This window comes from Lepidochelys kempii, chromosome 24 (assembly GCF_965140285.1).
Source record: "Lepidochelys kempii isolate rLepKem1 chromosome 24, rLepKem1.hap1, whole genome shotgun sequence".
Classification (NCBI taxonomy): Eukaryota; Metazoa; Chordata; order Testudines; family Cheloniidae; genus Lepidochelys; species Lepidochelys kempii.
The window spans coordinates 10741039-10813127 of record NC_136403.1 but is presented as its reverse complement, the minus strand read 5'-3'; the positions used below and the strand labels follow the sequence as shown (position 1 = coordinate 10813127).

The window sequence follows — 72089 nt, the reverse complement described above, 5'->3', positions numbered from 1 at the left end:
TGCAATGCCTTTAATAATCTGGGCTTTAGCCTCTGTGGACCTCAGTTCCCTATCTGTACAATGAGGACGGAAGCCCTGCCCTGCCCTGCCCCACAGGCCGGTTGTGAGGAGAAATATGGTAAAGACTGGGAGGCGTTCAGATGCTATGGTAATGGGGGACCTACAAGGACCTGAGATAGAGAGCAGCACCACAAAGGAGGCAAAAGGGATTATAGCACCTCAAGCTGGTCACTATCATCATAAGTAAACATGGATTCATCAAGGGCAAGTCATGCCTGACCAACCTGACTGCCTTCTATGATGAGATAACTGGCTTTGGAGCTATGGGGAAAGCAGTGGACGTGATCAATGGCTCCATGTCTAGCTGGCAGCCGGTATCAAGTGGAGTGCCCCAAGGGTCAGTCCTGGGGCCGGTTTTGTTCAATATCTTCATAAATGATCTGGAGGATGGTGTGGATTGCACCCTCAGCAAATTTGCAGATGACACTAAACTGGGAGGAGAGGTAGATACGCTGGAGGGTAGGGATAGGATACAGAGGGACCTAGACAAATTGGAGGATTGGCCCAAAGGAAATCTGATGAGGTTCAACAAGGACAAGTGCAGAGTCCTGCACTTAGGACGGAAGAACCCCATGCACCGCTACAGACTAGGGACCGAATGCCTCGGCAGCAGTTCTACAGAAAAGGACCTAGGGGTTACAGTGGACAAGAAGCTGGATATGAGTCCACAGTGTGCCCTTGTTGCCAAGAAGGCCAATGGCATTTTGGGGTGTATAAGTAGGGGCATTGCCAGCAGATCGAGGGACGTGATCTTTCCCTTCTATTCGACACTGGTGAGGCCTCATCTGGAGTACTGTGTCCAGTTTTGGGCCCCACACTACAAGAAGGATGTGGAAAAATTGGAAAGAGTCCAGCGGAGGGCAACAAAAATGATTAGGGGACTGGAACACATGAGTTATGAGGAGAGGCTGAGGGAACTGGGCTTGTTTAGTCTACGGAAGAGAAGAATGAGGGAGGATTTGATAGCTGCTTTCAACTACCTGAAAGGGGGTTCCAAAGAGGATGGCTCTAGACTGTTCTCAGTGGTAGCAGATAACAGAACAAGGAGTAATGGTCTCAAGTTGCAGTGGGGGAGAACTAGGTTGGATATTAGGAAAAACTTTTTCACTAGGAGGGTGGTGAAACACTGGAATGCGTTACCTAGGGAGGTGGTGGAATCTCCTTCCTTAGAAGTTTTTAAGGTCAGGCTTGACAAAGCCCTGGCTGGGATGATTTAATTGGGGATCAGTCCTGCTCTGAGCAGGGGTTGGACTAGATGACCTCCTGAGGTCCCTTCCAACCCTGATATTCTATGATTCAATGATTCTATGATATATCTTGACTTTAGCAAAGCTTTTGATACAGTCTCCCACAGTATTCTTGCCAGCAGGTTACAAAAATATGGATTGGATTAATGGACTATAAGGTGGATAGAAAGCTGGCTAGATTGTCGGGCTCAATGGGTAGTGATAAACAGCTTGATGTCTTGTTGGCAGCCGGTATCAAGTGGAGTGCCAGGTGACCAGATGTCCCGATTTTACAGGGACAGTCCCGATATTTGGGGCTTTTTCTTATATAGGCTCCTGTTACCCCCCCAACCTCTGTCCCTATTTTTCACTCTTGCTATCTGGTCAACCTAGAGAAGTGACCCCACAGTCAGTCCTGGGACTGGTTTTGTTCAACATCCTTATTAATGATCTGGATGATGGGATGGATTGCACTCTCAGCAAGTTTGGAGATGACACTAAGCTCGGGGGAGAGGTAGATATGCTGGAGGGTAGAGATAGGATCCAGAGTGACCTAGACAAATTGGAGGATTGGGCCAAAAGAAATCTGATGAGGTTCAACAAGGACAAGAGCAGAGTCCTGCACTTAGGACAGAAGAATCCCATGTACTGCCACAGGCTGTGGACCAAATGGCTAAGTGAAAAGCACCTGGGGATTACAGTGGATGAGAAGCTGGATATGAGTCAACAGTGTGCCCCCATTGCCAAGAAGGCTAATGGTATATTGGGCTGCATTAGTAGGAGCATTGCCAGCAGATTGAGGGAAGTGATTATTCCCCTCTATTTGACACTCATGAGGCCACATCTGGAGTATTGGATCCAATTTTGGGGCCCCCATTACAGAAAGGATGTGGACAAATTGGAGAAGAGTCCAACAGAGGACAATGAAAATGACTAGGGGCTGGGGCACATGACTTATGAGAAGAGGCTGAGGGAACTGGCGTTATTTAGTCTGCAGAAGAGAAGAGTGAAGGAACAAAATGGACACCATGCAGAATTAAACACATGGGTTTATTACGCACAGTGCTGGCGGAGCGTCACTTTGCTTATTAGGCTCAGAGACACTGCCAAGCAATTGACTACAACGGATTATATGGAATCTTCATGAGTGGAGGGAAGCGACGGGGTGGGAGGTCCCGAGCCCCTGGATAGGTCTAGCAGCAAGACAAGATAAGCACAGTAGCCAATAGTCTAAAGATTACATAATGTCTCCGCCCATGGTTTTAGGTTAACATGTAACATACTGTTAGTACACAGGTGTTTTCCTTTAAACAATGTATAAAGTGTACAAGTATAAAATATATATGTTGAGTTCTGCTTTGGGGTCCATAGGAATGAGGTAGCTCCTCTGATTGTCCAACAGGTACATTTCTGGGGGTTAAAGCAAAAAGACATTGAAAAGTACATGGCAATAGAAATTGTTTTTTAGGTTGCCCCATTGTGTTTTTAAAGGCAGACACTGGCAATTGGGAGGGAGGACGTCATATCTAGCCTCTCCATGAACTCAAGGTTGGTATTTGGCGAGGGTATTGGTATCTCTTGCTGCAGAGGAGTGGACATCGAGGCCCTTTTCAATACTTTGGTCTGTTTGCAGCTTCAGATAAGAGCGCCAATTACTGCTCCCCATCCAGAGTTTTGCTGACCATGCTTATTTTAGTAAAAAACGAGGTTGTCTCTTGTTTGTTCCACTTGTCTTAGCTAATATTGTTCACTGTTTGCTCGGCCCTGAGGCCTCTTTGACCAAGCTTTGGACTTTGGGCCTGTGCAAAGTTGCTGCCATAGACTGCGTCAGGATTTTACATACACAACAGATAGATTTTAGCCCTTCAAAGACTGAGGGGGGATTTGAGAGCAGCCTTCAGCTACCTGAAGGGGGGTTCCAAAGAGGATGGAGCTCGGCTGTTCTCAGAGGTGGCAGATGACAGAACAAGGAGCAATGGTCTCAAGTTGCAGTGGGGGAGAACTAGGTGGATATTAGGAAACACTATTTCACGAGGAGAGTGGTGAAGCACTGGAATGGGTTGCCTAGGGAGGTGGTGGAATCTCCATCCTTAGAGGATTTTAAGGCCCGGCTTGACAAAGCCCTGGCTGGGATGATTTAGTTGGTGTTGGTCCTGCTTTGAGGAGGGGGTTGGACTAGATGGCCTCCTGAGGTCTCTTCCAACCCTAATCTTCTATGATTCTATGATCATTCCCCCATTCCATGGGGGGAAACTGAGGCACAGAGAAGGGAAGTGGCTTGGCCAAGGTCACCCAGCAAGTCACTGGCAGGGCTGGGTTTACAATCCTAGTGTGCTTTGATACATTAGCCAGCACTCTCTCTATATGAAGAGCAGTACAGGAGAGGGCAGTTAGGATGGAAATGGACACAGGGGCTGCAGCGTCACTCATTGGCAGTGGGTGAACGATGGGTTCAGGGAAGCTAGCCCCCTCTCCAGCCTGCCCCTTCTGTCTGAAGCCCAGCCCCTCCTGCCCCAGAGCCACCCCGCTCCTCACGGACGCCAGCCCCTGTCCTCTAGCCCCAGGCCGCCCGAGCACCTCCAGCCCCAGAGCACTGGGCAGGTGGGCAGTGCGGCCCCGAGCCCCGGAGCAGCAGGTGGGCAGGCAGGGCAGCCCCCACCCCAGAGCACCAGGCAGGCAAGTGGCACAAGCACCGGCTCTAGCTGCCCGGAGTCCCTGGCCACAGGTTGGCCCCCACTAGCCCCAACCCCAGCCCAGGCCCCAGCCACGGGGGAAGAGCCACACAGTGCAGGGAAGCAGGAGTGGGTCTGGGGGTGGAGCATGGTTTGGGCCATGTAGGGTTGTTTGGGGAGGCTCAACCTCCCGCAGCCTTTAATACCCACTGACCTTGGAGGACCTGGACAGTGAGGGATTCCCTAACGGGAAGGGGGCAGAGGAGGGATCTATCTGTTGGTGGGTGGGGTGTGTAAAGACAGGCAAAGTCCCGAGGCAAACAGTTCAGTCAGCAGGTCCTTGCTAACAGAGGCACCAGGCCCCTCATTGTTCCTTCACAATTGGTTAGAGCTTTAACAGCTGAGCTGGTCCAGGAGACATGAACTAGCCAATGAATATTTCCCAGGGGAAAAGCTCATCAGAGTACAGGTATTACAAAGCGAAATGCCTCATGAGCACCCGCGCATCCAAGCCGACAGCTCCGGTGCTTTGGTGCATCCCGTCTATGTGCAAAGTCTCTGTGTGGTGCTTGGAGTGTGAGCTCACGGGGCAGGGACCATCCTTTCATTAGCCAAGTCTCCAGCTCCTCCTCACACTGTCCAGCTTGTCAGGCCAGTCACTGCAGTGATCTGATATTGTGCCCCCTGTGTCCAGCACAATGGGGCCCCAATCCCTGCATGGCTGTGGCCTCTGGGGACCACTGCAGTACATCCAATTAACTAATTATAAACACAAGACTCCAGCATCATCCTATTTAAATCAAACCCAAAGGAATCCTGTTCACTGTAAATATACACAGGGGAAATACCACAGATGAAAGGGGACGATGCCTGCATTTGCCAAGGGCTTCTTCCCTCTGGCACCTGCTTGTCTTTCTGGATATTAATCCTCCCTGCTGGGGTGGCTAATAAGAGAGGGGCAGCTGAGAAATGCTGGTTTCCACAAATTCTTTGGCCATATGTCTGGTGTTGGTGTCTATATAAAAACACCCATCACCATAGTATCTGTTTCCTCCTCCCTCCAGAGCCTGCCAAGCATGGAACTGGCTTCTCCACCAAGCACCAGAGACTATGTCCTTCGAGCAAATCGCCTGCCAAGGAACACTTCTTGCTGGGCCCTTGTCTGTGCTCTACAAATCCTGCTAGCTGAGCACACCCACCCACGGGCTGATTCCATCCCCAGCGCTTCCTTGGATTTCTTTCATCACAAGGTTGGTGGGTTGGCCTGGCCTTTCCATGGGAGCTCCCTGCCTCAGACGCATCTGTGACCACCACTGTACTTCATCGCTGCTTCATTTTAAACAGCCTCCAGGCAAAGCTGTAAGGGTGGGTGTCAAGCTATCCTGCAGTGGCTCAAGAGCATGAGTGCCAACCTCAGGGCAAGGTCATATATTACCTCCCCCACCATGTGTCTCTAATATCCTGGGACCAACACAGCTACAGCTTACACTGCATACAACCTCCGGACAGACTGTTGAGAAGCGGGGCACAATCCCCAAATTAGTTGTGAGATCTATACTTAGATTTCACCAACCAATTATCAAGTTTAAACTCCTCAGGCACTATAACAGTCATAATATGGAGTCACAGACACTCCTTGTGGGTACTCCGATTTATCTTGCCACCCAGGTGAGCTTACCTTTGTGATAGATGGTCCCTTATACCATAGGCACTAACTCTGTGGGTACTCGGGGCTCAAACAATCACAGAAAAAAATAGGGAATGCTCAGCACCCATCAGTGGGGTCGCCGATCAGCTGTTTGGTGGCTGGTGGGAGGTGCTAGAGGGATGGCAGAGAGCAGCTGGCAGGGAAGCCTCGGGGGAGTGGGCAGAGCGGGGGCAGGAAGAGGTGGAGTGAGGGTGGGGGCTCAGGGAGGGGGTGGAGTGGGGTAGGAAGAGGCGGAGCAAGGGCGGGGCCTCCGGGGAAGGGGCAGAGTGGGGACAGGACCTCGGGGCAGAGCAGGAAAGAAGCACCCACCAGGAAAAGTAATAGCACCAGTGCCTTACACCAAAGACACAGCAATATTCAGGTTCAAAACAGCCCTAAAGGACCAGTCACTTACCCCAGCGCAATTGCACCTTAGATCTCACACCAAGACAACACTTGTAGCCAATCCTATAATACAATATCCAAAGATTTATTAACTAGGAAAAGGCAATAAGAGTTATTTACACGGTTAAATTGGATAAACATACACACACAACTGAGTTCCAATCTTAAGTTTCAAAAAGTAATAGAAGCTTCTGCAATAAGCAAGATCTGTATGTCCTCAAGGGCTGATGCAGGCCAAGCCTTGGGGATCATTTGTTTATGCTGGGTAATTCTTGCCCCTCGGAGTCCAAGCAATATAAAAGATACAGTAGTAGTAATCCACTGATTAGCATTCATCACCATGTAATTTCTGACAGGTTTCCACACCCTTTTTTTATTTATGTCTTGCTCTCCAGCCCCCTATCCAGTCATGTGCACATTTGGTACAGATGGCCATTTTGTGGGAGGGAAAGTTTTTTCTTTTCTTTTTTTCCCATGGGGAATGTTAGGGTTCGTTGCATGTGTGTTTTTACATATGAAGGTTAGAAGAAGACTGGGTTTTTGAGAGAAAAATCGTTGACAGGCCTTTTTAGAAAATAAGGTGTGTTCTGAGAGGAAAAAGAGAAAACATAAGGGCAGTTATTTTAAAAAGAGGTTTATGAGAAGAAAGAGAAAAAATAAGGGAGGTTATTAAAAGAAAGAAGGTTTTAGAGAAAAAGAAAGGAAGTTATTAAAGAAAAAGGGGTGTGAGAGGAAAGAAAGTGCTTTACAGAAAAAAGGAAACCATGGTTATTTTGAAAAATCGACAAGTGAGAAAAGCAGATGGCAGAGAGGAGAAAAGAGAGTGTGATGAGCACATGCAAGCGGGAGAGAGAGAAGCACAGCAGCTTACATCAGAGGCTGCCTCTCGGGAAATGCCAGCAATTCTGGGGTCAAACCACGCCGCCTCGGTTGGACCAATCAGGAGCTGGTCTATAGCTATGTCGTAGAACGCATTTTCCTGAAACAATCATATTATCCCAAGAAGCATAGCTTTTGACGGGTGGCTGGTTTAAAAAAAAACATAACACAGCAATCTTATTAAAAAAACCTGTTAGCTTGTTTTTTAAAGCATTACTGTGACCAGGGTCCCACTTTGAAATTGCTCAATTAGGGCAAACTGCAAAGAATGAGGTAGATGATCCCCAAAACTGGTAGTTATTTCTAATACTTAGATTCACCAAGCCAGCAACGAAGCAGCTTCTACCTTACTGGTTACCTAGAAGCCAAAACTGCAAAGAATGAGGTAGATGATCCCCAAAACTGGTAGTTATTTCTAATACTTAGATTCACCAAGCCAGCAACGAAGCAGCTTCTACCTTACTGGTTACCTAGAAGCCAAAACCACAGTTCCCTTGAAACAATCCAGCCTTGAGCTCCCACCCAGACAGCCAAGTGAAATATGATGAGGATTACTGAAAATCTTGTTCATCGTATAAAAAATTCTACCAATGCCAAAGGATCAGACACATTACCCACCAGGTTAATTAATATTTCAGATCTTACCCAAATACATGCTTACAGCCAATTCTTATTAACTAAACTAAGATTTATTAAAAAAGAAAAAAGAGCAAATACTGGTAAAAGACATTATACACACAGGTATGAATAGAGTTCTTAGGTCAGTTTCATAGTAGAGATAGGTTTCAGAGTAACAGCCGTGTTAGTCTGTATTCGCAAAAAGAAAAGGAGTACTTGTGGCACCTTAGAGACTAACCAATTTATTTGAGCATGAGCTTTCGTGAGATAGTATGCTTTAGAGTTGCAAAAAGTTCTTTCAGAATAAATTCTGTAAATTATAATCCAATGTCCAACATCAGGGTGACCCAGTCTGGAGCTGGGGCCCTAAGTCTTGTAATTCAAACTTCCCCTGATGAAGCTTAAGCAGACCTGAAATAACAGGATCAGGGCCCAACAGATCTTTTTATAGTTCTCTGGCAGGCCATCTATAGCCTCTTGACAGCAGGCATTGCTTGGGTGAAGAATAGTGGCTTTGAAGTGACCTCCTATTTCCTAAGCACCACTGGTGATTAGCTGCATGGAATAACATATGGCAACTGCCCATTTTCAAGTAGTTTACCACAAACTTCAAAGAGGAATAAAGTCAATAACATCACTACATTCACAGTTTGTCTAAAGGTTAACATCTCCCTTTGACCTCTGAATTAACAGAATACAGCGACAGACAGGAACCAATTGGTTATGTTGTCAACCTCTATCCATATATATGTAAACACACAAAAAACACAATCATTATCTACTAATATGTCTCTAAAGGTTGAATCTGAGTCAATTAGCCTGCTAGCTGTGTAACCCTTTCTGGTCACAAAGCTTGTTTTTTAAAGTGTTGCCTAAAGGAAAACTTGTATAAAGAAATCTTTAACTTTATACAAAACACACACACACAGCGGCTAACTTAACAGAAAAAACAGATTATGTAAAACAGTGGATAAAAAGGCTGTTTCTCCCCCACTTCCTGACTTTTAAAATCCCGTTAAACTTTTAACAATTGCCTAAAGGAAAAACTGGTTGTAAAGAAGGCTTTAGATTGATACAAAACATGAAAAAACTTTAGCTTATGTAAAAGAGTTAAGAAAGCTATTTTTTCTACTTTTTTTTTAAATCTAAACCAAGAAAAGTTTTAACAAATGTTAATCAAAGGGAACATGTGTGTAGATTTCTTTATTTACAGCATTTAGTTTTGTTCCTGGAGTTAAATTACCTTTAAAATTGGTAGAAAGCCACTTATTGAAAGTTAAATCAAGCTCTCTTATTGTGTTTACTTAAAAGTTTTACTGGAAATTAGCATCTATTGACTTTAGTTGTAAGGAGACCTTTTAATTGAAGCTCTGTAATACCGGTTTACAGGATATTCTTGTAAAGTGTGAATGTAATATTCCCATCATTTAAAATAAAAGTTTAAAAAGACAAAAGTTGAATAACCGCATAATAGGAGTAGAGCTATACGGGGTCTAAACGTGACACTAAGAAAGCAGAATTTTGCAACAAAGAGGCACCACTTCTAAATGTATGAAGATAAAAGGCTGAAGCAGATCACCATGGTTATTTAAGTAAGAGCCTGGGTTAAAAACAAATGCCCTTACTAACAGCAGATTCTGTAAAAGCCGTGTGCTATTTTTTTGTAGTGATAAGAGAAAGTTGCTCTCCGGACCTCTATTTTACACTTTGGCCTTGTCTTACTTAAAACTATTGTTAGTTAAAAAAAAAAAAAGAACATGGGGTATACGTTGACATTAATGCCGCTTTTTGAAATATACATATGCAGGGGTTAAAAACTTGTGCCTTTACTAACAGCAGATGCTACAAAAGCTGCATGCTACTGTTTGCAGTGATCAGAGAAAGTCATCTCCCCCAGACTTTTTTTCTTAAATCTTTTGCTAACATAAATAAACAGCACTGATCATTTTTGACTGAGATGTAAATACTTGTTTTATAGTGAAATGTTATTTAAAACGTGTTTATCTGTGTGTTTCAAAACAAAGTAGCATGCAGTAAGGAGAGGGTTGTGCTTTTCAAAAGCATTTTGCAGTGAAATTCATTTTTAATCACAGGATTAAAATTAAATAATGTAAGCCTAAAGGGATGCCAAGTTTACTTACTATAGATAATCATCATATCTGTGACACAACTTAAGCTGTGTGGGGGGGTGGAGGGTGAGAAAACCTGGATTTGTGCTGGAAATGGCCCACCTGTTGATCACTTTAGATAAGCTATTACCAGCAGGACAGTGGGGTGGGAGGAGGTATTGTTTCATGATTTCTGTGTGTATATAAAGTCTGCTGCAGTTTCCACGGTAAACATCTGATGAAGTGAGCTGTAGCTCACGAAAGCTCATGCTCAAATAAATTGGTTAGTCTCTAAGGTGCCACAAGTACTCCTTTTCTTTTTGCGAATACAGACTAACACGGCTGTTCCTCTGAAACCTGAGCTTAAACAAAGATTTTAGTCTAAAGTTCATAGTAAGAAAAATCCCCATAAAAATACTCTGCAGGTGTGTAAATTGTGAAGAAATAGCAATATTACAACTGATAATGTATTCGGTGTGGTGTTACTACCAAAATAATAATTTAAAGAGTTGTTTTACAATAAAAGTTTTAAAATTTCATGAAGAAGAAAAATGATGCAGGAACACAGCCACTCCTGTCCCCCAGCCCTTTTTTCCTAGAAGAAAACTGTATGAAGAAGGTAGATAACCGTTGACCCCCTCACTTTGGTTCTTTGAAGAAATGACTTTTAAAAAAATAATTTTAGGGGCCCACCTTTTTTTACAGAATTAGTCCTATACATAGACTGAGAAAAGTGGACATAGTGTTCAAAAGAAATATTGCTGATGTACTTTTATGTAAGACGTCTGCCTCCATGGGGAGCAATGAAATGGTAAAACAAAAAATACTATTTTGTGTGTGCCACCATGTTTTGATGCATGTGGGGTGGTCAGCAAAAAACAGCAGCATTTAATTTTAAATAGGCCAATGCCTTTTCCTTGAAATATCACAAGCTGCTCTAGAAGGGTCAACAAATTTTGGTTAGATCATGTTTAATGTTTTACAGAATTATGGTTTTATTTTTGGAAGAAAAATGTTTTTAAAGTTTCTTTTTTATTATTATTTTTAATTTAGATCAAGATGGAGGTCAAATTCAACAGATGATAGTTTTTCCTGACAATACAGAAGATGATATGGGTTGTTGTTGTTTTTTTAATATGAGTTTGCAATGTTCTGGCTCTTCTCCCTGAGGTCCTGCCCCTTCTCCGCCCCCTGCCCTGAGGCCCCCCCCACTCGCCACTCGCACCTCTCCATCCGCTTCCCTGAGGCCTCTGTGCTCCATCCCCCAAGGCCCCTCTGCAGAAAGGGTGGAGGTGCCAGCAGTGGAGGGGGCAATGAGACATGAGCAGGGGGGTCCTCGGAGGAGGAGGCCAAGAGGGAGCAGGGCCTGGGGCAGAGTGGGGGTATAGCGTGGGCAGAGCCTCAGGGGGAGGAGGCTGAGTGGGGGGGCCTCAGAACGGAGCAGGGAGCGGGGCCACACTCCAGGCGCTGGTGGACCTCCCGCACACACTTCTAGGGAGCTTCTGGCACTCAAGCCCAGCCTCCACAAATGCAGGAGTCACACGCCACCCATTGTTGCCATTACAAACAGCCATTGATATAAAGGTTGTTGTTTTGTGTAGCAATAAGAGAAAGTTTCTTCCCCCCGCACACCATCTCTTTTTTACACTTTGGTCTTGTCTTACTTAAAATGATTGTTAGTAAAAAAGAAACAAAAAGAATATGGGGTATGCCATGCAAGAATTTCATTCCTTCTACCTCTGTAAAGGGCATCTCCTCAATCTTTTAGATCTCTCCCACTTTCTTTTTCATAGCCCTCTTTTCATTTTTAGATTTCATGTTTAGTCAGAGTTGTTTACCCTTCACCACTTTCTCCAGTTTTACAAACATTGCCTATGTTTCTGTTATCTTTTGATTTAAGGCCTCCCTCTCTTCTGGCAAATCTTGTGTTTGAAACAAATTAAAAACTGGATTCTTTTTCTCTATTGAATGCCTAAGAACCTGAAAAGCTCTTTACAATCAGCAATTGCTGCATCAAAACCATTTGTCCCTGTCAAGCCAACAGATGGCCAGGTGTTTGTAGAAAAGGCTCACGGTTGTTCGGAATTGGGGGTGTTGGCCTTTTAGTGTCGTGGTTGCCATTTAACCCCAACCCTGGAAACTGCAGCTGCTTCAGAGGATCTTACAGAAGCTAACTTTGCCCTTTTAAAAGCTGCTTCCTTTGAGTCCTCATGTAAAGAGAAGGCTCTGGATGTGCTGGGTTGTTCATAGTCGGAGGTGTTGGGCCTTTTGTGTCGTGTTTGCGACTTACCTCCACTCCTGGAAACTGCAACTGCTTCTGGGAAGCTTGTACAAGTTATCTTTGCCCTTCTTAAAGCCAGTTCCTCCAATATTTCTTCTTATAGAATAACACTTGATAAGTCTGCCAATACACAACAATACAATGTTTTTAAAACAAAAACCTGTCAAAAATTGAGACACCTCGAACAAATTCCTGCATGGCATAACGCATGCAGCCAGGTGATGAGCATGCCAATTTGCCCAAGAAGCCAACCTCTCTGCTGCAGCAATAGGTCTTACACACAGTGGGAAAAGTCTTCACAGTGTAGGGAGCCTCCTCAGTGTTTCTATGTCCAGTTGATCTCTCCCAGAGTAGTCTGGAAAATGCATTTCAGGGCAAAATAAGCAACACCCCAGGCACGGGGAGACAGTCAGGGGATCGCCCCGTATTCCGTCTGGCAGGGAAGACAGTCAGGGGATCGCCCACACTCCCCCCAGGCAGGGGAAGACAGTCAGGGGATCACCCACACTCCCCCCAGGCAGGGGGAGACAGTCAGAGGATCACCCGCACTCCCCCCAGACAGGGGGAGACAGTCAGGGGGTCGCCCGTACTCCCCCCAGGCAGGGGGAGACAGTCAGGGGGTCACCCACATTCTCTCAGACGGAGCTCTCCTCCTCTCATCACCCCTCTGCTCGGCTTAGTCAGCCTTCCTTCCCCCAGGGTTTGCCCAGTCACCAGGCTCAGCACCCTGGGCGAGGTGAGCACACTGCCATCTTCCCCATCTCTTGGCTACCCAGCAACAAGCCTGGCTCCCTTTCTCGTCTGACCTATTAACCGGGTTAAGTTTGTTTCTCCATTCGTAAAATAGAGACAACTGTCACCTGTCAATGAGAGAGGCCATTCGAACTCTGAATAACTAATGGCTTTGAGAAGGTGAATTGAATGTTCCTGCTCACCTTCTCATTGTGCAGGAACAAGGGTTGTTTCTATTAGGGTTGCCAACTTTCTACTGGCACAAAACCGAACACCCTTGCCCTGCCCCTGTCCCAGCCGTCATCTGAGGCTCCGCCCCTGCCCTGCCCCTTCTCTGAGACCCCCGGACCTGCTCACTCCATCCCCTCTCCCTCTGTCACTCTCTCTCCCCCACCCTAACTCTCTCGTTCATTCTCACCGGGCTGGCTTAATGCAGGGGGGGTGAGGGCTCTGGCTGAGGGTGTGGGCTCTGGGGTGGGGCCAGAAATGAGGGGTTCAAGGTGTGGCACGGGGCTCCAGGCTGAGGCAGTGGGTTGGGGTGCAGGAGGGGGTGAGGGCTCTTGTTGGGGTGCAGGCTCTGGTGTGGGGCCGGGGATGAGGGATTTGGGGCACAGAAGCGTGCTCTGGGCTGGGGCGGAGGGGTTCGGAAGGTGGGAGAGGGATCATCAAGGCTGGGGCGGGGTTGAGGCATGAGAGGGGGTGAGGGGTGTAAGCTCCATGCGGCACTTACCTCAAGCCGCTCCCGAAAGCAGTGGCATGTCCCCTTTCTGGTTCCTACACGGAAGCATGGCCAGGTGCTCTATGTTCTGCCCCGTCAGCAGGTGCCGCCCCTGCAGTTCCCATTGGCCATTCCCAGCCAATGGGAGCTACAGAGCCAGAGCTTGGGGTAGGGACAGCGTGCAGAGCCCCCTGGCTGCCCCTACACCTAGAAGCCGGAGGCGGGACATGCCGCTGCTTCCAGGAGCCGCAAGGAGCCTGCCTTAGCCCTGCTGTGCCACCGACTGGAATTTTAACAGCTTGATCAGCAGTGCTGACTGGAGCCGCCAGTGTCCCTTTTTGACCAGGCATTCCAGTCGAAAACCAGACACCTGGCAACCCTATGCAGTGGAAATTGGCTCAGCTGTTAAACCACATGCTACAACAGGAAGCAGGGCCAGGGCTGTCAAGTGCGTGTGGTCTGGACTTTCCCGGAAGTCCCAGGTGGCACCTCACATGCTGTGAGGAATATTGACCTGATGCCAGCTGGAGACTGACCTTGCTCTGGGTCAGGGGGCAAAAAGCAGGCTGCAGAAAACAAAAAAACGGAACACACTGTACGGGGAGATGTCAGCAAACCAGTAAAGTGCCTGAAACCACTATGGCTTATTGCTAAAAGCAGCCAAGACAGCAGGCTTAGTTTAAGCAAGGCAGGAGGGGAGGGCGTTTTGGGTGCCACAGAAAGGGCAGCTTGACCCCATGTCCTTCCTGATAAGAATTGCGTTGAAGTTGCTGATACATGCATTTTAGAAGAGCAGGTTATGCCCCAGGAATGTCTATTGGGGCCTCAAGCCTGAAAACTCTGGAAAAACCCACACCTGGTTAATCAATAATCAGAAGGAACCTCTTGCTTGACTATTGAAACTGCTTACTTAACAAGTTTTCTTTAAGAGACATGTCATTCTATTGCTAATGTATAAATAAGGGGGAAAAGTTTGAGGTAATTGGATTCTTCTGGACTCTCCCTCTGGATACATCTTGCAGTCCCCAGCGGCAGATGGACTGCCACTGTTCCACTCGAGAGCTGCGCTCAGCTTTGGTAATTATCAAGGGTGTTTTACTAACCTGTTGCGGATATTGTGCGTAAGTGCTTGAGACTAAGTAAAGTTCAGCTTTAAGTGAAAGCACTCTTGTGTTGTCCTGTTTGTGCCAGCCATCGATCGGTCGAACGGCCATGTCTCCCCTGATTTATTTCCTGTCACCACCTCGCACAGAGTAAACGTTACCAAGAGCTTTGGATTGACAGAACCGCGGGTAACAACAATATTTCAACCAGCAACAATCACTCTGCCTGAGGTGTCAATTTGGATGCTGATGGAGCCAAAGTTCAGGGCTGATTGGACCCCGCTTCTCTGAGTTCATTAGCTCTGAGCGGCACAGCATGGGGGCTAAGTCAGGCTGTCTGCCTGTCCTGGCACCATGCTGTGCGCACCCCGGAAGCAGCCAGCAGATCTGGTTCCTAGGCCAGGGGGCCAGGAGACTCCATGAGCCACTCTTGCCCGCAGGCACCACCCCCACAGCTCCCATTGGCCAGGAACCAGCCAATAGAAGTGCAGAGCCAGTGCTCGGGGTGGGGTGCAGCATGGTGCCAGCCAGGACAGGTAGGGACTAGCCTGCCTTAGTGCCACAGCACTGCCAACCGGACTTTTAATGGCCCAGTCAGCAGTGCTGACTGGAGCCGCCAGGGTCCCTTTTCAACCATTTGTTCTGGTCGAAAACTGGACACCTGGTCACCCTAGTTTCAATTATGTTGCAAGAGGTAAATTTTTTAAATGACACAAGGATTTTTTTTTTTACACACTACATGATTAACCCATGGAACTCACTGCTACAAGATCTCACTGTGGCCAAGAGCTTTGTAGGATTGTAGAAAATATGAGGCATTTATTTGGACAATGAGAACATGCAGAGTTACATTTGTAAGAGAAAGAAAGAAAGAAAGAAAGAAAGAAAGAAAGAAAGAAAGAAAGAAAGAAAGAAAGAAAGAAAGAAAGAAAGAAAGAAAGAAAGAAAGAAAGAAAGAAAGAAAGAAAGAAAGGTACCCTGGATAAGGAAGCAGAGGAGACACATGGGGCGGTCACATATCCTCTCCTTTACATTGTGTTCTTCCAGTATGGGGAGACATGAGTTGTCTATGGATCAAAGTGATTGTTAAATGTATGAGTGCATTTGATGTTTAAACTTCATGAAAACTAGTGGTATGTTACTTGCATTGGTTTCACTTATCTGTATCCCATTATAAAGTAGTAGCAAACATTTACTTTTGTGTATATTCCTGTAACTAAGTAACCCATCAAACGAGAAAGAAGCCTCGTGGAATGCAAATGAAGAACTTTAACAGAAAAGTGCTAATTTCAAAGCAAGTGGTCATTGTGTGTGATGATTGGAGGTCAAAGACTCACAATGCATTCCTCACTCTCCATCAGCAAAAGAAAAGCCCATGTGGGTAGTGACATTGTCAGCTTGTTTTCTGTGAGAAGCTATGTGCATGGACTCCACGAAAGGTCCTTCATCTCTGGACTGTTTGGACTCTTAAAGGGAAGTGTACCAGATGCAAAGCAGAGATCCCCAGCGATAATCTGGGTACCCGGAATAGACTTTTGGGAAACTGGCAGCTTATTACATCACTTCCACCATTTGGAATTACAAACTGCAACTCACCTGTGCATAGTTTTACCAGCTTTAACCTTTCAATAACTTTCTCATTTTCTTTTCTTAGCTAATAAACCTTTACTTAATTTACTATAGAATTAGCTACCTGCCTTGCCTTCTCTTTGGTAAGATCTAGAGTACCAACTGATCTGGGGTAAGTGACTGGTTTCTTGGGAATGGGAGTAACCTGATGTGGTGTGATTTTTGCTTTAAGTGACCCTTTATCACAAAGCCTAGTTTGTCTGGGTGGCAAGAAAGACTGGAGAATCTAAGGGGACTGTTTGTGATTCTGTGGTAAGACTGGTAGAGTGATCCAGGAGTTCACATTTGTTACTGGTTTGGTGAAATCTAATTATAGAACACACCACCAGCTTGAGGTGTCTGCCCTGTTTTTCTGACAATCTGCCCTGAAGTAGACACTGATGAAGTGGGTTTTAGCTCACGAAAGTTTATCATAGAATCATAGAATAACAGAGTGGAAGGGACCTCTGGAGGCCATCTAGTCCAACCCCCTGCCCAGAGCAGGACCAATCCCAACTAAATCATCCCAGCCAGGGCTTTGTCAAGCCTGACCTTAAAAACTTCTAAGGAAGGGGATTCCACCACCTCCCTAGGTAACGCATTCCAGTGTTTCACCACCCTCCTAGTGAAAAAGTTTTTTCCTAATATCCAACCTAAATCTCCCCCACTGCAACTTGAGACCATTACTCCTTGTCCTGTCATCTGCTATCACTGAGAATAGTCTAGATCCATCCTCTTTGGATCCACCTTTCAGGTAGTTACAAGCAGCTATCAAATCCCCCCTCATTCTTCTCTTCCGTAGACTAAACAAGCCCAGTTCCCTCAGCCTCTCCTCATAAGTCATATGTTCCAGACCCCTAATCATTTTTATTACCCTTCACTGGACTCTCTCCAATTTCTCCACATCCTTCTTGTAGTGTGGGGCCCAAAACTGGACACAGTACTCCAGATGAGGCCTCACCAATGTCGAATAGAGGGGAACGATCACGTCCCTCGATCTGCTGGTAATGCCCCTACTTATACACCCCAAAATGCCATTGGCCTTCTTGGCAACAAGGGCACACTGTCGACCCATATCCAGCTTCTTGTCCACTGTAACCCCTAGGTCCTTCTCTGCAGAACTGCTGCCGAGGCATTCGGTCCCTAGTCTGTAGTGGTGCATGGGATTCTTCCGTCCTAAGTGCAGGACTCTGCACTTGTCCTTGTTGAACCTCATCAGATTTCCTTTGGCCCTATCCTCCAATTTGTCTAGTTTCCTCTGTATCCTATCTCTACCATCCAGCTTATCTACCTCTCCTCCCAGTTTAGTCTCATCCGTAAACTTTCTGAGGGTGCAATCCACACCATCCTCCAGATCATTAATGAAGATATTGAACAAAACCGGCCCCAGGACCAACCCTTCGGGCACTCCGCTAGATACCGGCTGCCAGCTAGACATGGAGCCATTGATCACTACCCATTTAGCCCGACAATCTAGCCAACTTTCTACCCACCTTGTAGCGCATCCATCCAGCCCATACTTCTTTAACTTGCTGACAAGAATACTGTGGGAGACCGTGTCAAAAGCTTTGCTAAAGTTGAGGAATAACACGTCCACTGCTTTGCCTTCATCCACAGAACCAGTTATCTCATCATAGAAGGCAATTAGATTAGTCAGGCATTACTTTCCCTTGGTGAATCCATGCTGACTGTTCCTGATCACTTTCCTCTCGTCTAAGTGCTTCAGAATTGATTCCTTGAAGACCTGCTCCATGACTTGTCCGGGAACTGAGGTAAGGCTGACCGGCCTGTAGTTCCCAGGATCCTCCTTCTTCCCTTTTTTAAAGATGGGGACTACATTAGCCTTTTTCTAGTCTTCCGGGACTTCCCCCGATCGCCATGAGTTTTCAAAGATAATGCCCAATGGCTCTGCAATCACATCCGCCAATTCCTTTAGCACTCTCGGATGCAACGCATCCGGCCCCATGGACTTGTGCACGTCCAGTTTTTCTAAATAGTCCCGAACCACTTCTTCCCTCACAGAGGGCTGGCCACCTCCTCCCCATGCTGTGCTGCCCAGTGCAGTAGTCTGGGAGCTGACCTTGTTCGTGAAGACAGAGGCAAAAAAAGCATTGAGTACATTAGCTTTTTCCACATCCTCTGTCACTAGGTTGCCTCCCTCATTCAGTAAGGGGCCTACACTTTCCTTGGCTTTCTTCTTATTGCCAACATACCTGAAGAAACCCTTCTTGTTACTCTTAACATCCCTCACTAGCTGCAACTCCAGGTGTGATATAGCCTTCCTGATTTCATTCCTACATGCCCAAGCAATATTTATATACTCATCCCTGGTCATTTGTCCAATCTTCCACTTCTTGTAAGCCTCTTTTTTGTGTTTAAGATCAGCAAGGATTTCACTGTTAAGCCAAGCTGGTCGCCTGCCATATTTACTATTCTTTCTACACATCGGGATGGTTTGTCCCTGTAACCTCAATAAGGATTCTTTAAAATACAGCCAGCTCTCCTGGACTCCTTTCCCCCTCATGTTTTTCTCCCAGGGGATCTTGCCCATCATTATGCCCAAATAAATTTGTTAGTCTCTAAGGGTATGTCTACAATACGAAATTAGGTCGAATTTATAGAAGTCAGTTTTGTAGAAAGCATTTTTATACAGTCGATTGTGTGTGTCCCCACACAAATGCTCTAAGTGCATGTAGTCGGTGGAGTGTGTCCACAGTACCGAGGCAACTGTCGACTTCCGGAGCGTTGCACCGTGGGTAGCTATCCCACAGTTCCCGCAGTCTCCGCCGCCCATTTGAATTCTGGGTAAAAATCCCAGTTCTTGATGGGGCTAAAACATTGTCACGGGTGGTTCTGGGTACATATCGTTAGGCCCCCCTTCCCTCCCTCCCTCCGTGAAAGCAAGGGCAGACAATCGTTTTGCGCCTTTTTTCTTGAATTACCTGTGCAGATGCCATACCATGGCAAGCATGGAGCCCGCTCAGCTGACTGTCACCGTATGTCTCCTGGGTGCTGGCAGACGCAGTACTGCATTGCTACACAGCAACAGTTTATTGCCTTTTGGCAGCAGACAGTGCAGTATGACTGGTAGCCGTCGTCAACGTAGTCCTGGGTGCTCTTTTAACTGGGCACCTGGGCAAACATGGGAGTGACTCAGGCAGGTCATTTCCCTTTTAAGTTTCATCCCATGGAGATTGAGACCTACCAGCAGTGCACTGTCTTTTAATGAGCAGCCAGCGGAAGATGATGGCCAGCAGTCATACTGCACCGTCTTCTGCCGAGCACCCAGGAGATGACAATGGCTAGCGGTCGTACTGCACAGTCTGCTGCCAGCAAGATGTATAAAGATAGATGAAGTGGCTCAAAACAAGAAATAGACCAGATTTGTTTTGTTTTCATTTTCTCCTCCCTCCCTCCATGAAATCAACAGCCTGCTAAACCCAGTTGAGTTCTATCCTTGACGTTTTGAATTCTATCCTTGAGGGGGCCATTCAGTTTGTCGCAAAGCCACCCCCTTTGTTGATTTTAATTCCCTGTAAGCCAACCCTGTAAGCCATGTCGTTAGTCGCCCCTCCCTCCGTCAGGGCAATGGCAGACAATCGTTCCACGCCTTTTTTCTGTGCAGACACTATACCACGGCAAGCATGGAGCCCGCTCAGATCACTTTGGCAATTAGGAGCACATTAAACACCACATGCATTATCCAGCAGTATATGCAGCACCAGAACCTGGCAAAGCGAAACCATGCAAGTAGGCAACGTCAGCGCGATGGCGAGAGTGATGAGGACATGGACACAGACTTCTCTCAAAGTATGGGCCCTGCCAATGCATGCATCATGGTGCTAATGGGGCAGGTTCATGCTGTGGAATGCCGATTCTGGGCTCGGGAAACAAGCACAGACTGGTGGGACTGCATAGTGTTGCAGGTCTGGGACGGATTCCCAGTGGCTGCGAAACTTTCGCATGTGTAAGGGCACTTTCATGGAACTTTATGACTTGCTTTCCCCTGCCCTGAGGTGCAAGAATACCAAGATGAGAGCAGCCCTCACAGTTAAGAAGCAATTGGCAACAGCCCTGTGGAAGCTTGCAACGCCAGACAGCTACCGGTCAGTTGGGAATCAATTTGGAGTGGGCAAATCTACTGTGGGGGCTGCTGTGATGCAAGTAGCCAACGCAATCAAAGATCTGCTGATATCAAGGGTAGTGACTCTGAGAAATGTGCAGGTCATAGTGGATGACTTTGCTGCAATGGGATTCCCTAACTGTGGTGGGGCCATAGACGGAACCCATCTCCCTATCTTGGCACCGGAGCACCAAGCCGGCGAGTACATAAACCTCAAGGGGTACTTTTCAATAGTGCTGCAAACACTGGTGGATCACAAGGGACGTTTCACCAACATCAATGTGGGATGGCCGGGAAAGGTACAAGACGCTCGCATCTTCAGGAACTCTGGTCTGTTTCAAAACTGCAGGAAGGGACTTTATTCCCAGACCAGAAAATAACTGTTGAGGATGTTGAAATGCCTATAGCTATCCTTGGGGGACCCAGCCTACCCCTTAATGCCATGGCTCATGAAGCCGTACACAGGCAGCCTGGACAGTAGTCAGGAGCTGTTCAACTACAGGCTGAGCAAGTGCAGAATGGTGGTAGAATGTGCATTTGGACGTTTAAAGGCGCGCTGGCGCAGTTTACTGACTCGGTTAGACCTCAGCAAAACCAATATTCCCACTGTTATTACTGCTTGCTGTGCACTCCACAATATTTGTGAGAGTAAGGGGGAGATGTTTATGGCAGGATGGGAGGTTGAGGCAAATCGCCTGGCTGCTGGTTATGCGCAGCCAGACACCAGGGCGGTTAGAAGAGCACAGGAGGGCGCGGTGCGCATCAGAGAAGCTTTGAAAACCAGTTTCATGACTGGACAGGCCACAGTGTGAAGGTTCTGTTTGTTTCTCCTTGATGAAACCCCCCACCCCTTGGTTCACTCTACTTCCCTGTAAGCTAACCACCCTCCCCTCCTCCCTTCGATCACCGCTTACAGAGGCAATAAAGTCATTGTTGCTTCACATTCATGCATTCTTTATTAATTCATCACAGAAATAGGGGGATAACTACCAAGGTATCCCAGGAGGGGTGGTGAAGGAGAGAAGCACCAGGAGAGGTGGTGGAGGAGGGAAGGACAAGGCCACACAGCACTTTAAAAGTTTAAAACTTTAAAACTTATTGAATGCCAGCCTTCTGTTGCTTGGGCAATCCTCTGGGGTGGAGTGGCTGGGTGGCCAGAGGCCCCCCATCACGTTCTTGGGTGTCTGGATGAGGAGGCTATGGAACTTGGGGAGGAGGGCGGTTGGTTAGACAGGGGCTGTAGCGGGGGTCTGTGCTCCTGCTGCCTTTCCTGCAGCTCAACCATATGCTGAAGCATATTAGTTTGATCCTCCAGCAGCCTCAGCATTGAATCCTGCCTCCTCTCATCACGCTGCCACCACCTTTCAGCTTCAGCTCTCTCTTCAGCTCTCCACTTACTCTCTTCAGCCTGCCACCTCTCCTCCCAGTCATTTTGTGCTTTCCTGCATTCTGACATTGTCTGCCTCCACGCATTCATCTGTGCTCTGTCAGTGTGGGAGGACAGCATGAGCTTAGAGAACATTTCATCATGAGTGCATTTTTTTCACCTTCTAATCTTCGCTAGCCTCTGGGAAGGAGAAGATCCTGTGATCCTTGAAACACATGCAGCTGGTGGAGAAAAAAGAAGAGACAGTGGTATTTAAAAAGACACATTTTATAGAACAATGGGTACACTCTTTCATGGTAAACCTTGCTGTTAACATTACATACATAGCACATGTGCTTTCGTTACAAGGTCGCATTTTGCCTCCCCACAGCGCATGGCTAACCCCTCCCCCCTCCTCCCTCCCCATGGCTAACAGCAGGGAACATTTCTGTTCAGCCACAGGCAAACAGCCCAGCAGGAACGGGCACCTCTGAATGCCCCCTTAAGAAAAGCACCCTATTTTAACCAGGTGACCATGAATGATATCACTCTCCTGAGGATAACACAGAGAGATACAGAACGGATGTTGTTTGAACACCAGCAAGCATACACTGCAATGCTTTGTTCTACAATGATTCCCGAGTATGTGCTACTGGCCTGGAGTGGTAAAGTGTCCTACCCTGGTGGATGGAATAAGGCTGCCCTCTCCAGAAACCTTTTGCAAAGGCTTTGGGAGTACATCCAGGAGAGCCGCGAATGCCAGGGCAAATTATTCCTTTCATATGCTTGCTTTTAAACCATGATTTTAAAAGATACACTCACCAGAGGTCCCTTCTCCGCCTGGTGGGTCCGGGAGGCAGTCTTGGGTGGGTTCGGGGTGTACTGGCTCCAGGTCCAGGGTGAGAAACCGTTCCTGGCTGTCGGGAAAACTGGTTTCTCCGCTTGCTTGCTGTGAGCTATCTACAACCTCATCATCATCATCTTCCTCATCCCAAAAACCTGCTTCCATGTTGCCTCCCTCTCCATTGAAGGAGTCAAACAACACGGCTGGAGTAGTAGTGTCTGAACCCCCTAAAATGGCATGTAGCTCATCATAGAAGCAGCATGTTTTGGGCTCTGACCCGGAGCGGCCGTTCACCTCTCTGGTTTTCTGGTAGGCTTGCCTCAGCTCCTTAAGTTTCACCCGGCACTGCTTCGGGTCCCTGTTATGGCCTCTGTCCTTCATGCCCTGGGAGATTTTGACAAAGGTTTTGGCATTTCAAAAACTGGAACGGAGTTCTGATAGCACGGATTCCTCTCCCCATACAGCGATCAGATCCCGTACCTCCCGTTCAGTCCATGCTGGAGCTCTTTTGCAATTCTGGGACTCCATCATGGTCACCTCTGCTGATGAGCTCTGCATGGTCACCTGCAGCTTGCCATGCTGGCCAAACAGGAAATTGAAATTCAAAAGTTTGTGGGCCTTTTCCAGTCACAATGGAGCACTCTGGGATAGCTCACAGAGGCCAATACCGTCTAATTGTATCCACAGTACCCCAAATTCGACCCAGCAAGGCCTATTTCAGTGCTAATCCCCTTGTTGGGGGTGGAGTAAGGAAATCGATTTTAAGAGCCCTTTAAGTCGAAAAAAAGGGTTTCATCTTGTGGACGGGTGCAGAGCTAAATCGATTTAATGCTGCTAAATTCGACCTCAACTCCTAGTGTAGACCAGGGCTAAGGTGCCACAAGGACTCCTCGTTGTTTTTGCTGGTACAGACTAACACGGCTACCACTCTGAAACTTCAGTGTGACACTGGAGGACGTCTACAGCTGAAAGTACAATACACTGGCTGCAGCAGGCAGTGGCTCTGCCAGGGCCAAGATTCCTGGGGGTGACTGTTTGTTCCAAACCACTGGGTGACTCCAGGAAAGTCCTTTCCTTCTGGGGGTCTCTGATTTCCCCTCTGTAAAATGGGGCCCAAGCTGTCACCTAGAAGCAGAGGAGTGGTGGCAAAACCGAGCTTGAAGGGAGCTAACGGCTGTATCTCCTGGAGAAATGGCTACCAAATACTGAGTAATGCAACAGAGACTAATATTTCTGCAGAGTTTTCTTTCCTGTGTTGCAATCAATGTCTCCTGAGCATGAGAAGGCTCCAGGGACGGGGAAAGTTGCCAAACCCATTCAGGGGATCCCAGAGCTCTGCTGGGGGCACTGCAGGGAAACCCTGCAGGGAGGCTTTCTGGAGAAAGGCTGAGTGAGGATTTGCCCTCCAGGTTCCCAGCCCAGTTCTGCATGGAACAAAGGCTTCAAGAGAAGACTGGTGCCAGACTACATGCATTTGGCACAGGGATTTCCCTACACCTCCCCATGGGGGTGTTTACCCACCCTGAATTTCCCTGACACCCCTCCCCCCGAGTTTTGTGAACTTGTTACATGCAGAGTTGTCAATTTAGTGGTTGTCTGGAAATTTGAATTGAAATTGAAACATATGTTTTAAAAACATTTTAAAAGCATATACAGTGTATGATAAAATACGTGTATCTGAAAAAGTATAATAGATTTGAAAAGTATGAACATAGACTAGCTTCCTTATACAGCTGTTGTTTTTATGACCATGTCAGTGCATTCATTTTGGTGATGTTGGCCAACCTAATAATTTCAAATTATGATTTGTAAGCAAAGTCTAAATGAGCTCTCCCTGACAGCTAGTGATGAGCTGGGCAGAAAGGCTTCCGGACCAGATTGTATTTACATTCACACTTAATCTACCCAGGTATCCAGCAAACAGAGCTGTGTTGCCCAAGTGATAGATTTTGGCTGGGGTTGGGTTACAAATCACTTGAATGAGGCAGGTAAAGAAATGCTGTTATTCTTATTGTCTGAGTAAAGGGCATTAGAACTGTACTTAGCCTCTGCCGATTGAGGGCATCAAGAGAGAGGGTGGGGACAGGTGTTTTGCTTGATGGTCTGCCTGAGTCACAAGTACTGTTTGACCTGCCCCTCTCCACTGTTTAAAGACAGAGCTGATTAGGCTCCATAGAGAGTCTTTTGTTCTGTTAAGTGATCACTACAGCTGAAATCACTGAGAATCAGGTCTAAGTGCTTAGACCTGCTGTGGGACAGTGTTTCTGTGGAAGAGATGGCCCAGTCTGCTCTAGCAGAGAGGTTCCCCCACTTTTGAGAGTTCAGCTGAATTCACTGAGAGCCGGGTGGAACCTCAAGAGACCAACTCGCAGAGGTCACAGTGGCAGGTGGCAGCAGAAGGTGACGGTGCAGGGCCATTGGCAACAGAGTGATGGAGTGAACGGTGGCACAACGAACAACAGTGGCCATGGCCAGAGCGAACAGTGAGCAGCTGGAGGAACGAGCAAGGTGCCTTCTTGCCCCCCACCTGGGAGGTGAACACATGTGAAAACACCTCTGAACTCTGAGTCTCCACTGACCAACTGGTGAGTGTTAATGAGGCTGTTAAGAATGCTGGAGACACAACACAGTTCATGCGAACAAACATGGCCGTGGCATCATACTTTCTATTTAGGCAAGAGATACCACATACTGCAAACTGGAGGCCAATGTTAAGTGCATTGTCGCTTGTTCATCCTGAAGTTGAACACTGGTTCCGAACAAGATCAGCAAACGCTCACTATCTTTCTGCAAGAAACTCAACAGACGGGCTAGATGCCTGTGGTGCAACAGTGAAAGACTCAACAGCTGAAAAAGTGAAGAACTCTCTCACCACATTCAAAAAAATTTGCATACATGGCTGATGAATGCACCAGTGCAAATGGTCATCAAGTATTAAGTCATTGTGTACGTTATCTTGATGTCAGTCATAGGCCAGTAGATGCATTTCTAGATGTTCAAGTTACAGAAGACAGATTGGCTGCATCTGTGACAACCCACATCTTAGAAGAGTTATGCTTGTCAGTTGGACCCCAAACAGATGGCTGCTTGTGCATTTGATGGAGCTGCAAACTTCTCTAAATTTAATGTCTTCATTATATTCTTTTTTCAGCAAGAGTCCAAAAAGACTGAATATCTTGGAAAATATAGAAGATACACTGGGACTGAAGTTCAAATTAATCTAACCGCAGAAAGCCCTCTGGCTTTCTCATGAGCAATCCTTGGCTGTTGTCTTAAAATTACCCCAGCCATTATTACTGGCTTTGGAAAGTATCTACCAAGATGGGATGGATCCAAGGAGTGAGGCTGGTCGAGGCTACTTTTGCTAATACATTCTGAGAAGACTATTGTCATTCTCTCCCTTGTAAGTCTACTGTTGAAACCACTTGGGTCATTAAACAATGCCATCCAGGCATCTGCTACAACAGTAGTAGATCTCTGTCCAGGAAAGCTTGTCCAGAAGCCACATTTGGATCACTCAGAGAGCTATCCATTGAAAAAGTACTGGAAGAAACACAAGACTTCAGTCCAGAAGTTGACTAATGAAGGCATTTATATTGAATCCTTAAGTGAAGAGGACAAGAAGTTAAGAACTGAAAAAGTACACAGACTTGATTCTACAACAGTGACTTCTAGATTCTACTCAACCTCTAGGTAGCTTTTACAGATCCCTGTCCTATAAAACACCGACAGTTGAGTGGAGTGAGGCACGACCAGCAATGGGGCTGCCATGTGCTCAGGACAGAACAGAGAATTTGAACACAGAGTGGAATATCATACGACGAATGAAAGATTTGACATCAACTTCTTTTTTATCATCACTAGTGGCTCGATCCGATCTTTATGTTATGTTTCCTGGGCTGAAAGAAGTAGGAATTCATCTCTTGCTACTCCCAGTCACAACAGCTACAGTTGAGCGTTCTTTTTCATCATTGAATAGAATTTTGTGTTCTGAAAGAACTTGCCTTCTGCCTGATCACATGAATGAAGTAATGATCATATCAGTTGAAGGAATGGAAGTACTGGACACATGAGAAGCCACCAAAGATAAATGCATTGCATTCAAGAAGTTCATTAACAGAGTTGTGCAAAATTATAACAAGAAACCAGGAAGGATGTAGATGTAGTGCCTCATAGAAGGCTTGAGTAGCCAACTTTAATTTGTGCGATGATTTTAAAATCTAATAAAATGGTCATGAAACATTTTTCAGTTTTTACTATGGTGCCATACAGCCCACCTTCACCCTCACAGTCTCACCCCTCATCAGCCCAGACCTTCCCCCCCCCCCCCGCAAATTTGAACACACACCCCTAATTTCAATTCCTGGGGAAAACACTGATTTGGCATGTCATAGCTGGAAACAGCCAGACAGCTGATATAAACTGACCAAGCTCTAAGGAGTGGAATGGCATTATGCTGGTTTACACCATTGGAATCCATTGGAGTTATGCTCTTCCAGCTGGGGAGAGGACAAATACCACTGTTCTCCCAGCAATCCTTATGTCAGTGGGACATTGACTTACAAGAGGGCCAATGCTTGCAGCACCAAGGCCTTTGATAATGCTTGTAAAAAGAGCAGGTGAGATGCGTGTTTAAGTGATTTTTAAGTTGACAGGGCCCCGTGATGGAAGTGGAGCAAGACTGAGAATCTACGTGCAATCCCTGCTACCCCAGGCCAGAATCAGACTCCCCAGTACAGCAAGGTATTAAGAAAGTGCCTAACTCTAAGCATGTCAGCCCTAGGGAAGTCAATAGGGTTATTCTTGTACTCAAAGTCAGGCAAGTGCATAAGTACTTGCTGAACTAGGGCTCGAGCAGTGGTACTCAACCCGTGGGCTGCATGTGGCCCAATTTGCACACAACTGTGGCTTAGCTGTGTACTGAAGGCTGCTGGGCCCATGGACTGCCCCACTGCCTGATGCAGCACAGTGCAGGGCCCTGACTGCCCTGCCGCACATGGTGGAGTCCAGGGTTGGGGCTGCCAGGCTGCCCTGTCCTGCCCTCCCTGCTGTCCGGGCTCAGGGCTGCAATGCCTTGCCACCCAGGTCTGGGCTCAGGGCCGCACTTCCCTGCTTGGCAGGGTCCGGGCTACCCTGCTGCCTGACCCCACCCTGCAGGGTCCAGGGTCAGGGCTGCTGTGTGACAGGGTTGGGGGGTACAGGCTGCCCCATGGCCCCACGTCTGGGGGCTGCTCCTGGCCCCACTCTGTGGAGGGGTCTGTGTTGGGCCAAAGTGTTGGGCACAGGGGTCTGTAGGGGGATTTTGGGGGGCAGGGTACTGTGGTTCTCAACCTGCAGCCCACAATGATAGGTTGAGAACCACTGGCCTAGAGGGACCTCAGCATATTTAGCTTACCAAAGAGGTTAAGATGTGATTTAATCATGGTCTATAAGTACTCTCACCCCTATTTGATCAGTGTGGTGAGCTGAGATCCAAGGTCACACTGGTTGTCTCAGTGAGGGGCAGGAATTGACGATGGAGCCAAGAATCGTTGATGCAATCCTGTTCATTTATAAAGAATGTGCAGAGTTCTGTTTCCTTGAACATAGCAACTAAGGCCTTGTCTACACTGGCATTTTACAGCACTGCAACTTTCTCGCTCAGGGGTGTGAAAAAACACTCCTGTGAGCACAGCAAGTTTCAGCACTGTAAGCCGCCAGTGTAGACAGTGCACCAGCACTGGGAGCCACTCCTTGTGTGCCGTGACTACATAAGCCACATGTGCCATGACTACACAAGCACGGCAGCACTTTAATGTTGCCAGTGTAGACTATCTCATAGTGTTTGCTCACAGCTCCAAGCCCCTTTCTAGCCAACACTCAGCTCAAAAGCCCACTCTCACAGTGTTTCTGTGTTGTTGGGTGCTTCCTTCTCTCCGCTTCTCTGGCCTCTCTTGTGCTTCTCTCACACGGAGACAGACATGCACACCTCCACCAAACCATATCCAGTCAAATCCCCCCACCCACATGTGCCTTGCATGTACCTGTGTTTTCAGTGGAGATGCTATTGTTTCAGCTATCTGCGTCCATAAAAAAGCTTAACTGTTCCTTAACAATCAACCTGCAATGAAGGGCAGCTGCCACACTCACCAGTTTCAAGGTTTAACCCAACCTATAGCAGAACCTACACACGCATAACAAAGCGCACTAGTTAGGAGCTGCAGTCAGCAAAGTTCAAGCTGGAAATAAGGTGCAAATTTTTAACAGTTACTTAGGTGCTACCTCAATTTCACTAGAAACCAACCCAGGGTTACACGTATATTGGTTTTATTAAATGCTGCTATTGGGTCAAACAGAAAAGGGATGGAGCTTATTTATGTACGCACACATTCAATGCATTCATACCCTCATGCACCCACACAGTCACGCAAGTGGAGAGCTACTGGAGACAGCATAGGAAGCTGAGAAGCTGAAGATCTGGGACGGTGAGCAGGTCAAGAAGAAGAACTTGTGAGCATGCTTTCTTCCTTTTATTGGAACTGGGCGGCTCCTGTCACGTACACTGAGTTTTCCTTCTGTGTCCACACCAAGAAGCATTCCCAGACCTCATCCTTTCACGCATACCAGGTTCTTCTTTTCTTTACAGCACCCCATGATTGCCTTCTCAGGGCAGATTACATCAGACACACAGTAGTACTGATCAATGAAATTGTTTTTAATTGTACACTTTATTAATATAACTTCATAAGCAAAGTTTTATGAATGAAACAACAACATTTATTCATAAAACTGGTTACCCCAATGACTGGCTAATTGAGTTTCACTTTCAATCCAATTGCTGCTTAAATCGCTGAAACTTGCAATGCTTCAACATTGTAACTTCTACTCACTGTTTGTCATTCTTTATACTTGTCTATATTGTAACTTCTGTTCACTGTTTGCTATTCCTTACACTTGTCCATATTGTAACTCAAACTCCATTTTAAAATGCTCACCCCATTTTGCAAAACCCTGCTGTAATCTTATTAGTGTAGTTTAGATGTGTGAATGAGGGATGTGTGGATGATGGAATCAACCTCCAACCCCAGCCCGTCCTGATAAAATAAAGTGTAAACACCAACCCCTGAAGATGCAGACAACAGCCCTGACAAAGTAAGAGGAGTCCACCCTCAAAAGAAAAGAACAAAAGTACAACTGAAGAAACATCAAAGCCAGGTCCCAGGCTGAAAGTCATGACTGCAATTGACGGGTGATCACACTAGACCCAGAGGCAGCGTGACACAGCAAGACCTATAGACTCTGGATTCAAACTAAAGCCTACAAAAAGGATGGATGAGATGGAAGACTTTGGAGGGTAACATTCTGCTGCCAACATGGAAGGGCCTGGGTGCATGCCCAACAGAGACCTAGCCCTTCCTCATGCCCAGCTTTCCTGGCCAGTTAGCCGCCACAAGCAACGAACCCAAGCTACTTTCAGGACTGTTAACAATACAGCAGCTGCAGAACATTTGGTGTGGGTGTGGCTGTGTATACAAAGGTATTAGATATTAGTTATTGGTCATAAATCAAATTGTGTTATAATAAACATGACATCTTGTCTTGTCCCCTAAAACGATCCTGTGTAGTTTTGTCTGCATAACAACACCTGGCTCCTGGCTCTTTTCTCCTTGCAGTTCCTCTCCACCCAGTCCCACATACACGCCCTTGTTCACACTCCCTTATCTCCCACACACACTCCCTTGTTCACACTCTTCCTGATCCCCCTAATGGAATATTGCAAAGCTTGGGGGTTATACAAGTGGTAACTAAAAAGGTTACAAAACTTGCAAAAGTTACAAAATTTAAAAGGCTATGCTAACAATGATTAAAAGTTACAATGTTTGACTAGCAATGACTGAAAAGTTACAAATCTTACAATAAAAAGAAAAGGAGGAGTTGTGGCTCCTTAGAAACTAACAAATTTATTTGAGCATAAGCTTTCGTGAGCAACAGCTCACTGAGGCTCTAAGGTGTCACAAGTACTCCTTTTCTTTTTGCGGATACAGACTAACACGACTGCTACTCTGAAATCTTACAATCACATTCTGCTGGATTGAGCGGAGGCTTTACACAACAGTAGGGTAATTCTCTGGGATTCATCTGGGAAATTCTCCATCACTTTCAGTCTTTAAACCACAACTGGATTCTTTCTTTCTAGAATATACTCTTCTTTAGTTACATGCTATGGGCCTGCATCAGGTTCTCTGCCTGAGCTATGCAAGTCATCAGACTCAGGGATCTCAAACTCAAATCACCACGAGGGCCACATGAGGACTAGTACATTGCCCCAAGGGCTGCATCACTGATGCCTTTTCATACAAATGTAACCCTTCTGCCCGTCAGAGTTGGCAGCAACAAGGGCCGGGTTCAATATCTAGGGGATCCATTCCAATAACACAATGCAAACCGGCTCGAGCCCCCACCCAGTGACCTGGGACAAATATATACCACCCCCGCTGGGCGCCTCCAAGAGGCGATACTTCCCCTCTCGCAAGCACATAGTCTGAGTGTAGCAAAAGTCTTTTAATAACAGAGAGAAACAATGTGGCATTATGTTGGGGAAACACCACCAACAGGATTCATGACACAACCCATGAGCAAAAACAACCCCACCCCAGGCAAATTGGGGCATGCCCTTTTCCCTTTGGTTCTTGAGTCCAGCAACCCCAAATCACCCAAAGTCCCAAAAGTCCAATGCCCCAAAAGTCTCTGTCCCTGGTCAGGGCAGCCCCAGAGTTCGAAAGTTTATCGGCGGAGCTTTACCTCCCAACCTGGGTGGAAATGGGACGGGGGTAAGAGGCACCTTACGTGATCTGAAGCTGACCGCCCCATAGCTCCATAGCGGCGCTCCGCCAGCCATCCCACGAACTCCTTCGCTCAGCTGCGCTCCGCTCCGTCAGCCGCCCCACGAATTCAGCTCCACGGCCCACAAGCAGCTCCTGCCATCCACACACTGCTCCGCGTCGAACTGCTTCACCAGCCGTCCCGCAAACTGCTCCACAATATATCTTCAGGCTCCCCCACTACTTAACACAACACTCAGTCATTTCAGCTCTTAGGTGAATTCAGCTTATAGTAGGGGAGCCCCAGTGCTGGTGCACTGTCAGCCCAAAGTGAGCTCAGCAGCCTATAACTAGACTTCTAATGAAATCAAAATTAGCTCTGATATTCCACAGTGGAGAGAGGAGGAAGTGCAATCAGCATGTAAGGCCCTCACCAAGGGGCCCATGCCACCAAGTACTACTACTTGTCCCCAGCCTCTCTCCATTCACACAGTTTTGGAACCCATGACCCTTGCCTAGCGAGTGCTACTTAGTTGATGGTGAATCCCTCCATCATAACAAAAGGCCACATACAGTTCCAAGCACAGTTCCCATAATCAGGGTAATAACAATTTATTCTTCCTGCCCCAATAACAGAGACACTGGGGATCCCACAGCAGCCAAAGTGACCATTTGGGCAGCTATGGTCTCATTCTAGGCGTGGTGGGTGTGCCTATGCAAATGAGATCGGCCCCTGAAGTTCTTTTCCACAACTTGCCACACCTCACCACCAGATGTCAGGGTGGAGCTCATCCTGACACTGCTTACATCCTCCCCCCAGCCGAGACTTTGTCGTCCCGACAAATCACACTCCCTTTATACCAACTCATTGGTTTCCTCCAAAGGGCCTCAGGAAGCCCACTTTAGCTTCCACAAGCCTGTGTGCTAAATGTATTGGCTCCTCACTAGTCACCCCAGGTGCATCATAAGTTAACCGTTTCACTGGTCTTATCACCCTGTCTCGTCTATTGAGAATCTCTGTTGCCGAGGTAGGGGGAACATCCTCTTGAGTGACGGATGGAGAGGCTTCCCTGGAGGGTCCCTCGGCTACTGGCGTAGGCCCCTGCACTCCTAGTTCTAACGCTGGAGGGTCCAAGGTGCCCAGGACATCCTCTACCTGTCTGTCCCCATTGTCCAATAACCTGTGTGTGTCATCACACGGGGGTCTCATCAGCGGCACAGGGGTGTCAGAAATGGGCCTAAATAGTTCCGCCATTGGGTTTAGGGCGGAAGAGGGAAAACTCTCGTTTGGTTCAGCTGATCGAGACTGAAATCTTGTCTCCATCCCAGGATACACCAGGGTTGTGTCTTCCTCCTCAGACTCACTCTCAGATGTGCAGAATAGGGGTAAGTTAGCTGCAGGGGGCCCACTGTCTGTGTTGGATGGCGGCTTTGGTCTAGCACCTCTGTTCTGCCCGGCGGCCCTGCCGTGGCCCATCTCACAAGGGGTGCTTACCAATTCCCCCACAGGGAGCAAAAGGTTTCTATGCACCGTCTTTATTTGCCCTGGACCGTCTTCAGGTTTGATCTTGTAGACCGGCAGATCTCCCAGCTTTTCCATCACCAGGTAAGGTATTGCCTTCCATCTGTCAGCTATCTTGTGTTTGCCAGCAATACCCAAATTTCGCAGCAGGACTCTGTCCCCCGGCTGGAGCTCCTGCGAACGCACTCTAGCATCATATCGATGTTTGTTGCGGTCTGCGTTCTTCCGAGCCGCAGCGGTAGCTAAGCGATAAGCATCCCGCAGCTTTTCTCTTAGTCGGGATACATACTGCTGATGAGTTTCATAGCTATCTCCATCCTCTGATACACCAAAGCACAAGTCTATGGGTAATCTTGGTTCTCGCCCAAACATCAAGAGATATGGGGTGACTCCCGTAGCATCGTTCTTTGTGGCATTGTAGGCATGCACCAGAAATGCGACATGCTGGCTCCAGGTTGCCTTCTGCTCTGGTCGCAAAGTTCCCAACATATCTAATAGGGTTCGATTGAACCTCTCGGGCTGAGGATCACCTTGGGGGTGATAAGGCGTTGTCCTAGACTTTTTAATTCCTGCTATCTTCAGCACCTCCTTCAGAAGGTGACTCTCAAAATCCCGCCCCTGATCAGAGTGTATCCGAGCCGGGAATCCATAGACTGAGAAATATTTGTCCCACAATACTCGAGCAACGGTGGTGGCCCTCTGATCACGTGTGGGATATGCTTGTGCATACCGTGTAAAATGGTCAGTCACTACTAGAATGTTTCCAACATTCCTCTTGTCTACCTCTACAGACAAGAAATCAATGCATACCAACTCCAAAGGTTTGTTGCTGGTGATGTTCTTGAGATATGCAGCCCTCGTGGGCAGAGTTTTCCTTTGAACACATCGAGCGCAAGTCTCACATTTCCTGCGAACATCTTCAGCCATTCGGGGCCAATAGAACCTACTACGAATAAGTTCCAGGGTCCTCTCCATCCCTAAATGCCCAAAGTCATCATGCAGGGCCCTCATGGCCAGGGCTCTGTACTTTTTTGGCAGTACTAGTTGTGCTCGTTGTTTTTGTAAAGGGTCAGTGGTCATTCGGTGTAGCACTCCCTGAATCAGTTTTAGTTTGGTCCATTCTCTCAATAGTAGTTTACCCTCCGGGTTAGGTGGGACAACCGCAGCTGGGCTTCGCCCCTCCCTTTTGGCAAGTAGTGTATCACGAATGTCAATATCTTGCCGCTGGGCTTCTTGCCAGTCAGCCGCATTGAGCATGGGCAAAGGAGATTGGTCTAATGCAATATAGTTCACCGAAGCAGAAGGCATGCATTCAGGGGGCAGGCCCAAAGCTTCTGCAACACATCCCTGAAAGTCTTCACGGGCCTCTGGCTCTCGGCGACTCACACTGCAAATAGCTCTCACTCCATCTGTGGGTATCACAGCAACTTCTGGAGCCTGCGGACGCCTGGACAATGCATCTGCATCTACATTGCTTCTCCCTGATCGGTACTGAATGCTGAACTCATAGCTAGCCAAGGCGGCCACCCATCTCTGCCCTGTAGCATCCAGCTTAGCACTTGTTAACACATAAGTCAGTGGATTGTTGTCTGTCCACACCTGGAACTGAGCACCATACAAGTAGTCTCGAAATTTCTCAGTGATGGCCCATTTCAAGGCCAAAAACTCCAGCTTGTGGGTGGGATAGCGAGTTTCACTATCAGACAATCCTCGGCTGGCAAAGGCTACCGGTTTACATTTGCCTTCCACTTCCTGGTACAGGACTGCTCCCAGACCCTCCAAACTGGCATCAGTATGCAGGATAAATGGTTTGCTTGGGTCAGCAAAAACTAGGACTGGAGCATGAGTTAGGCAAGTAATGATTTCTCGAAAAGCCCTTTCACATCTCTCATCCCACCGTGGCCCAAATGGTGCAAAGGGGCCATTGTGTCTCTGCACAGGAGGCTTTGGGGACCTCCCCTTATTCTTGGACTTAGATTTGTTCTTGCTGGACTGATGTCCCCTGGTAAGATCATTCAGAGGCTTTACAATCGTAGCATAGTTTTTCACAAATCTGCGGTAGTAGCCACTAAATCCAAGGAAGGTCTTGAGTTCTCTGTAGTTACTTGGACGTGGCCATGTAGTGAGTGCTTCTATTTTATCAGGATCGGTACTCACACCTTCTTGGGACACAATGTGACCCACATACTTCACTGAGGTTCTGCAGAACTGGCATTTGTCAATTGAAAGCTTCAGACCATAATCCTCCAACCTATCAAGCACTTTAAGAAGTCTTTCTTCATGCTCCTCTAAGGTTCTTCCAAACACAATCAGGTCATCCAAATAAACTAACACTTGCAGTAAATTCATGTCTCCCACAACTTTCTCCATGAGACGTTGAAAGGTGGCAGGTGCTCCAGAAATCCCTTGGGGCATGCGTTCGAACTGATAAAACCCTAATGGGCAGATGAAGGCTGTCTTCTCCTTATCTTCTTCTCCCAGAGGGATCTGGTAGTATCCACTTCGAAGATCCAACACAGAGAACCACTGGCTTCCCAGCAAACAGTCTAAGGCGTCTTGCACTCGAGGCATAGTGTACTGGTCGACCACAGTACGGCTGTTTAGGGTGCGGTAGTCAATACACATCCGGATTTTCCCATTCTTTTTGCGGACTACCACAATGGGTGAGGCGTATGGGCTGCGGGACTCTGTAATGATGCCATTCGCAGCCAGCTCCTGAAGATGATGTCGCACATCTTCCATCTCAGAGAGAGCAATCTTCCTAGATCTCTCCCTGAAAGGTCGAGAGTCATGTAGTCTGATATTGTGCTCTACTCCTTTTGCACATCCCACATCCCACTCATGCAGTGAGAACACCTTGGATCTTTCACAAAGTTTCTTCCTCAGGCGATCTTTCCAGTCCTCGGACACTGGTGAATCTCCAAAGTCAAACTTTGCTGGGTCTATTGCCGAAACTGGAGTTTCATACTGGGGTTTTACAATCGACTCAGGCTCAAAGAGGTCTGCTATCTTTTGTCCTTGCTTCACAAAAATATCACGACTCGTTTCATTAGCAATCAGTATAGTCACCCTTTCCTGGGCTTCAGCAGGTAGGGTTATGACTCCACTGGGGACCAGCACTCCTTCAGGGAGCTCTCCTCCCATCGGCTGCTCTATCATTGCTAACGTCCCTTTACTGCCTTTCAGACAGGTACTCATGACAAGCACTTCTTGCTCCGTCCTTGCAGGCACTACTAAGGGGGTTGTGCCCGCGTACTTCAGTGCCCCAAGCGGTAGCTCAGATGTGTCCCTTTTAGCGCTCTCAATTTTCCTATAGGCTTCAGCACAAAGCGTATGGATCATCAGGGTATTCAGGTACTGGTCCCCAGCCCGCCTTCTGCAGTAATCCGCGAGTACCTTGAAGAGACTGGAGTTGGTCCCTATCAGCACAGACACATCAGAAGTCCCTTTAGGGTCAGGGCATATTAAGGCAGCTGTGTCTACCTCTTCTCTTACCCCAGCAACCTCCTCTGGGAATTCCAGGTGCACTATGACATACCCTTGATAGGGATATTCATCCATGCTGAGGCCACATAGGCCAAGACCAGTCAGTGGCTGTATAGGCAGGTGCCTAAGCATCTGTTGGTAGAATGACTGAAATATAATAGTCACTTGAGATCCAGTGTCAAGCACTGCTTTACACTCCACCCCTTCGATCCTCACCATGACCTCTGCTCGAGGCCCTATCAGTCCTGCAGGGATCCCAGCTGGACAGTCTTTTCTAGGGGAACCTTCAAATCCTGCAGACCTGGGGGGTCCCCGTCCCCAGACCCTCTGGCAGCTACCGGATCTCTCCCAACTGATCCTCAGCTTTCCATACACTAAGGAGGGGTTTTCTTCATTACGGCACTTGGCAGCACTGTGTCCATCCTGACCACATCGGTAGCAGAAGAATTGACCTTTCCCCCTTCGCCTGGGGGGGATGGTGGCTCTAAGTGCGGGCTTCTCAATCGCCACAGTTTGAGGCTTCTTATTCCTAGAAGTCTTAACTCGGTCAACGGTACTTTGCAGCTCAGCTATCCGTTCCGTCAGGACCTGCATTTGTTGGGCAAGTTCCTCTCTGGTGCTCACCATCAGTACACTGGCCATTTGCAGTGGTGTTGTGCTGGCTGGCTCCGATGTTTCGGCTTCCCAAAACTCACTGGCAGCCTGCCTTTCTTCCTCCTCTCTGACCTCTTTTATCAGCTGGGAGTAACTTGGGGGATGTTCCCGTCGTTCTCTTAGCCGGAGATGAAGTAGAATCGGGTTCTGATACTGAGTTCCTCTTACAATTTGAGCCAGTCTGGTCTGATCCATCTGCTCAGCAGTCACTGCTCCCCTCATGACAGCTCTCTGAAGCAGTCTCTCCAGTCTCTGTATGTAGGCTGAAGCCTTCTCGCCCTTTTGTTGTCGGGAATTAAGGAACTTACAGTAGCTGTCTTCAGGGCCCTCTATGCTCCCAAAGTTGTGTTCAAGGGCCTCTAGGCAGTCCTTCACACTGACCCCAGGGTCAATGAGCTTCAGGGTGCGAATCACATCTAATGCTGGGCCGCCAAGGCTCTCTATAAGGCATCTTCGCTTTTCTGCATCTGGTACGGCCCACTCTTGCAGCATTTCAGTGGTATGCTCTAACCAGGGTTCAAACTCCTCCTCCCCAGCAAATAATCTTAACTTACGACAAGAGTCTGACTCAGCATGGGGCAGCACAACCTTTTCCAATATTTGCCCCAGAGCTTTTGTCCAATCATCAGCCGAGGCTGCAGCCTCCGAGCTAGAAGCTGCTGAGCCAGGGCCCAACAAACCTGACATATTAGCCATTATACAAACAGTAATTTCCTCAAAATATAAGCACAAACAAAAAAAAATATAAATTGTTTCCCAATGTAGTGGATCACTCAACAGGTGCTTGCGAGGGGTACTGACCCAGGAGATCCCGGACGAGCCCCCAAAAATGTAACCCTTCTGCCCGTCAGAGTTGGCAGCAACAAGGGCCGGGTTCAATATCTAGGGGATCCATTCCAATAACACAATGCAAACCGGCTCGAGCCCCCACCCAGTGACCTGGGACAAATATATACCACCCCCGCTGGGCGCCTCCAAGAGGCGATACTTCCCCTCTCGCAAGCACATAGTCTGAGTGTAGCAAAAGTCTTTTAATAACAGAGAGAAACAATGTGGCATTATGTTGGGGAAACACCACCAACAGGATTCATGACACAACCCATGAGCAAAAACAACCCCACCCCAGGCAAATTGGGGCATGCCCTTTTCCCTTTGGTTCTTGAGTCCAGCAACCCCAAATCACCCAAAGTCCCAAAAGTCCAATGCCCCAAAAGTCTCTGTCCCTGGTCAGGGCAGCCCCAGAGTTCGAAAGTTTATCGGCGGAGCTTTACCTCCCAACCTGGGTGGAAATGGGACGGGGGTAAGAGGCACCTTACGTGATCTGAAGCTGACCGCCCCATAGCTCCATAGCGGCGCTCCGCCAGCCACCCCACGAACTCCTTCGCTCAGCTGCGCTCCGCTCCGTCAGCCGCCCCACAAATTCAGCTCCACGGCCCACAAGCAGCTCCTGCCATCCACACACTGCTCCGCGTCGAACTGCTTCACCAGCCGTCCTGCAAACTGCTCCACAATATATCTTCAGGCTCCCCCACTACTTAACACAACACTCAGTGATTTCAGCTCTTAGGTGAATTCAGCTTATAGTAGGGGAGCCCCAGTGCTGGTGCACTGTCAGCCCAAAGTGAGCTCAGCAGCCTATAACTAGACTTCTAATGAAATCAAAATTAGCTCTGATATTCCACAGTGGAGAGAGGAGGAAGTGCAATCAGCATGTAAGGCCCTCACCAAGGGGCCCATGCCACCAAGTACTACTACTTGTCCCCAGCCTCTCTCCATTCACACAGTTTTGGAACCCATGACCCTTGCCTAGCGAGTGCTACTTAGTTGATGGTGAATCCCTCCATCATAACAAAAGGCCACGTACAGTTCCAAGCACAGTTCCCATAATCAGGGTAATAACAATTTATTCTTCCTGCCCCAATAACAGAGACACTGGGGATCCCACAGCAGCCAAAGTGACCATTTGGGCAGCTATGGTCTCATTCTAGGCGTGGTGGGTGTGCCTATGCAAATGAGATCGGCCCCTGAAGTTCTTTTCCACAACTTGCCACACCTCACCACCAGATGTCAGGGTGGAGCTCATCCTGACACTGCTTACACAAAGATACAAAAGCCCCGCCCCCGGCCCCACCCCCACTCCACCCCTTCTGTGAGGCCCCACCCCTGCCCCACCTCTTCCCACCCCCATTCCAACCCCTTCCCCAAAGTCCACACCCCAACTCCACCCCCTCCCTGCCCCTATTCCAAACCCTTGCCCAAATCCCCGCCCGGCCCCGCCTCTTCTCTGCCTCCTCCCCTCTCTCCTGGAAAGTCCTAAACAGCTGGTTGGTGATGGGAAGCACTGGGAGGTAGGCGAGGAGCGGGACAGAGCACACTCGGAGGGGCGGAGGGTGAGGGGAGCTATGGCAGGCCACAGGAAAAAGCTCCGCAGACCACGTGTTTGAGACACCCTTCCCCTCCCCATGAGGGGGGAGGGATAGCTCAGTGGTTTGAGCATTGGCCTGCTAAACCCAGGGTTGTGAGTTCAATCCTTGAGGGGGCCATTTAGGGATCAGGGGCAAACCTTGGGGATTAGTCCTGCTTTGAGCAGGGGTTTGGACTAGATGACCTCCTGAGGTCCCTTCCAACCCTGATATTCTATGATTCCATGACTAGACGGTCAGAATGGGCCCTTCTAGCTGGTGCAAGGGGGTTTGCGGGTTTTTAACTGATCAGTGAAATAGTTTTCAGAGTAATAGCCATGTTAGTCTGTATTCGCAAAAAGAAAAGGAGTACTTGTGGCACCTTAGAGACTAACCAATTTATTTGAGCATGAGCTTTCGTGAGCTACAGCTCACTTCATCGGATGCATACCGTGGAAACTGCAGAAGGCATTATATACACACAGAGACCATGAAACGATACCTCCTCCCACCCCACTGTCCTGCTGGTAATAGCGTATCTAAAGTAATCATCAAGTTGGGCCATTTCCAGCACAAATACAGGTTTTCTCACCCTCCGCCCCCCCACATACAAACTCACTCTCCTGCTGGTAATAGCTTATCCAAAGTGACCACTCTCCCTACAATGACAGGTTTCAGAGTAACAGCCGTGTTAGTCTGTATTCGCAAAAAGAAAAGGAGCACTTGTGGCACCTTAGAGACTAACCAATTTATTTGAGCATGAGCTTTCGTGAAAAGCTCACGAAAGCTCATGCTCAAATAAATTGGTTAGTCTCTAAGGTGCCACAAGTACTCCTTTTCTTTCTCCCTACAATGTGCATGATAATCAAGGTGGGCCATTTCCAGCACAAATCCAGGCTTTCTCACCACACCCCGGAACACACACACACACACACACACACAAACTCACTCTCCTGCTGGCAATAGCTCATCCAAACTGACCACTCTCCAAGTTTAAATCCAAGTTTAACCAGAACATCGGGGAGGGGAGAGGGGATAGGAAAAAACAAGAGGAAATAGGCTACCTTGCATAATGACTTAGCCACTCCCAGTCTCTATTTAAGCCTAAATTAACAGTATCCAATTTGCAAATGAATTCCAATTCAGCAGTTTCTCGCTGGAGTCTGGATTTGAAGTTTTTTTGTTGTAAGATAGCGACCTTCATGTCTGTGATTGCGTGACCAGAGAGATTGAAGTGTTCTCCGACTGGTTTATGAATGTTATAATTCTTGACATCTGATTTGTGTCCATTTATTCTTTTACGTAGAGACTGTCCAGTTTGACCAATGTACATGGCAGAGGGGCACTGCTGGCACATGATGGCATATATCACATTGGTGGATGTGCAGGTAAACGAGCCTCTGTGCCAGCAGTGCCCCTCTGCCATGTACATTGGTCAAACTGGACAGTCTCTACGTAAAAGAATAAATGGACACAAATCAGATGTCAAGAATTATAACATTCATAAACCAGTCGGAGAACACTTCAATCTCTCTGGTCACGCAATCACAGACATGAAGGTCGCTATCTTACAACAAAAAAACTTCAAATCCAGACTCCAGCGAGAAACTGCTGAATTGGAATTCATTTGCAAATTGGATACTGTTAATTTAGGCTTAAATAGAGACTGGGAGTGGCTAAGTCATTATGCAAGGTAGCCTATTTCCTCTTGTTTTTTCCTATCCCCTCTCCCCTCCCCGATGTTCTGGTTAAACTTGGATTTAAACTTGGAGAGTGGTCAGTTTGGATGAGCTATTGCCAGCAGGAGAGTGAGTTTGTGTGTGTATGGGGGGGGGGTGAGAAAACCTGGATTTGTGCTGGAAATGGCCCACCTTGATTATCATGCACATTGTAGGGAGAGTGGTCACTTTGGATGAGCTATTACCAGCAGGATAGTGAGTTTGTGTGTGTGGTTTTTGGGAGGGGGGTGAGGGGGTGAGAGAACCTGGATTTGTGCAGGAAATGGCCCAACTTGATTATCATGCACATTGTGTAAAGAGTTGTCACTTTGGATGGGCTATCACCAGCAGGAGAGTGAATTTGTGTGGGGGGGTGGAGGGTGAGAAAACCTGGATTTGTGCTGGAAATGGCCCAACCTGATGATCACTTTAGATAAGCTATTACCAGCAGGGCAGTGGGGTGGGAGGAGGTATTGTTTCATATTCTCTGTGTGTATATAAAGTCTGCTGCAGTTTCCACGGTATGCATCCGATGAAGTGAGCTGTAGCTCACGAAAGCTCATGCCCAAATAAATTGGTTAGTCTCTAAGGTGCCACAAGTACTCCTTTTCTTTTTGCGAGCCTCTGACAGTGTGGCGTATGTTATTAGGCCCTGTGATGGTGTCCCCTGAATAGATATGTGGGCACAGCTGACAACGGGCTTTGTTGCAAGGATAGTTGAAATAGTTGAGATTCACATTATGGTCACTGGGCTTTAAGTCAGACCCGCTGAGGATGCTTGGGAGCAGCTGACAGGCCTGGGACTTGGAGCAAGCACAGAGTGAGAGCAGCAGAGATGAACCATTCTGAGCCTGTGCCATGTTCCTCCTCCTCTCTCCCAGCACTTTCTGTGCTGTACCCCCAAATTATTCATCCACTCTCCATGCTGTGCCCCCACGCTCCTCCTCTGTATCCCAAACTCTCCCAGCACGCTCCAGGCTGCCCCCAACCCCTCCTCTGTATCCCAAACTCCCCACCGCTCTGTGCGGTGCCCCCACCCTCCTCCTCTGTACCCCAAACTTTCCCCCACCCTCCTCCTCTGTACCCCAAACTCTCCCAGCACTCTCCAGGCTGCCCCCAACCCCTCCTCTGTACCCCAAACTCCCCACCGCTCTGTGCGGTGCCCCCACTCTCCTCTTCTGTACCCCAAAATTTCCCAGCACTCTCCAGGCTGCCCCCAACCTCCTCCTCTGTATCCCACCCTCTCCCCCCGCTCTGTGCGGTGCCCCCACCCTCCTCCTCTGTACCCCAAACTCTCCCAGCACTCTCCAGGCTGCCCCCAACCCCTCCTCTGTACCCCAAACTCTCCCCCCGCTCTGTGCGGTGCCCCCACTCTCCTCCTCTGTACCCGAAACTGTCTCCCACCCTCTGTACGGTACCCCCAGCTGCCAATACCAGAGGCCCCGCCCCCTTCCGTCCCGTCCCACGTGGAGCAGCCACAGCTGGTAGCTGAGCAGGGGGTGGGGAAGGTCCGGGCCGCCGCTTCGGCAGCTGTTACTGCGCCTGCGCGGCTCTGCCCGCGGCAGATTCGGATCGGGCGAGGCGCGCCGCGCTTTGTGACCCTGCCCGGGAGAGCGGCTGCCGCGTGGGGTGAGTGTCCCGCTCCGGCGCCCCCGCCCCGGGCCACGCCGCCGGAGCCTTCCCGCCTGGCGGGGGCGCGGAGAGACACGTGCGGCTGCGGGGCGCCTGGGCGGGAGAGCGGCCACTAGGGCTGGGGCGGGGGGACCCAGCTGTCAGGGCCCCCCCCAGCGAAGGGGCTGCGAGCGCTGCGGTCATTCCTGCCCTGGCTGTACCTCCGCCTCGTGTAGACAAGCCCTGAGAGTCTCTCCGGGGGTGACTGGGTAAGAAACACATCTGGGCCGCAGCTGGAGAGAGGCGAGGGAGACCTTTCCTTCCCGCTGGCGTGGACAAAAGGGGAGAATGCCCCTTGCCTGCCCGGGTGTGGGTGGGGGCAGTGTTTGCCCCAGATGGCAGTAAGCTCTGTTCCCACTGCAGTGGAGGAAGAGCTGCTGTGGGCAGGGGTAGACACTGGAGCCTCATCTACACTAGCTCGGGGGTTTTCAAACTTTTTTTTCAGGGGACCCAGTTTAAGAAAGTTGTTGAAGTCCGCGACCCAATGGAGCTGGGGATGAGGGGTTTGCGGGGGGTGCTCTGGGCTGGGGCAGGGGGTTGGGGTGAAGGAGTGGGTCAGGGCTCTGGACTGGGGGTGCAGGCTGTGGGGTGGGGATGTAGATGAGGGTATTGGGGTGCAGGAAGGGGTTCTGGATTTGGGAGGGCTGGGGTTGGGTTGCAGGAGGGGGTCTGGGCTGGGGGTGCAGGCTCTGGGGTGGGGATGAGGATGAGGGGTTTAGGGTGCAGGAAGGGGTTCTGGGTTTTGGGGGGGTTGGGTGTAGAAGGGGGTCAGGGCTCTGGGCTGGAGGTGCAGGCTCTGGGGTGGGGCCGGGGATGAGGGGTTTGGGGCTCAGGAACAGGTTCCGTGTTTGGGGGGGCACAAGGTTGGGGCACGGATTTACCCTGGCAGCTCCCATTCAGTAGCACAGCTGGGGTGCAGAGGCAGGCTTTTTGCCTGTCCTGGCACCATGGACCACACTGTGCCCCGGAAGCGGCCAACAGCAGGCTCGGCTCCTAGGCAGAGGCGTGCAAGCATCTCCACACAGCAGAGCCCCGTCGCCTCCCTGCCTAGAAGCTGGACCCGCTGCTGGCCGCTTCCGGGGTGCAGCGTGGTGTCAGAACAGGTAGGCACTCGCCTGCCTTAGCCAGGCAGCACCGCTGATGGGACTTCTTATGTCCCAGTCGGCGGTGCTGACCAGAGCCGCTAGGGTCCCTGGGTGCTGAGCAAGGCGACTCAGTGCCTTACATAGCCAGTACTTTGAAAAACACTGCCCTTGGGCACGGAGATGTTCCTTTGAAAATTAGCAGTAATAACATTAATGTGTTATGTTTAAAAAAACAGCAAAATTCATGTTTAGAGATCTACTGCCTGTCTCATTTAACCTCGCCTCCAATTCTAATTTTTAAGTAACAAAGCCTGGTGGGCCAAGACGTCTTGATGTGAGATTGATAAAGTGGGATCCTCTCATTCCAAGTTCATATGGTAGAACATTTACTGCTAGTAAATTTTAGTGCTGAAATGCCCCGGTTGGGGTCCCATTGTGCTGGGTATTTCTAGTCAGACAACTGGCTAATGTGAACGTAGCCATGCTGTGTTCTGCTGTTGTGGTTTTATCTCCTGTTCTCTCTGTCTTCCTGTTGTAAACGATTGTGTTCTCTGGACTGCATAATGATGATAAACTCAAGAGCTGCCACGTTCCACCCCAGCAGTGGCTGGATTGTCATGGTGGATAAGTGATCTCCGCTCAAAGTTTGCATATCAGCTTATGTTCATGGTACCTGGGTTGAAGGTGTTCCGTACATATACATGTAGGATGTTCGTACAGGTCTCCATCCTGTGAACCAAGCTAGGCCTGATGCATTTGTGAGATTAGGGGAGTTGCAGGGGAAGGTTTAGCTGCTTTTCTGAGGCTGCCTTGCATAGGGCTTGGACGCTTGGAAAGTTAAGGCCAGTCACCTGAAGGGTGAAGTCAGTGTGAGTGGGACTTGTCTATCTGGCACCAGGGGCCATGAATTTTAGCCCATGCTGACCTGTAGAGTTCTGACTGCCCCATGTAGACCTGGCTGGCGTGAACTAGAGCTAGCAAACAGAGCTGTAAACAGGGGAGTTTGAGTGGGAGTTTGAAAGGGGAGTTTGTCTTGTGGTGCTTGTGTGGGGTTTGGTTTTGCTGTGGGTGGTGGTGTTTTGGTGTGGTTTGTGTTTCCCAGATTAACAGGATTTAGGTGGGAAGGCTATGACAGATTCAGAGGTGGCAGTGGGAGTGACCCATGTAGCAGATGACACAATGAAGATGACTGGATGTGGAAGCTGTGGTATGTACATGATCCTGGAGGGGGCACCTGGTAAGAGTTTTGTCTGCATGAAATGCCGTCTGATAGAGCTGATGGAGGAAAAGATCAGAGGTTTGGAGATGCAGGTGGAAAGTCTGGTAGAGTTTAGGAAGGGGTTTGAGCAGATTATGGAGCAAAGACATGAGGTATCTGAAGGGAAAAGCTCAGACTTGCAGATGGAAGCAGGACTAGGGAATTCTGAGGGGAGACTGGGTGAGGAAAGTGGTCAGTGGAAGCATGTGACTAAAAGAACTAGGCAGAGGAAAAGACGGGCTAGTGAAGGAGAAATAGAGCTTCAGAATAGGTTTGCAGAGTTGGAAAATGAAGAAGGGGCTCAGCAGGTAGTCACTGAAGGTGACAGGGCAAGGAAGAAGAGAAGAGCGGTTAGTCCTATAGGAAAAGGGGAAGAGTTAATGGAGATTACACCAAATATGAGCCCCAGGAGGATACAGGATGGGTTAAAAAGGATTACAAGGGAGAATGGGAATGGAAAGAACTTGCAGCCAGAGGGAACAGGGGATAGACTGGAGAATAGCACCGTCACTAGGAAAAGGCAGGTCTATGTGATTGGGGACTCTTTACTGAGAAGAATAGATAGGCCTGTAACCAGAGCTGATCCAGAAAATAGGAGGGTGTGCTGTCTTCCAGGTGCTAAGATACGGGATGTAGACCTGAGGTTGAAAAGGATTCTAAAGGGAGCGGGAAAGAATCCCCTAATTATCTTTCATGTGGGAACAAATGATACGGCTAGATTCTTGCTGGAAAGTATTAAGGGAGACTATGCTAGGCTGGGGAGGACACTTAAGGAAATTGAGGCTCAGGTGATCTTTAGTGGGATTCTGCCTGTTCCTAGAGAATCATAGAATCATAGAATCATAGAATATCAGGGTTGGAAGGGACCCCAGAAGGTCATCTAGTCCAACCCCCTGCTCAAAGCAGGACCAATTCCCAGTTAAATCATCCCAGCCAGGGCTTTGTCAAGCCTGACCTTAAAAACCTCTAAGGAAGGAGATTCTACCACCTCCCTAGGTAACGCATTCCAGTGTTTCACCACCCTCTTAGTGAAAAAGTTTTTCCTAATATCCAATCTAAACCTCCCCCACTGCAACTTGAGACCATTACTCCTCGTTCTGTCATCTGCTACCATTGAGAACAGTCTAGAGCCATCCTCTTTGGAACCCCCTTTCAGGTAGTTGAAAGCAGCTATCAAATCCCCCCTCATTCTTCTCTTCTGCAGGCTAAACAATCCCAGCTCCCTCAGCCTCTCCTCATAACTCATGTGTTCCAGTCCCCTAATCATTTTTGTTGCCCTTCGCTGGACTCTCTCCAATTTATCCACATCCTTCTTGAAGTGTGGGGCCCAAAACTGGACACAGTACTCCAGATGAGGCCTCACCAATGTCGAATAGAGGGGAACGATCACGTCCCTCGATCTGCTCGCTATGCCCCTACTTATACATCCCAAAATGCCATTGGCCTTCTTGGCAACAAGGGCACACTGCTGACTCATATCCAGCTTCTCGTCCACTGTCACCCCTAGGTCCTTTTCCGCAGAACTGCTGCCTAGCCATTTGGTCCCTAGTCTGTAGCTGTGCATTGGGTTCTTCCGTCCTAAGTGCAGGACCCTGCACTTATCCTTATTGAACCTCATCAGATTCCTTTTGGCCCAATCTTCCAATTGGTCTAGGTCCTTCTGTATCCTATCCCTCCCCTCCAGCGTATCTACCACTCCTCCCAGTTTAGTATCATCCGCAAATTTGCTGAGAGTGCAATCCACACCATCCTCCAGATCATTTATGAAGATATTGAATAAAACCGGCCCCAGGACCGACCCTTGGGGCACTCCACTTGATACCGGCTGCCAACTAGACATGGAGCCATTGATCACTACCCGTTGAGCCCGACAATTTAGCCAGCTTTCTACCCACCTTATAGTGCATTCATCCAGCCCATACTTCCTTAACTTGCTGACAAGAATACTATGGGAGACCGTGTCAAAAGCTTTGCTAAAGTCAAGAAACAATACATCCACTGCTTTCCCTTCATCCACAGAACCAGTAATCTCATCATAAAAGGCGATTAGATTAGTCAGGCATGACCTTCCCTTGGTGAATCCATGCTGGCTGTTCCTGATCACTTTCCTCTCATGCAAGTGCTTCAGGATTGATTCTTTGAGGACCTGCTCCATGATTTTTCCAGGGACTGAGGTGAGGCTGACTGGCCTGTAGTTCCCAGGATCTTCCTTCTTCCCTTTTTTAAAGATTGGCACTACATTAGCCTTTTTCCAGTCATCCGGGACTTCCCCGGTTCGCCACGAGTTTTCAAAGATAATGGCCAGTGGCTCTGCAATCACAGCCGCCAATTCCTTCAGCACTCTCGGATGCAACTCGTCCGGCCCCATGGACTTGTGCACGTCCAGCTTTTCTAAATAGTCCCTAACCGCCTCTATCTCCACAGAGGGCTGGCCATCTCTTCCGCATTTTGTGATGCCCAGCGCAGCAGTCTGGGAGCTGACCTTGTTAGTGAAAACAGAGGCAAAAAAAGCATTGAGTACATTAGCTTTTTCCACATCCTCTGTCACTAGGTTGCCTCCCTCATTCAGTAAGGGGCCCACACTTTCCTTGGCTTTCTTCTTGTTGCCAACATACCTGAAGAAACCCTTCTTGTTACTCTTGACATCTCTGGCTAGCTGCAGCTCCAGGTGCGATTTGGCCCTCCTGATAACATTCCTACATGCCCGAGCAATATTTTTATACTCTTCCCTGGTCATATGTCCAACCTTCCACTTCTTGTAAGCTTCTTTTTTATGTTTAAGATCCGCTAGGATTTCACCATTAAGCCAAGTTGGTCGCCTGCCATATTTACTATTCTTTCGACTCATCGGGATGGTTTGTCCCTGTAACCTCAACAGGGATTCCTTGAAATACAGCCAGCTCTCCTGGACTCCTTTCCCCTTCAAGTTAGTCCCCCAGGGGATCCTGGCCATCCGTTCCCTGAGGGAGTCGAAGTCTGCTTTCCTGAAGTCCAGGGTCCGTATCCTGCTGCTTACCTTTGTTCCCTGCGTCAGGATCCTGAACTCAACCAACTCATGGTCACTGCCTCCCAGATTCCCATCCACTTTTGCTTCCCCCACTAATTCTACCCGGTTTGTGAGCAGCAGGTCAAGAAAAGCACCCCCCCTAGTTGGCTCCTCTAGCACTTGCGCCAGGAAATTGTCCCCTACGCTTTCCAAAAACTTCCTGGATTGTCTATGCACCGCTGTATTGCTCTCCCAGCAGATATCAGGAAAATTAAAGTCACCCATGAGAATCAGGGCATGCGATCTAGTAGCTTCCGTGAGCTGCCGGAAGAAAGCCTCATCCACCTCATCCCCCTGGTCCGGTGGTCTATAGCAGACTCCCACCACTACATCACTCTTGTTGCACACACTTCTAAACTTAATCCAGAGACACTCAGGTTTTTCTGCAGTTTCGTACCGGAGCTCTGAGCAGTCATACTGCTCCCTTACATACAGTGCTACTCCCCCACCTTTTCTGCCCTGCCTGTCCTTCCTGAACAGTTTATAACCATCCATGACAGTACTCCAGTCATATGAGTTATCCCACCAAGTCTCTGTTATTCCGATCACGTCATAGTTCCTTGACATCACCAGGACCTCCAGTTCTCCCTGCTTGTTTCCAAGGCTTTGTGCATTTGTATATAAGCACTTGAGATAACCTGTTGATCGCCCCTCATTGCCAGTATGAGGCAGGAGCCCTCCCCTCACAGACATTCCTGCCTGTGCTGCCTCCCGGTATCCCGCTTTCCCCCTTACCTCAGGGCTTTGGTCTCCTTCCCCCGGTGAACCTAGTTTAAAGCCCTCCTCACTAGGTTAGCCAGCCTGCTGGCAAAGATGCTCTTCCCTCTCTTCGTAAGATGGAGCCCGTCTCTACCCAGCACTCCTCCTTCATGGAACACCATCCCATGGTCAAAGAAACCAAAGCCTTCTCTCCGACACCATCTGCGTAGCCATTCGTTGACTTCCACGATTCGACGCTCCCTACCTAGGCCTAGAGAAGGGCAACAAAGGTGTGACAAGATTATGACTATCAATAGATGGCTTAGGCAGTGGTGCTATAAGGAGGGCTTTGGGATGTATGGCCATTGGGAGGCATTCATGGATAGAGGACAGTTCTCTCGGGATGGACTTCATCTGAGTAGGGAAGGAAATAGACTTCTAGGATGGAGGCTGGCACAACTGATTAAGAGAGCTTTAAACTAGGAATTTGGGGGAGATGGTTGGGAGATGTCCAGGTAATCTCCACGCCAGAATTTAGCATAGAGTGGAAAGAAAATGAAGTAAGAGTGGATACAGCTGTAGGTAGGAGGAAGGGCAGTGTAGATACAAGTCTAATAGGTTATACTGGTAGTAAAATAACCGTGCCTAATAGGGTACAGAATGTGAGTGAGGCCAAACAGCAAAAATTAAGATGTTTGTACACTAATGCAAGGAGCCTAGGTAACAAAATGGAGGAACTAGAGTTACTGGTGCAGGAAGTGAAACCAGATATTATAGGTATAACAGAGACCTGGTGGAATAGTAGTCATGACTGGGCTACAGGTATTGAAGGGTATGTGCTGTTTTGGAAAGACCGAAATAAAGGTAAAGGTGGTGGAGTAGCACTGTATATCAATGATGAGATAGAATGTAAAGAAATAAGAAGCGATGAAATGGATATGACTGAGTCTGTCTGGGCAACAATTAAATTGGGGAAGAAAACTATTAGAGCCTCCCCTGGGATAGTGCTTGGGGTGTGCTATAGACCGCCGGGATCTAATTTGGATATGGATAGAGCCCTTTTTAATGTTTTTAATAAAGTAAATACTAATGGAAACTGTGTGATCATGGGAGACTTTAACTTCCCAGATATAGACTGGAGGACGAGTGCTAGTAATAATAATAGGGCTCAGATTTTCCTAGATGCGATAGCTGATGGATTCCTTCAGCAAGTAGTTGCTGAACCGACTAGAGGGGATGCCATTTTAGATTTGGTCTTGGTGAGTAATGAGGACCTCATAGAGGAAATGGTTGTAGGGGATAATCTTGGCTCAAGTGATCATGAGCTAATTCAGTTCAAACTGAATGGAAGGATTAACAAAAATAAATCTGCAACTAGGGTTTTTGATTTCAAAAGGGCTGACTTTCAAAAATTAAGGAAATTAGTTAGGGAAGTGGATTGGACTGAAGAATTTATGGGTTTAAAGGTAGAGGAGTCCTGGGATTATTTTAAATTAAAGCTGCAGAAGCTATCGGAAGCCTGCATCCCAAGAAAGGGGAAAAAATTCATAGGCAGGAGTTGTAGACCAAGCTGGATGAGCAAGCATCTTAGAGAGGTAATTAAGAAAAAGCAGAAAGCATATAGGGAGTGGAAGAAGGGAGGGATCAGTAAGGAAAGCTACCTTATTGAGGTCAGAATATGTAGGGATAAAGTGAGACAGGCTAAAAGTCAAGTAGAGTTGGACCTTGCAAAGGGAATTAAAACCAATAGTAAAAGGTTCTATAGTCATATAAATAGGAAGAAAACAAAGAAAGAAGAAGTGGGACCGCTAAAAACTGAGGATGGAGTGGAGGTCAAGGATAATCTAGGCATGGCCCAATATCTAAACAAATACTTTGCCTCAGTCTTTAATAAGACTAAAGAGGATCTTAGGGATAATGGTAGCATGATAAATGGGAATGAGGATATGGAGGTAGACATCACCATATCTGAGGTAGAAGCGAAACTCAAACAGCTTAATGGGACTAAATCGGGGGGCCCAGATAATCTTCATCCAAGAATATTAAAAGAATTGGCACAAGAAATTGCAAGCCCATTAGCAAGAATTTTTAATGAATCTGTAAACTCAGGGGTTGTACCGTATGATTGGAGAATTGCTAACATAGTTCCTATTTTTAAGAAAGGGAAAAAAAGTGATCCAAGTAATTATAGGCCTGTTAGTTTGACATCTGTAGTATGCAAGGTCTTGGAAAAAATTTTGAAGGAGAAGGTAGTTAAGGACATTGAAGTCAATGGTAAATGGGACAAAATACAACATGGTTTTACAAAAGGTAGATCGTGCCAAACCAACCTGATCTCCTTCTTTGAGAGAGTAACAGATTTTTTAGATAAAGGAAACGCAGTGGATCTAATTTACTTAGATTTTAGTAAGGCGTTTGATACTGTGCCACATGGGGAATTATTAGTTAAATTGGATAAGATGGGCATCAATAGGAAAATTGAAAGGTGGATAGGGAATTGGTTAAAGGGGAGACTACAACGGGTCCTACTGAAAGGTGAACTGTCAAGTTGGAGGGAGGTTACCAGTGGAGTTCCTCAAGGATCAGTTTTGGGACCAATCTTATTTAATCTTTTTATTACTGACCTGGGCACAAAAAGTGGGAGTGTGCTAATAAAGTTTGCAGATGATACAAAGCTGGGAGGTATTGCTAATTTAGAGAAGGACAGGGATACCCTACAGGAGGATCTGGATGACCTTGTAAACTGGAGTAATAGGAATAGGATGAAATTTAATAGTGAGAAGTGTAAGGTCATGCATTTAGGGATTAATAACAAGAATTTTAGTTATAAGCTAGGGACGCATCAACTAGAAGTAACGGAGGAGGAAAAGGACCTTGGAGTATTGGTTGATCATAGGATGACTATGAGCTGCCAATGTGATATGGCTGTGAAAAAAGCTAATGTCGTCTTGGGATGCATCAGGAGAGGTATTTCCAGTAGGGATAAGGAGGTTTTAGTACCGTTATATAAGGCACTGGTGAGACCTCACCTGGAATACTGTGTGCAGTTCTGGTCTCCCATGTTTAAGAAGGATGAATTCAAACTGGAACAGGTACAGAGAAGGGCTACTAGGATGATCCGAGGAATGGAAAACTTGTCTTATGAAAGGAGACTCAGGGAGCTTGGCTTGTTTAGCCTAACTAAAAGAAGGTTGAGGGGAGATATGATTGCTCTCTATAAATATATCAGAGGGATAAATACCAGAGAGGGAGAGGAATTATTTAAACTCAGTACCAATGTGGACACAAGAACAAATGGATATAAACTGGCCACTAGGAAATTTAGATTAGAAATTAGACGAAGGTTTCTAACCATCAGAGGAGTGAAGTTTTGGAATAGCCTTCCGAGGGAAGTAGTGGGGGCAAAAGATCTATCTTGCTTTAAGATTAAACTCGATAAGTTTATGGAGGAGATGGTATGATGGGATAACATGGTTTTGGTAATTAAATATTCATGGTAAATAGGCCCAATGGCCTGTGATGGGTTTTTAGATGGGGTAAGATCCAAGTTACCCGGGAAAGAATTTTCTGTAGTATCTGGCTGATGAATCTTGCCCATATGCTCAGGGTTTAGCTGATCGCCATATTTGGGGTCGGGAAGGAATTTTCCTCCAGGGCAGATTGGAAGGCCCTAGAGGTTTTTCGCCTTCCTCTGTAGCATGGGGCACGGGTCACTTGCTGGAGGATTCTCTGCTCCTTGAGGTCTTCAAACTACAATTTGAGGACTTCAATAGCACAGATATAGGTGTGAGGTCTTTTTTAGGAGTGGTGGGTGAAATTCTGTGGCCTGCATTGTGCAGGAGGTCAGACTAGATGATCATAATGGTCCCTTCTGGCCTAAATATCTATGAATCTATGAACTAAAAGGCATCCACCATGCATTAACATAGTCCTTCTCGAAATGGGACTACACAGCACATTTAGTCAGTGCCAGCAGAGTCTACCGGTGGCAGTTAGAGCATAACATGTTACTGTGCGCTATCATTTATGCACTGCAGCACCATGTGGACGATCCTTAAATTAAAGCATGTTTACTCCTGAGAGAAAGCAGGAGTTAAGTGGCCTTAGTTTGCCATAACTTAATTCTCCTCCTTGGCGCTTAACTTCAGGATGAGAGAGACAAACCGCCACGAGGATGTGACTCAGTTTTAACTTTTGTGCTTTGACTTCACATCTGAAGTTGATGTGCCTTAACTTTCCTGTCCCTGTGTAGACATGGCTTCATGTCATTAGTATCCAAATGGTAACAAACAGAGGTGCTGGAACAGTTTTTACAGGGGAGGGTGCTGAGAGCCATTGAACAAACTGTAAACCCTGTCTATGATGGAAACCACTTCAAGCCAGAGCGTGCAGCAGCACGCCTAGTTCCAGCACCTATGGTAACAAGTAGGTTTGAAGTGATCCCTTCAGGGAACTAGCTTTTCCTACCTGAACTCCCCCATTCCCACCCACTCCCCGCTGGTCTGTTGCCAATGTAGTCGTTTTCCAACACACACCTGGAGATTGGAACAGCCTGGGGTACCATTTAGGGAGGTCAGGTGGGCGGGGGGCTTCTCCCCCACCGTTTCTAACCACAGTGGAGTGCAAACAGGAAAACTAACTGTTGCTCTGCGCTCAGAGGAATCCGCAGCCGGTAGCTGGGGTCTGAGTAAGAAGTTGCTGGTGGCTGACAGGGCTGGCCCCCGGGAGTTGGATCAACAGCTCCCCCCTGGGCCCCAGGAAATGTAAATTCCCCGGCTGTGTGGGCCGCGGCTGCTCCGTGTCCTGGAGCCGGAGAGCTGTCAGCGTTGCTCTGCACCCCTGCACAGGGTGAGACTGATGAGGTTCCCAAGTGCCCCCTGCAGCTGGGTGGCTGAGAGCCTGTGCGCCCAGCAGAGGTACAAACGGCTCTCAAAGCACTTCATGAGTGTAAATAGCTCCTTGTCACCCAGCTGAGAGGCAGGAGAGAGCAGTTTCTGGGAGAAGAGACCTGTTGAGTGCTGATCTCCTTAACTCTCCCACAAAGCTGATCTGTTTTATTTTCAGAGTAACAGTCAGTTAGACATTTCAGTTGATCTTGATGGAAATCAGAGGAAGTCATTGTACATAGCTCTGATTCTTAATCAGAAAACACAAATGCTTCTAATCAATTTTGTTGCCCTTCTTTGTACCTTTTCCATTTCTAATATATCTTTTTTGAGATGGAGCAACCAGATGAGCCCACAGTATTCAAGATGTGGGCGTACCATGGATTTATAAAGAGGCATTATGATATTTTCTGTTGTATTATCTATCCCTTTCCTAAAGGTTCCTAACATTGTTAGCTTTTTTGACTGCTGCTGCACATTGAGTGGATGTTTTCAGAGAACTGTCCACAATGACTCCAAGATCTCTCTCTTGAGTGGTAATAGCTAGTTTAGACCCCATGATTTTATATGTGCAGTTGGGGTTATGTTTTCCAATGTGCATTACTTTGCATTTATCAACATTGAATTTCATCTTCAATTTGATTGTCCAATCACCCTGTTTTGTGAGACCCCTTTGTAGCTCTTCGCAGTCTGCTTTGGACTTAACTATCTTGAGTAGTTTTTGTATCATCTGCAAATTTTGCCACTTTGCTGTTTACCCCCTTTTCCAGGTCATTTATGAATATGTTGAATAGGACTGGTCCCAGTACAGACTCCTGAGGGACACTACTATTTACCTCTCTCCATTCTGAAAACTGACCATTTATTCCTTCCCTTTGTTTCCTGTCTTTTAACCAGTCCATGAGAGGACCCTCCCTCTTATCCCAAGGCAGCTTACTTTGCTTAAGAGCCTTTGGTGAGGGACCTTGTCAAAGGCTTTCTGAACATTTAAGTACACTATATCCATCAGATCCCCCTTGTCCACATGCTTGTTGACCCCCTCGGAGAATTCTAGTAGATTGGTGAGGCATGATTTCCCTTTACAAAAACCATGCTGACTCTTCCCCCAACAAATTATGTTCATCTATGTGTCTGACAATTCCGTTCTTTATTATAGTTTCAACCAGTTTGCCTGGTACTGAAGTCAAGCTTTTTGGCCTATAATTGACAGGATCACCTCTGGAGCCCTTTTTAAAATTTGGCATCACATTAGCTGTCCTCCTGTCACTTGGTACAGAAGCTGATTTAAATGATAGGTTACAAACCACAGTTAATAGTTTTGCAATTTCACATTTGAGTTCCTTCAGAACTCTTGGGTGAATATCATCTGCTCCTGGTGACTTATTACTGTTTAATTTATCAATTTGTTCCAAAACCACCTCTAATGACACCTCAATCTGGGACAGTTCCTCATATTTGTCACCTAAAAGAATGGCTCAGATTTGGGAATCTCCCTCACATCCTCAGCTGTGAAGAGCGATGCAAAGAATTCATTTAGTTTCTCCACAATGGCCTTATCATCCTTGAGTGCTCCTTTAGCATCTCGATCGTCCACTGGTGGTTTAGCAGGGTTTTTGCTTCTGATGTACTTAAAAGCTTTTTGTTATTACTTTTGGAGTCTTTGGCTAGCTGTTCTTCAAATTCTTTTTGGCCTTCCTAATGATTATATTTTTATACTTCACTTGCCAGAGTTTATGCTCTTTTCTATTTTTCCATGCTAGGATTTAACTTCTACGTTTCAAAGGATGCCTTTTTGTCTCTCACTGCTTCTTTTACTTTGTTTAGCGATGGTGGCACTTTTTTTGGTTCTCTTACTATGTTTTTTAATCTGGGGTATACGTTTAAGTTGAGTGTCTATTATGGTGTCTTTAAAAAGTTTCCATGCAGGTTGCAGGGATTTCACTTTTGGTGCTGTACTTTTTAATTTCTGTTTAACTTCCTCATTTTTGTGTAGTCCCCCTTTCTGAAATTAAATGCTACAGTGTTGGGCTGCTATGGTGATTTCCCCACTACAGGGATGTTAAATTTAATTAAGTTATGGTAACTATTACCAAGCGGTCCAGCTATATTCACTTCTTGGACCAAATCCTTGATCCATTTAGGACTTAATCAAGACTTGCCTCTCCTCTGGTGGGTTCCAGGTCTAGCTGCTCCCAGAATCAGTCATTTAAGGTGTCAAGAAACTTTATCTCTGCATCCCATCCTGAGGTGACATGAACCCAGTCAATATGGGGATAGTTGAAATCCCCCATTAGTATTAAGGTTTTTATTTTTATAGCTTCTCTCATCTCTCTGAGCATTTTGCAGTCATTATCGCCATCCTGGTCAGGCGGTTGGTAGTATGTCCCTACTGCTATATTATTATTCGCACGTGGAATTACTATCCATAGAGATTCTGTGATACAGTTTGGAGTACAGGTCAGCTTGGAAAAGAGACAACTAAGGGGGGATATGATAGAGGTCTATAAAATGTTGACTGCTGTGGAGAAAGTGAATAAGGAAATGTTATTTATACATAATGCAAGAACCAGGGTCACACAATGAAATTAACAGGGAGCAGGTTTAAAACAAACAAGAGGAAGTGTTTCTTCCCATAATGCACTGTCAACCTGTGGAACGCGTTGCCAGGGGATGTTGTGAAGACCAAAACTATAATAGGGTTAAAAAAAGGATTAGATAAATTCATGAAGGAGAGGTCCAACAGTGGCTGTTAGCCAGGATGGTCAGGGTTGCAACCCCATGTTCTGACTGTGACAGTGTCCCTTAGCCTCTCTTTGCCAGAAGCTGGGAGTGGACAACAGGGGATGGATCACTTGATGATTCCCTGTTCTGTTCATTTTCTCTGAAGCATCTGCCATTGACTGTCAGAAGACAGGATACTGGGCTAAATGGGCCATTGGTTTGACTCATTTGTATGGTTTGGGATTGGGAATATCTTGCTGGATTATGTCCCGATTGTTCTAATTTTACATATAAATTTAAAATATGGCTTTAACTGGTGTTAGAGAGAGAGAGAGAGCGCTTTCTCTATATAGAAATTAGATACAGTGCTTCTGTCAGCTAATTTCTAAGTTATCTGCTAAAAAAGTTTTCATGTGCCAAAGTAGCTCCTGGAATCATGGTTAAAGTTGCCCCCCCCTTCCACCAAAATCAGTTTCTGGGGAAGACTCTTGGCAGGGGATCATACTTGTTTGCTGGTAGTTGTCTGGAGATAAGTTTCCATGGCTGTGAGCCTTCCGTGGAGCTGGCTGATGCTATATTAGGCCTTGTCCGCATGAGAAAGCAGCATCTATTCAATTTAAGGTGTAATTTTAAACTAGCTAATGGGTGTGGATGTTCTGATTTCTGATAAAGCAGCTCATATAATAGATTCTAACTGGCTGGAAGGGATCACTGTGATCATCTAGTCTTGTCTCCTGTATAACACAGGGCGTAGGTCTTCCCTGAATTTAATTCCTATTTGAACTAGAGCAGATCTTCTGGAAAAACATCTAGTCTTGTTTTAAAACTTGCCAGTGATGCAGAATCCCCCACAACTCTTGGTAAATTGTTTGGAAGGCTGATCATCCTCATTTAGAATTTTTCACCTTATTTCAAGTCAGAATTGGTCTAGCTTCAACTTCCAGCCATTGGATTGTGTTAACTTTGTCTGTTAGATTGATCAAACATTTGTTCCCCGTGTAGGTAATTACAGATTGTGATCAAGTCACCTCTCTTTGTTAGGCTAAATAGATTGAGCTCCTTGAGCATATCGCTAAAAGACCAGGCATATTTTCCAATCCTTTAATCATTCTCATGGCTCTTTTCTGAACCGTCTCCAATTTATCAACAGCCTTGTTGAATTGTGGGCTCCAGAACTGGACAGAGGATTCCAGCAGTGGTGTCACCAGTGCCAAATTCAGAGATAAAATAACCTCTCTACTCCTACTGAAGATTCTCTTGTTTGTGCATCCAAACATTGCCTTGGTCCTTTTGGTCATCCTGGGAGCTCATGTTCTGCGGTTCTCTACCATGACCCCCAAGTTGTTTTCAGTGTCACTGCTTCCTAGGATAGAGGCCCCCATCCTATAAGCATTACTATAGCCTTTGTTCCTAGGTGTATACATTTACATTTGGCCATATTAAAATGTACACTGTGCCCAGCTTACCAAAGTGGCTCTGTATCAGTGTCCTCTTAGAATCATAGAATATCAGGGTTGGAAGGGACCCCAGAAGGTCATCTAGTCCAACCCCCTGCTCGAAGCAGGACCAATTCCCAGTTAAATCATCCCAGCCAGGGCTTTGTCAAGCCTGACCTTAAAAACCTCTAAGGAAGGAGATTCTACCACCTCCCTAGGTAACGCATTCCAGTGTTTCACCACCCTCTTAGTGAAAAAGTTTTTCCTAATATCCAATCTAAACCTCCCCCACTGCAACTTGAGACCATTACTCCTCGTTCTGTCATCTGCTACCATTGAGAACAGTCTAGAGCCATCCTCTTTGGAACCCCCTTTCAGGTAGTTGAAATGTTAAATAGTGTAGGGCCAAGAACAGATCCCTGTAGGACCCCACTACAAAAACACCCCTGTTTGATTCCAAATTGATTTAAGCCAAAGCAAAATAAGCCTGGTTTAAACCATTCACATTGCCTTTTGTACTGGTTTATAATCACACTGTAAACTAACCTAGTGCAACTTTCTCCCTTAGATAAGGCCCAAGATACAGTTAAACATTTTTAAAATTAACTTCTAAAAACAATATTTTAAAGTTTTTTAAAAAGGACAAACCTGCATCCCTGGTAGAAAAAAGCCCTGAGTCTCTTGTGCCTTGGTCTATAGGGCATGGCCGGTGAAAGCAAACCTGGAGAGTCTTGACTAAGCACCCAAGATTTGGGGGACCTGATTCTGTTATGCCAAGGCCTCTTTCTGCTATTCTAGCACCATAAAAGTGAGTGGAAGTGGTCTGCTGAGAATCCCCTTGTGCAGCTGCTCTGCACATTAATGATCTGGAGGATGGTATGGATTGCACCCTCAGCAAGTTTGTAGATGACACTAAACTGGGAGGAGTGGTAGATACGCTGGAGGGTAGGGATAGGATACAGAGGGACCTAGACAAATTGGAGGATTGGGCCAAAAGAAATCTGATGAGGTTCAACAAGGACAAGTGCAGAGTCCTGCACTTAGGACGGAAGAATCCAATGCACCGCTACACACTAGGGACCGAATGGCTGGGCAGCAGTTCTGCAGAGAAGGACCTGGGGGTGACAGTGGATGAGAAGCTGGATATGAGTCTCAGGGACCTGGAGGCCATTGGAAACCTCAGCTGTGCTCCATAGTGGTTCCTGCATTCTGGAGCTGGGCGTATTGCCCATTGCTGGGAAGCAGCCTCCCTCAGAGTAACATTTTGCTGTTACAGCTTCGAGCTCCGTGGTCGGAAACCAACCATCCAGTCATCTGCAGAGCGCCCGAGACGGGACAATGGAGGCCGCCAGCCTGCCAAATGAAGGTAATGCCCTTTATCTTTTGAGAACAAAGCATGGAAGAGCAGCATGTCCTAGTGGATAGAGCAGGGAGTTGGGCATCTGAGTTCTAGGACTGACTCTGCGCAGACTCATTGTGTGACTGTGGACAAGTCACTTCTCCGCTCTCTGCTTCAGTTTCTCCTAAGCTTTCTTCCAGCCAGGGCAGCGTGTCCCTAGTGAGCCATGCCATATTCTCCAACATTATGTTAGATTGGCTTCTGGAGTGATTGAGACAGGGGAGGAGCTGTGGTGGTGAGCAGGAAGGGGTCAGGGCGCGGGGGGGTGGGGTGATAGGAGGGGAAGTGGGGGTGGCGGTTCTCTGTGCCAGTGTAGAAGCAGAAGCCAGTGATGACGTGACACCTTGCATGATTCTCCTCATCTCTCTGCCAACAGGCCAGTTTGCCCCAGGCTCCTTCCTGGAGAAGCTGAATTCCCTGGTGAAAGGAATCGGCTGCCCCAATCCCGATGTGGGGAGGGCCCCGCACAAAGCCTTTGACAAGAGATGGGCGAGTCTGCCAAATCCAGCCCCTCCCCCTGCCAAGGTGCCAGTGACTGCATCCCCTCCATCATCTTGCTCCAACGGTAAAAAATCACCACCTGCGCATGGCGCACATTGGGCTATCACAGCCCATCTGCATGCTCCCATCCCAGGAGCAGGTAACAAGGGGTCCGAACTACTTTTATCCCAAGGAAAACAACTGCCCATCATGTGGGACCATGGAGAGTGGGCCTCGGGCCTCACTGCAGAGCTACTGGAGTGAGCCCTGGCAGAGGCACTAAGAACTTTCTCGTGGTGTACACCGTCCATCCCTGCTGCAGCTGTTGTCCACTGAGTCTGGGCCATGCTCAGCTGCCACCTCCCTGCCTGGCTGGCTCAGTGTCATGCCCAATCCCTGTGCCTCTTACCCGCTTCGCCCTGCGGCATGGGGCCAGGGTGGTACGCTCCTGGGACAGGAGTGGCTCCATGGCAGTGGTGAGGAGGAGCAGTGCTTGCCGCCCCACTGGCTGGTGTGCCCACTCAGGTTTGGCCCTGGGGACTGGGGGAGACAGTGGGGTGGACAGTGTTGCTGCGTGGCAGAACGTGTGTCTGGCTGCAGGAGCGATCTCTCTCCCCCCAGACTGGGCCGGTGCTACTTCCCCTCCCCATGGCCACCCCCCTCAGTCCCGCAGCTCAGTCAGTGCATGGCCTCTTCTCTGAGAGCAACCTCAGGTGGGAGGGGTGTGGGGAGGGAGGCTGAGAAGCCAATGCTTGCTGGGGCAGTTGTTTGTTCCTGTTTGGGGACATGCTGACATGGGAGCTGGGGAGAACTCGGGTGAGGCTGGGCAGGCTGACGTCTCTCCTGTGTGCCTCAGAGCTCTGCCTCGGCCCTGACACAGCTCAGCCTCCTCCAAGCTGTGACACAATCCTGACTGGCCAGCAGGAAAATTTCATCTGCCTTATTGGGAGTAATATCCTTAACCTCTATTTATTAACAATCACCAAAACAGAATACACACGCAAAGCATATAATGCTCATCACTCCCAATAAGGGTTGCCAACCCTCCAGGATTGCCCTGAGTCTCCAGGAATTACAGATTAAGTAGAGATTGTCATGTGATGAAACCTCCAGGAATACCTCCAAACAAAATTAGCAACTCTAGAGAGCCTTCTAGATGGGCCTTACAGTTCTAGTGCAGGAGGGGGATACTGGGATCATTTCTTTAACATCCACCCTAAAGAAGCAAACAAAGGGCACTGCCCAACTTGTGTTTTCCTTGGCTGGTCCTGTTTAGAGAATGGCAGTCTCTTCTCCCCGCTCGGTCTCCTTCCCCTCTCCATCTGGTTTGACAGATCGGGCTTCATCAGCAGCTTACTCCCTTAACTCTTCCTGATCTCTGTCATCGTCTCCCTCCCAGCAGGGGAGCCCCTTAGCCATAAAGATAAAGCAAGGGCTGGCCTCAGAGGAAATGCAAAACAGGGCTTCCCCCCAGGGACTGATCAGCACCAGGATTAGAGCCCTGCTAGGGAGGATTCTGCTGCAGGGGTTGCTGGGGGATGTTTTCTTAAGGAGACGAATGCAGCCTATGGCAGAGTCAGACAGCAGTCCTGGCTGTCTTCTCACCCTTTCCTTTCTGAGGTCTTTGCTGTCAACTTGACAAGTGGGTTTGGGTCTCCGTGTTTTTTGGGGTGATGTTGTACAACATCGGGGGGGAGGGGGGAGGAAGTGCTGCTAATTAGCTATGCATGTCTGTAAATGCCAACTCCATGTGGCTCCCTAAACTCCCCTGCCCCGACAGCTTGTGCCAGATCAGGAATCCCATCTAGTTCCACCTAGCATGTTCCGAATGCTAGTTTAAACTAATTAATGTGAAAGAAGTGATCATGCTTTTTACCAAAGAGGATGATGCGATTTCTTCCTAACTTTTTAAAAAGTTTAAATTCTCTTAAGCATCATCACACCACGTACAGTTTTAACAAATAAACTTGTAAGTTTAACATGAAAAATGCTTTGTAGCACTCACGCTCAAGTTTTTGTCTTAGGGATATTTTGTAGAAATATCCCAGTCTTCAAAAAAATAGCATTAGCTTGCTTTTTAAAGTTTTGCCTAAATGAATTGCCCAGCATTCAAAGGCAATTCCAGACAAACCTATATTGTTCTAAAAACTTATTACTTGTAAACTGTCAGGAAAGCTTTAGATTCCCTTCAGCATTACGTTGTACAAAACATACATGCGGCCTAACTTAAAAGAGAGGCTAGTTTGAACTAATTTTTGTCAAAGAGGTCCTAACTCTTTTTACCACTTTTTATTATTTCTTCCTGACTTTTTTAACAGAATTTAGATTTTTAAAACTTTACTTGATGCAATTATGTTTAACAAATAAACTTTCAAATGTTTAACGTGGAAACAGTGGGCACTGATAAATGCTTTGTAGCTGTCACATGTGCTTTTAAAGATAACACGAGAAAACAGAACATTGATAAATGTAAGTGAAGCAGCTTTGTAGTGTGCTCTCACGCGCGCACACACTCACTCACAAACCTGTATTTTGTAGCGGTCTAATGAAATAATGACAGTTTATACAGGGCTAGCATTTGTCAATTGTGGAGAAGCAAAGCCTTTATTTGGGCCATTTTTTCCTTCTACTTAATAATTGAGACATGGCCTATCTGAAGAAACCGATCCCCTCAAGCCGCCACCTCCTGTCTTCTAAAAGAATTTAGTGTTTGCAGCAAAAGAATTCTTAATCACAGGATTAAAATTAAATAAAATTAGCTTTTAAATATTTTATTTCAATTTTCTATCTCAAATTTAAAAAATAATGTAAACATGATTTTTAAATTGAATGTATCTGTTACAGCTTAAAGAGATGCCAAGAACAGGAAATTAAGTTTACTTCATTTCCATAACTAAATCATTATTTTGCAGCAGACACACATCCTACACCTTAAATAATACCCTAGCAACAACTATGTTGTTTTGTTTTTGTCTAGCATCACATTTAAGGGGCCCTAAAGAATTATTTTTCTTTTTTTATATAACACCTTAACCCTAGATGCCTTAGACAGTTAATAATACCAGCAGGACAGTGGGGTGGGAGGAGGTATTGTTTCATGATTTCTGTGTGTATATAAAGTCTGCTGCAGTTTCCACGGTAAACATCTGATGAAGTGAGCTGTAGCTCACGAAAGCTCATGCTCAAATAAATTGGTTAGTCTCTAAGGTGCCACAAGTACTCCTTTTCTTTTTGCGAATACAGACTAACACGGCTGTTCCTCTGAAACCTAATACAAGACAGTAGATGAGAGCCCTGGGCAATTACTGAAAATGCATGTTAGGATGACTAAAAGCCTACTGCAGAGGGCCTGGGGGGAAATTAAAAGGCACAACTTTTAAGGAAGAGGGCATGATTTGAGGAGGTATATAGAAAAAGGGGGAGATGAATGGTTCAGGGCTATTTTGTGTTGGCCCAGATGCCCTACTGCCTATATTTCTAACACGCACAAGTACATGGGGTCCTATGCAACCTACTTCCCTTTTGACAGGAACCGCCTCTCCATATCCTGCTATGACCCAGACAGAAATCCCTCTTATGTGGGGTGGGAGGCCAATGGACTCTTAAACAATTGGCTGTAAATTACTGGCTAAGAAGCTGTTGCTGTTGTATGAAAGAGAATGAGCTTTTCAGACCTATTGATTGAAGATGGAAGAGTCCAATTTCAGCCCTCAAGGAAATATATTCTAGGAGAAAAAACAACTGATCGCATGGACTGAACAAATGTTGCATGTCTGTTCATATGTAGTTTCGTAGTCCTGGAGAGCTTGATGGTGTTGGTTGCCCTATGGAAAAATAACAAATTGCACAACTGTACGTACTTTTTGGTTGGCAGTCTAACTCTCTGTGATCTGTTACTTGGCACAGTTTACTGAGGGTATGTCTACACTACGAAATTAGGTTGAATTTATAGAAGTCGTTTTTTTAGAAATCGTTTTTATATATTCGAGTGTGTCCCCCCCCACAGAAAATGCTCTGAGTGCATTAACTCGGCGGAATGCTTCCACAGTACCGAGGCAAGCGTTGACTTCCAGAGTGTTGCACTGTGGGTAGCTATCCCACAGTTCCCGCAGTCTCCGCCGCCCATTGGAATTCTGGGTTGAGATCCCAATGCCTGATCGGGCTAAAACATTGTCACGGGTGGTTCTGGGTACATATCGTCAGGCCCCTGTTCCCTCCCTCCCTCCATGAAAGCAGCAGCAGACAATCGTTTCGTGCCTTTTTTCTTGAGTTACCTGTGCAGATGCCATACCTCAGCAAGCATGGAGCCTGCTCAGGTAACTGTCACCCTATGTCTCCTGGGTGCTGGCAGATGTGGTACTGCATTGCTACACAGCAGCATCAACCCATTGCCTTGTGGCAGCAGAAGGTACAGTAGGACTGGTAGCTGTCATAGTCATGTCCGAGGTGCTCCTGGTCGCCTCTGTGAGGTTGATCAGGAGAGCCTGGGCAGACATGGGTGCAGGGACTAAATTTGGAGTGACTTGACCAGGTCATTCTCTTTAGTCCTGCAGTCAGTCCTATTGAACCATCTTATGGTGAGCAGGCAGGCGATACAGATTGCTAGCAGTCCTACTGTACCATCTTCTGCCAGGCAGGCAAGAGGTGAGGATGGCTAGCAGTCCTACTGCATCATTTTCTGCTGAGCAGCCATGAGATGTGGATGGCTTGCAGTCCTTCTGCACCATCTACTGCCAGCCAAAGATGTAAAAGGTAGATGGAGTGGATCAAAACAAGAAATAGACCAGATTTGTTTTGTACTCATTTGCTTCCCCCCCTCCCCGTCTAGGGGACTCATTCCTCTAGGTCACACTGCAGTCACTCACAGAGAAGGTGCAGCGAGGTAAATCTAGCCATGTATCAATCAGAGGCCAGACCAACCTGCTTGTTCCAATAAGAACAATTACTTAGGTGCACCATTTCTTATTGGAATCCTCCGTGAAGTCCTGCCTGAAATACTCATTGATGTAAACCCACCCCCTTTGTTGATTTTAATTCCCTGTAAGCCATGTCATCAGTCGCCCCTCCCTCCGTCAGAGCAACGGCAGACAATCGTTCCACGCCTTTTTTCTGTGCGGACGCCATACCAAGGCAAGCATGGAGGCCACTCAGCTCACTTTGGCAATTAGAAGCACATTAAACACCACACACATTATCCAGCAGTATATGCAGCACCAGAACCTGGCAGAGCGATACCGGGCGAGGAGGCGACGTCAGCGCGGTCACGTGAGTGATCAGGACATGGACACAGATTTCTCTCAAAGCATGGGCCCTGCCAATGCATGCATCATGGTGCTAATGGGGCAGGTTCATGCTGTGGAACGCAGATTCTGGGCTCGGGAAACAAGCACAGACTGGTGGGACTGCAGTGTTGCAGGTCTGGGACAGATTCCCAGTGGCTGCGAAACTATCGCATGCGTAAGGGCACTTTCATGGAACTTTGTGACTTGCTTTCCCCTGCCCTGAAGCGCATGAATACCAAGATGAGAGCAGCCCTCACAGTTGAGAAGCGAGTGGCGATAGCCCTGTGGAAGCTTGCAACGCCAGACAGCTACCGGTCAGTCGGGAATCAATTTGGAGTGGGCAAATCTACTGTGGGGGCTGCTGTGATGCAAGTAGCCAAAGCAATCAAAGATCTGCTGATATCAAGGGTAGTGACCCTGGGAAATGTGCAGGTCATAGTGGATGGCTTTGCTGCAATGGGATTCCCTAACTGTGGTGGGGCCATAGACGGAACCCATCTCCCTATCTTGGCACCGGAGCACCAAGCCGGCGAGTACATAAACCGCAAGGGGTACTTTTCAATAGTGCTGCAAGCTCTGGTGGATCACAAGGGACGTTTCACGGACATCAACGTGGGATGGCTGGGAAAAGTACATGACACTCGCATCTTCAGGAACTCTGGTCTGTTTCAAAAGCTGCAGGAAGGGACTTTATTCCCAGACCAGAAAATAACTGTTGAGGATGTTGAAATGCCTATAGTTATCCTTGGGGACCCAGCCTACTCCTTAATGCCATGGCTTATGAAGCCGTACACAGGCAGCCTGGACAGTAGTCAGGAGCTGTTCAACTACAGGCTGAGCAAGTGCAGAATGGTGGTAGAATGTGCATTTGGACGTTAAAGGCGCGCTGGCGCAGTTTACTGACTCGCTTAGACCTCAGCGAAACCAATATTCCCACTGTTATTACTGCTTGCTGTGTTCTCCACAATATCTGTGAGAGTAAGGGGGAGACGTTTATGGCGGGGTTGGAGGTTAAGGCAAATCGTCTGGCTGCTGGTTACGCTCAGCCAGACACCAGGGCGGTTAGAAGAGCACAGGAGGGCGCGGTACGCATCAGAGAAGCTTTGAAAACCAGTTTCATGACTGGCCAGGCTACGGTGTGAAAGTTCTGTTTGTTTCTCCTTGATGAAACCCCCTGCCCCTTGGTTCACTCTACTTCCCTGTAAGCTAACCACCCTCCCCTCCTCCCTTCGATCACTGCTTGCAGAGGCAATAAAGTCATTGTTGCTTCACATTCATGCATTCTTTATTCGTTCATCACACAAATAGGGGGATGACTACCAAGGTAGCCCAGGAGGGGTGGTGGCGAAGGGAAGGAAAATGCCACACAGCACTTTAAAAGTTTACAACTTTAAAATTTATTGAATGCCAGCCTTCTGTTGCTTGGGCAATCCTCTGGGGTAGAGTGGCTGGTTGGCCGGTGCCCCCACCCCACCGCGTTCTTGGGCATCTGGGTGTGGAGGCTATGGAACTTGGGGTGGAGGGCGGTTGGTTACACAGGGGCTGTAGTGGCAGTCTGTGGTCCAGCTGCCTTTGCTGCAGCTCAACCATACACTGGAGCATAGTGGTTTGATCCTCCAGCAGCCTCAGCATTGAATCCTGCCTCCTCTCATCACGCTGCCGCCACATTTGAGCTTCAGCCCTGTCTTCAGCCCACCACGTCTCCTCCCGGTCATTTTGTGCTTTCCTGCACTCTGACATTATTTGCCTCCATGCATTCGTCTGTCTTCTGTCAGTGTGGGAGGACAGCATAAGCTCAGAGAACATTTCATCACGAGTGCGTTTTTTTTTTCTTTCTAATCTTCACTAGCCTCTGGGAAGGAGAAGATCGTGTGTTCATTGAAACACATGCAGCTGGTGGAGGAAAAAAAAGAGACAGCGGTATTTAAAAAACACATTTTATAAAACAGTGGCTACGCTCTTTCAGAGTAAACCTTGCTGTTAACATTACATACATAGCACATGTGCTTTCGTTACAAGATTGCATTTTGCCTCCCCCCTCCCCATGGCTACCCCCTCCCCATGGCTAACAGCAGGGAACATTTCTGTTCAGCCACAGGCAAACAGCCCAGCAGGAACGGGCACCTCTGAGTGTCCCCTAAAGAAAAGCACCCTATTTCAACCAGGTGACCATGAATGATATCTCACTCTCCTGAGGATAACATAGAGAGATAAAGAACAGATGTTGTCTGAACGCCAGCAAACATACACTGCAATGCTTTGTTGTACAATGATTCCTGAGCATGTGTTACTGGCCTGGAGTGGTAAAGCGTCCTACCATGGAGGACGCAATAAGGCTGCCCTCCCCAGAAATCTTTTGCAAAGGCTTTGGGAGTACATCCAGGAGAGCTGTGAATGCCAGGGCAAATTATTCCTTTCACATGCTTGCTTTTAAACCACATATATTATTTTAAAAGGTACACTCACCAGAGGTCCCTTCTCCGCCTGCCGGGTCCAGGAGGCAGCCTTGGGTGGGTTCAGGGGGTACTGGCTCCAGGTCCAGGGTGAGAAACAGTTCCTGGCTGTCGGGAAAACCGGTTTCTCCGCTTGCTTGCTGTGAGCGATCTACAACCTCATCATCTTCTTTGTCCCCAAAACCTGCTTCTGTGTTGCCTCCATCTCCATTGAAGGAGTCAAACAACACGGCTGGGGTAGTGGTGTTTGAACCCCCTAAAATGGCATGCAGCTCGTCATAGAAGCAGCATGTTTGGGGCTCTGACCCGGAGCGGCCATTCGCCTCTCTGGTTTTCTGGTAGGCTTGCCTCAGCTCCTTAAGTTTCATGCAGCACTGCTTCGGGTCCCTGTTATGGCCTCTGTCCTTCATGCCCTGGGAGATTTTGACAAAGGTTTTGGCATTTCAAAAACTGGAACGGAGTTCTGATAGCACGGATTCCTCTCCCCATACAGCGATCAGATCCTGTACCTCCCATTCAATCCATGCTGGAGCTCTTTTGCGATTTTGGGACTCCATCATGGTCACTTCTGCTGATGAGCTCTGCCTGGTCACCTGCAGCTTGCCACGCTGGCCAAACAGGAAATGAGATTCAAAAGTTCGCAGTTCTTTTCCTGTCTACCTGGCCAGTGCATCTGAGTTGAGAGTGCTGTCCAGAGCAGTCACAATGGAGCACTCCGGGATAGGTCCCGGAGGCCAATACTGTTGAATTGTGTCCACGGTACCCCAAATTCGACCCGGCAAGGCCGATTTAAGCGCTAATCCACTTGTCAGGGGTGAAGTAAGGAAATCAATTTTAAGAGCCCTTTAAGTCGAAAAAAAGGGCTTCATCGTGTGGATGGGTGCAGGTTTACATCGATTTAACGCTGCTAAATTCGACCTAAAGTCCTAGTGTAGACCAGGACTGAGTAACATTCTTATGTCTGGAAGGAAAACTCCAAGACTGTCTTACGCAATCTGGTTTATTAGGAAAGGCTAGATGTTTGTTGCCCTAGGAGCTTCCATTTTTAGTTTGTTAGACCTAGTCATTGAGAGACATTTGATTGTGGTTAAAAGGAGGCCTTATGAGGCAAATAAGAAGTACAAGGTTTTCTTATCAGACCATGTCGGCTTATCTCAGTTTCCCTGGTACTGTTAGAAACCCTCAATGGAAAATGTATCAACAACTTACCAGACTGCTCAACAGGGTTTGCCTCTTTATTCCATAAGTGTCTTTATAACCATTTTGGCAACAATTGTTATGCTTTGCATGGATATTTACATACTAATAACTCAGAGATCTATGGCATGGTGTAGGATATTTCTGATTGTAACTGGTGGATTCATCGCCTGTTGGCCTCCGTTGTTTGTTCTGGTGCTCACAGATGTAGCCTGCAAAGTAAAAGTGTGCCATTTTATACAAGGCTGGCTGGTTCATTGCCTTGGCCCTCATTAATTCTGCACTGAATCTCAGCATTTACATTATGGCCAGCAAGAAACCATGGCGGTTTTCTTTCACCTTGTTTGTGGCTGACTAGTGAAGACCAGCTTGACCAGATCTTTGTCTGTGATCTGTGTTGGACCATAGAGGCAGCGCAAGTCTGCGGCTCATGCAGTCAAATCATAGGGAAAAACGTTAGCCACGTTTTAAACGCTGAGTACCTGTTTATCACATAACTTGTCTGGGTTTTAATTCTGTAACAACTGACTCAGGAAAGTATAAAATATATAAATAATGCAAAACCAAGGGTGCAACAGCCCCATCTTCTTATCCCCTTAAACAGAAAGCCCTGCTTACTTAGGGAGGGAGACTAATAGACTTTTGAAAAAATAGCCCTGAACTATTGTCTAAGGAAGTATTGCACAAGCGTTGTATAAAAGAGGATGTGCCATTCTAACAGGATGGAAGTACCCTGAATCCAAGCCTCGCCAACACCAGCAGTCAAGAGGGCTCATGAAGGGATCTAGGTCAGGGTTACAAAGATTGTCACATGAGAGGGTTCAGGGGTCACTGACTCCAGGGCTTCCTCTTGCATCTTCCTTTTTCTTTGAAAACCAAATGCAAATAAAACATAACCTCAGCCAAACACAGAGGGGTCCAGCCAGCTATTAACTCTCCCAAAGGGGATCGAGAAGGTAGGCAGGCAGGTCAGGATCAGGCAATGTCAGGGCTTGTACCGACACTCACCATGTAGCGTGTGGGCACCTCCCATGTAATATCCATTAGCAACTGGATTCCTTGGAGTCTTTGGTTCTGCTCCCTTTTGAGGTAGAAAGCTGGTCTTATGGTGGGATTTGTTGGTTTTTATTCTCGGGGGGCGGGGCAGGAGGGTTATGAATGTCACTCCAGTAACGGGCTTTGTCCAAGGGCCAGGTTCTCTGTGTCCCTAAAGTTGCTCTGAGTCTAGACTCCGCTAATGGCTCAGGAAGGCCGTTCCATAGCTGGATCCATTGGTCCTTGGCTCTTGTACCGTCCTGAGAGGATTATTTTTGCTATTATTGAACATCTGTCAGTAGGGACTGCAGCATTGCTAACTTGTGTGACTTTATCATGAGTCACACTATATTTAGTGTCTGTCTTTAAGCCCCAGCTCCTGGAGTCACATGAATATGTAAGAATCTCTGCTTTGGTTTGTCTATAAAAAGCAAGTTTCTAGCCATTATGATTGCAGGGGAAAGTTTGAAAATGTGACCTCAGTGTAACTTTTAGGCTCAGAAACCAGAAGGCAAATAAAAAGAACCCAAAATGTGTACGTGTTTTTTTAATATCTTGTGGGTTTTAAACCCAACTGATGATTTTTCAGTGCTTAGGGCTGGTGATGCTGCTGCTGTGTCTGGACTACCATGCCTTTCTGCTAATGTAGTATTCCCCAAACAGCTCTGCCTCTGGAGCCCAGACCGCTCCTGGTGCATTGCCATTGTCAGTGACTGGATGGGCAGGTCGTGCTACTGGGACAATTGGGATGGCCCACAGAAACAGAGCCGGTGCCCTCTTTGGTTGTGCTTAGATGCCTTCTGTGTCCCTCCTGTAGGGCTGACCTCAGGCCTTGTGTGGTCTTGATGCTGTATCAGGTACCTGTCTGAAATCTAACCTCCTCTCCCACTTGCAGTTGAGATTGCTGGACACTCTTGTTTCTCCGGTTCCAGATTCCAGCTTGTATCTCTTTACTTAACAACTACTTCAGGGTGATCTGTCTTTGGCCCAAGTCATTTGCTAGGTGTTGGCACGAAGGCTTTTGTCCTTTGGCCTGTGAGGCTTGTACAGTGCTGTAAGCAGTGCTGTAGCAGTTTTAACAGTGTCAGTAGAGAAGCCAATGGGTGTGTCTACGCTGCAATTAAACACCGACAGCTGGCCTGTGTCAGATGACTCGGACTTGTGGGGGTCAGGCTTGTGGGGCTCAGGCTATGGGGCTGTAAAATTGCGGTGTAGAGATTAATACTCAAGCTGCAGTCTGGACTCTGGGACCCTCCCGACCCACAGGGTCCCAGAGCTCAGACTCCAGCCCGAGCCCAAATGTCTACACTGTAGGTTCACAGCCCTGCAAGCCTGAGTCAGCTGACACAGGCCAGTGTAGACATGTCCCTGGGGGAGGGGATATTTATTTTTAAATCAGTGTCTTTACTATTTATGGCTACTTTTACAAACTTTTCTGCCAACCTATTTGACTGAACATAGGGCTTGACATGGTGGGTCTGAACTGGCCTGGCACAGAACAACCTGAAATGAGCCACTCCTGGGAACCAGCCCTCCATTGCACTGGGCACTTGCACCAACACAGGCCGGAGACAGTCCTTGCCCTCATTAATTCATTGCTAATCCCATGGGGAGCAAACTGATTTACAGCATGCTGGCACAGTGCTCGAGATGCTCCTTAGTGTGCCAACAGCTCAGCTTAAAAAGAATGTGGTAGTCGCGGCACACTAAGGAGAGGTGACCTTTCCCATGTAATTTGCAGAGCGCAGTGTAATTTGCAGAGTTTCACGTCTGGATGTTTGATCTTTGCTGATGTGGTGACATGAGGAGGGTCCTACCCGCTGGTTTGTGGTGACCGCTATCCCTTCCCTGAGAGCGGGGGGCTCAGGCCCAGAGTCTGCAGTGGCATGGTGTGCTGTGTCTGTTTCAAAGTGACTCTGATCAATTTTCAGTCCATGCTGGCGGCACGGCCGCTGTGAAATTCTCTGTTATGCCTCACAAGCAGGCATGTGATTTAGAGCTGCTGCTGTTTCAATTTCCCACAGGACTCCCTACTGTTGTACCGCTGCCTGTGAGGACTCAGCGAGAGCCTGTCACCAAACCGATCGCTGAGGCGAGCGTCTCGTCGGCTCGGGGAAGCAGGACAGCCGCCCGCCCCCCACTTGCTCCCGCAGGTAGGAGAATCACTACTGTTAGAAGGGATCAATACACACTTCCCCTCCTCCATGGGATCCCCCATGGATGGGGATGGGTTCCCCTAAAATAACACTTCCTTGTGTACCAGTGAACCCCAAGGCGCTCAAAGGGAGGAAGTTTATTACAGGACTAACCCATCAGTGATCCTGCTGTGCAAATTCTTTGTTGCATTTTTCTCAGTGTCAACAATTAAACCAAACTGGCCAGTTTCCCTTTCGTCTTTGCTCTGTGTCTGCCTTCAGGTTCTCATGCA

The 72089-nt window shown here is 47.5% G+C and overlaps 1 long non-coding RNA gene and 1 pseudogene across 1 annotated transcript; both read left to right on the top strand.

The window, feature by feature from the left end:
- The first annotated feature begins 42628 nt into the window (after window positions 1–42628).
- Window positions 42629–59756, top strand: LOC144929884 (uncharacterized). Its single transcript, XR_013634996.1, has 3 exons — window positions 42629–42893; window positions 59092–59181; window positions 59591–59756. It is a non-coding gene; the product is annotated as an uncharacterized LOC144929884 (long non-coding RNA).
- A 3723-nt stretch (window positions 59757–63479) lies between these two features.
- On the top strand, window positions 63480–68984 carry LOC140902770 (sphingosine 1-phosphate receptor 3-like; annotated as a pseudogene).
- Window positions 68985–72089: the final 3105 nt, after the last annotated feature.